The sequence below is a fragment of the Schistocerca cancellata genome, chromosome 4 (assembly GCF_023864275.1).
Source record: "Schistocerca cancellata isolate TAMUIC-IGC-003103 chromosome 4, iqSchCanc2.1, whole genome shotgun sequence".
NCBI lineage: Eukaryota > Metazoa > Arthropoda > Insecta > Orthoptera > Acrididae > Schistocerca > Schistocerca cancellata.
Genome location: NC_064629.1, coordinates 490,342,001 through 490,414,089, shown reverse-complemented (window position 1 = coordinate 490,414,089; position 72,089 = coordinate 490,342,001). Strand labels below are relative to the sequence as shown.

The following is a 72,089-nucleotide window of genomic DNA, read 5'->3' as shown; positions in this document are numbered from 1 at the left end:
GACAACAGGAGGAAACATAAAAATACAGCAAATAAAGTAGGTCATAGGAAACAGACATGTATAAAAAATGACGTTAACGGAGGGTCAAAAATCGCAACTGCGATTTTACACTACGAAAACACAAATGACGAAATTAGATAAGAAGAAGAGGGAAGAAAACTTCGCTCAAAAGAGAAGCAACTCTCAAGAGCTCATTTGGCAAGCCAAAACTAAGTGAAGAAGAGAAGGCTGGAAGGTGGAAGGAATACGTAGAGAGGAGGCGGGGAGGGGCTATACAAACTAACGTGAGATTCCTGTTAAATGACTGTTTTCGCAAGGCAATACAGATCCTACGTCTTTGCTTAGTAGACAGACTGAGGAAAGGCTAACCAGTTTTTATAGCATTTGTATGTTTAGAGAAAGATTGTGACAGTCTTAACTGAAAGACACTCCTGGATGCTGTGGAGGTATCAGCGATAAAACACAGGGGCACAAGATATTCTACGACTTGTACAGAAACCAAACTGCAGTTGTAAGACTCCAATGACTTAAAACGGAAGCAGTAATTGATTGGTTGGTTTGTGGGATTAAAGGGACCAGACTGCTACGCTCATCGGTCCCTAGCAGTAATTGAAAAGGCTGGAGTAGAGAGGATATAAAATACAGACAGCCCACAGCAAGAGATGCGTTTCTGAAAAAGAAAATTTGTTGACAACGAAGATAAATTTAAATGGTTAGGTAGTATTTTATAAAGCTATTTGTGTGGGGTGCAGCCTTGTGTGTAAGTGAAACGTGGATGATGAACGGTACTGTCAAGAAGACAATGGAGGATTTCAAAATGTGGTACTAAAGAAGAATGCTGAAGGGATGATATGTAGATCGTATAACTAAAGAAAAGGTACTGGATTAAACTAAAGAGGAAAAGGAAATTGTGGCACAACTTGGCTAAAAGAGGGGACCAGTTGACAGGACACATTCTGGGTCATCAAGGAATCGTCAGTTTGGTAATGGAGGCTAAGTTGTAGAAAGAGACTAAGGCTTGCCTACGGTAAGCAGATTAGAATGGATGTACGATGCAGTAGTTACGTAGAGATGTAAACGCCTACGCTGGATAGGCTATCGCGGCGCACTGTATCAACACGGTATTCAGGCTGAAGAGCGCAGCAAACAAATAGTGAGACGAATTGTATTTCATGTTAATACGACCCAGCTGCAAATAACATCACATTTTATTAAGTAGGTCAGCTGCGTATTTATTGCCAGATCATTTGTTTAATATATTCTCTAGCATATATCACTTGTGATGTATTTGTGTATGTATCTCTGTTATTGTTCAGATGTTATTATACTAGTTTATCTGTTGATGTAAGCAGTGAGTTTACTCTTACCTGAACATCTCCACATTTAAACCAAAACTCAAATCAGCTGAAAACCAAAACTTCCAACCACCCTCTGACAGCAATTGCATTCACATTCAACTTTCTATAACTCGCACTGGAGAACAGTAGAAGAACAGAAATGAACAGACATTAGTTTTCAGCATACAATTCATTATGTTAGCAACATGTAGATAAACGAACTAAATAGGAAGAGACAAAGTGACTTTAAATCACAACAGTGGGTGACAGAAGAATAATAGTGCTCTACACCAGTTGGCGCCAAGAACATGAAAATTGTGAAGAAAAAAGTACGAAAGTGAAAAGGGCTTATGTTCTGTAACTCAAGTTTTAGTGCAAATTTCAGCATGTGACCACATGAGAGGAAACGTATAAGTCAGGCAAAAGCTCGGTTAACTATAAGTAATCCCTTATTTACGTAAAAAAGTAAGATGTGAATTATTTTACAGGACTAAAATGTCGCATATCAAAACAAAATTGGATCATTCCACAGAAGATGCCTCAGAGTTAAGGCGGAACGCGTCTGGAACAAATAAAGTACATTGCAGCAAGAAAAAGCGTTTTCACGAACAGAACGAAATAATCAATAGTTGTATAGATAGTTAGAAAATTACGTCTGATGACATAGAAGCAAATTACTCTCGGTTTATACAGGGTGTTACAAAAAGATACGGCCAGACATTCAGGAAACATTCCTCACACACAAAGAAAGAAAATATGTTATGTGGACATGTGTTCGGAAACGCTTACTTTCCATGTTAGAGCTTATTTTATTACTTCTCTTCAAATCACATTAATCATGGAATGGAAACACACAGCAACAGAACGTACCAGCGTGACTTCAAACACTTTGTTACAGGAAATGTTCAAAATGTCCTCCGTTAGCGAGGATACATGCATCCACCCTCCGTCGCATGGAATCCCTGATGCGCTGATGCAACCCTGGAGAATGGCGTATTGTATCACAGCCGTCCGCAATACGAGCACGAAGAGTCTCTACATTTAGTAACGTGGTTGCGTAGACAAGAGCTTTCAAATGCCCCCATAAATGAAAGTCAAGAGGGTTGAGGTCAGGAGAGCGTGGAGGCCATGGAATTGGTCCGCCTCTACCAATCCATCGGTCACCGAATCTGTAGTTGAGAAGCGTACGAACACTTCGACTGAAATATGCAGGAGCTCCATAGTGCATGAACCACATGTTGTGTCGTACTTGAAAAGGCACATGTTCTAGCAGCACAGGTAGAGTATCCCGTATGAAACCATGATAACGTGTTCCATTGAGCGAAACTAAAATGAGCTCTAACATGGAAATTAAGCGTTTTCGGACACATGTCCACATAACATCTTTTCTTTATTTGTGTGAGAGGAGTGTTTCCTGAAAGTTTGGCCGTTCTTTTTCATAACACCCTGTATAGATTATTGTAAATATTGATGAGTTCCGCATCACTGTAATTCTCGACTCAAACGCTATTAAATTCCGTTTAAATAAGTGATCCATTGAGATAAACTATAGTTACTTTAACATCTCAATAGATAAATAGATTTTGCGGACATCTCAGGTGACAAAATACGTGGCTCTTTACGAGCTATCATCTGAAAAATAAAAATAAAATAATAAAAAGCTGGTCGAGTAGCATGCGGCCCTGCGCTGGCATATCATCCTATGTCTCAAAAATTATGATAGCTATCGTTCTGCTCTGAATTTTAAAAACAATTTCGATATGTTGGCTAAATTTCATACGCAGTAATGTATTACCTAAAATAAATTATTGGAAAAGTCTACGCAATGCGTCTTTACCTCAGCACACTCAATAAACTTTCGTGTAGCGGTTTACTGTAAAGTGATACAGCAAGTAACCACGATGAATAACGAAAAGAAATTCAGTCCTTTATCGAGCAAAGATATCAGGCTGTACAATGAAGAATAATCGCATATTTCCACAGAGTAGTTTCCTTGTAACCGGATGATAAGTATTTCATAGCTGGTGCCGCGTCCTCACCAGCACTTCGGCGAAAGTTCTTGTGGCCAGGGTTCTGTACGTGACATCACGCTCAGCACGTTCTGTGACCGGAGGCGCGGACCTCAGCACGGCACGCGGCAGCGGCACCAGCTCCACATGGGCAACCGCTACGCAGAGCCCGCTATACCGCGCCGCTGACGGTGTTCCCATGGCAACCAAGGCTCTGCCCTGCGGTTTTGACACGCGGCGGCCCTAGTGGGAACCGGCCTTGACACGGCAGCCGGTCGCGTGGTTTTCAGCGACAGCCCACGTAATTGTGATTTCCACATGAAGAAAGGGCTCTTATTTGCACACATACGAAGTAAGAAAGAAGAATTTAGAGGAAAAATTTATTATTCATTAGTACTCCTGTGTGCTTTGGTATTTGTACGGTGCTTTTAAGTACAGATGTGGACAAGCGCGTATTGCTAGAGTAGGACGAAAAACTCTCTGAAAACGATAGTGGGGTTTCCCAATGTACAAGAACAGTCATTTGCCTGTCCCTCATACATACTGCATCCAAATATACATGACTACTCTCCAATTAACACTTCAGTGCCTGGCAGAGCCTTCATCAAAGCACAAACGGACTGTTTATACACTGTTCGTTTTCGAACAGCGCACGGGAAAAACGAACGCGGGGCTGGACATGTGAGCTACCGACGGGGCATCGCCATGTAGGCATAATGCGCAAGCAGCTCTCTTTGTCTTACGTGCGAACAGGACCGAAGACTGCAAACAATACATGATCAATAGTTCACACTCGAGTTTTCACTCACAGTAGATTGTTATGTCCTTTTAAGTCTTGTAATTAATTTAATAGTACAATACAAATAAGAACTGTTCATAGTACTTACGGAAGTGTACCCTCCCTTGTGTTACACAAAAATGTCATCAAATAAAAGTAACAACAATTTCTGTCATCAACATAATCAGATGAATTTATGCTAGTGTGCAACTTTTTATGCACCATCTCGTTGTTTAAGGCTATGCATGTGAATTATTTCGTTGTAAAACAGTTGTGTTGTTTTCCCACGTCTGTCCATGTGGGATATTTTATTACTGAAATTTTCCCTTGAGCTACCAGCTCATACTTCATGTCCTACATTCCTCTGAACTCGAATGTATAGATCTCGCTTCCTCTAAAAAAAACTAAAGGCTGGCATTCTGCCTAATTTTTTTTTTTTTTTTTTTTTTTTTTTTTTAAGGAAGCGAGCTCAGAGGAAATGGAACATGAAGTACGAACTCGTGAGCAGTTGACACTATCTGACGATAGAAACGCGATTGACCGTCTGCAGGTCGACAGAGGTGTAACACGGCGACAAGGAATAATCATTCCACTACGCAGTGACGTAATAAACAGAGCAGCGCTGCAAAGTAATACACAGCATAGGTTGACATTGACAGCAGGTACAAGCAGTGCAATACGTTTCAGATTCTGTCGCTGTTCAGTGGAGAAGTGGGAGATCTAGTGATGAAGAAAAAGACTATAAACTGTCAGTCTTGTCGGCTTAATTTCTTGGTCACAAATGCAACGCAGTCACAAGGTAATAAAAGAAAAACACATGCTCTTTTCGTTAAACACCTATTAACTTATTACATGCAATGTTACTGTAAGAAGGGGTAAGTTCAGAGTTCGTACATGGCTTACTACTTATGAAAAATAAAGAAAATCCTTGTTCGGCATTCTGCAATTGGTTTAAATATTTTTCCCACTAATATGTCGATGTTTGGAGTGAGATTCTTGGTCATTAAACGCATTGCTCCAGTGAGATGAACATCAGTAAGACTGCGCCAAAGCTTCAGTTTAGTTAATTTCATTGTTCAGACAAGACATTCACACAAATGTGTGGTCCCAGACGTACTGCAGATTCAAGCAGCTGTTGGAAAGAATTGTGGAAACTTTTCTCGAGTGAAGATTTGGTAAACTACATCAAGGTTATCTGCAGTGCGTAACCTCTGCCTGATCCCAGCGCTATACTGAAAGTCGGCGAGTTCTAACTGAATTCCAGGAGGCGCACTTTCAGCGTCCACTGCAAAAGGAGCTGCAAGTCCAAATCAATTTAAGTCATTAAATCTACTATCAAAGTCTCCTAACAAAGTGTGTTGCACTGGCACAAATTCATAAAAATTTTCTCTCAGTGTCTCTTTTTCAAGATTTAGTTCATTTATAGTTAGTGCAACATTCAAAAAGTGCGCTAGTGACCATAGCCTTATCAACTACAGCAGCTATCTTTTAACGATCTACACGGTGTCAAAAACTTCATTACTGTGTGTCTACAGTGCAAAGTTGTATCAAGACGATGAGATGCTTTGTAAGGTCAGTTAGAAATGCAAGACGTAATATCTGCTTCGGCTCATTGAACCTTTTTACTGGTGTTCCTTTCATGAATAATAGGTCCCCTGGCTCAGCAGCTGTTGTGGCTGAGCACGTGAAGGATAATTTGGAAGATATTTCGAGTAGATTTCCCCACCATGTTATAATTCTGGGTGGAGATATTAATTTGCCAGATACAGACTGGGAGACTCAATCGTTCATAACGGGTGGCAGGGGCAAGAATCCATTGAAATTGTTTTAAGTGCTTTATCTGAAAACTACCTTGAGCAGTTAAACAGAGAACCGACTCGTGGCGATAACATATTAGACCTTCTGATGACAAACAGACCCGAACTATTTGAAACAGTTAACGCTGAACAGGGAATCAGCGATCATAAAGCGGTTACTGCATCGATGATTTCAGCCGTAATTAGAAATATTAAAAAAGGTAGGAAGATTTTTCTGTTTAGCAAAGGTGACAAAAAGCGGATTACAGAGTACCAGACGGCTCAACACAAAAGTTTTGTCTCAAGTACAGATAGTGTTGAGGATCAGTGGACAAAATTCAAAACCATCGTACAATATGCGTTAGATGAGTATGTACCAAGCAAGATCGTAAGAGATGGAAAAGAGCCACCGTGGTACAACAACCGAGTTAGGAAACTGCTACGGAAGCAAAGGGAACTTCACAGCAAACATAAACATAGCCAAAGCCTTGCAGACAAATAAAAATTACGCGAAGTGAAATGTAGTGTGAGGAGGGCTATGCGACAGGCGTTCAATGAATTCGAAAGTAAAGTTCTATGTACTGACTTGGCAGAAACTCGTAAGAAATTTTGGTCTTATTTCAAAGCGGTAGGCGGATCATAACAAAATGTCAAGACACCCTGTGACCAGAATGGTACTGAGACGGAGGATGACAGATTAAAGGCCGAAATACTAAATGTCTTTTTCCAAAGCTGTTTCACAAAGGAAGACTGCACTGTATTTCCTTCTCTAGATTGTCGCACAGAAGACAAAATGGTAGATATCGAAATAGACGACAGAGGGATATAGAAACAGTTAAAATCGCTCAAAAGAGGAAAGGCCGCTAGACCTGATGGGATACCGGTTCGATTTTACAGAGAGTACGCGAAGGATCTTGCCCCGCTTCTTGCAGCGGTGTACCGTAGGTCTCTAGAAGAGCGTAGCGTTCCAAATGATTGGAAAAGGGAACAGGTCATTCCAGTTTTCATGAAGGGACGTCGAACAGATGTGCAGAACTATAGACCTATAGCTCTAACGTCGATCAGTTGTTGAATTTTGGAACACGTATTATGTTCGAGTAGAATGACTTTTCTGGAGACTAGAAATCTACTCTGCAGGAATCAGCATGGGTTTCGAAAAATACGGTCGTGCGAAACCCAGCTCGCGCTATTCGTCCACGAGACTCAGAGAGCCATAGACACGGGTTCACAGGTAGATGCCGTGTTTCTTGACTTCCGCAAGGCGTTAGATACAGTTCCCCACAGTCGTTTAATGAACAAAGTAAGAGCATGCGGACTATCAGACCGATTTTGTGATTGGATTGAAGAGTTCCTAGATAACAGAACGCAACATGTCATTCTCAATAGAGAGAAGTGTTCCGAAGTAAGAGTGATTTCAGGTGTGCCGCAGCGGAGTGTCATAGGACCTTTGCTATTCACAAAATACATAAATGACCTTGTGTATGACATCGGAAGTTCACTGAGTGTTTTTGCAGATGATGCTGTGGTGTATCGTGAGGTTGTAACAATGGAAAATTTTACTGAAATGCAGGAGGACCTGTAGCGAATTGACGCAAGGTCCAGGGAATGGCAATTGAATCTCTATGTAGACAAGTGTAATGTGCTGCGAGTACATAGAAAGGTAGTTCCCTTATCATTGAGCTACAAAATAGCAGGTCAGCAACTGGAAGCAGTTAATTCCATAATTTATCTGTAAGTACGCATTAGGAGTGATTTAAAATGGAATGATCATATAAAGTTGATCGTCGGTAAGGCAGATGCCACACTGAGATTCACTGGAAGAATCATAAGGAAATGCAATCCGAAAACAAAGGAAGTAGGTTACAATACGCTTGTTCGCCCACTGCTTGAATACTGCTCAACAGTGTGGGATCCGTACCAGATGGGGTTGATGGATGAGGTAGAGAAGATCCAACGGAGAGCAGCGCGCTTCATTACAGGATGACTTAGTAATCGCGAAAGCGTTACGGAGATGATACATACACTCCAGTGGAAGACTCTGCAGGAGAGACGCTCAGTAGCTCGATACGGGCTTTTGTTTCGAGAACATACCTTCACCGAAGAGTCAAGCAGTATGTTGCTCCCTCCTACGTATATCTCGCGAAGAGACCATGAGGATAAAATAAGAGAGATTAGAGCCCACACAGATTCATACCGACAATCCTTCTTTCCACATACAATACGATACTGGAATAGAAGGGAGAACCGATAGAGGTACTCAGGGTACCCTCCGCCGCACACCGCCAGGTGGCTTGCGGAGTATGGATGTAGATGTAGATGTAGAATACGCTATGTCTTTCTGCAAATTGAAAAAAACTTTCTCAAACCCCTTGACTCCAGCAGGGTACTTCACAAAACTACGGCACATGGACACAGATACACTCTATCTCTTCCATTAAGGACTGTCGATATCCCAAGCAGTACGATCTCAGTTTAGTAACGGTCTTTACAGCAACGTCCATGATTGCAGTTATTTTCGCACATTACCAGCAGATTAACACAATGCAGGGTGCAGTGTATCGCTGTATTTCCCTGTATATACCAATGTTTCCCCGATTATTTCTTAAAAAACTGTACCTCAGTCGTTTCAGGAGCTCCATCTGAATATCGACGTAAGTTTTTCCCAGCTAAGCGATACTATTTCTGCACAACACCCCAGACGCCAGTTTTCAGCAAGACATACAGGACCACAAGTTGCTGCACGAAGACGTGCCATCTTGGTATCACAGGATGTCAGCCTTTTGCCCTGGTCCGCTAGATCACCAGACTTGTCGCCTATCGAAAATGTGTGAGATATAGTAAAAGGACGGCTGCAGTACTGTGACTCAATGCCAACCACCACAGATGAACTCAGGAACCAGGAAATGGAGCACGGATGACTATACTACAGGATGCCATTCGTGCCTTATACGCATCGATGGTATCATGCATAAAACAAGTTATAAGGACCCTTGGCAGACCCTGTGCCTACTAAGCAACAGGACACATGCTGAACCGAGGTGACTGAAATGCTAATCATTTCTGCAGAACATACCAATGTAGATGCCCTATGAATATGAACGTCCTTTCTCTCGTCATTCATGATGTTCTATTTTTTCTGATCATGAGTGTATTATACTGACGACTGTAGCTAGATAGGTGAAATATATCAAGTATTAATCATTAAAAAAGTATTCAACAGCTTGCTTACTTTCATTTTGGGAGATACTAGGTCTGTACACCGGTCTGTTCTTGTTATTTGTGTTTGTCTGTTCTGAATGTCAGGGTTTAGTCACTCTAATGGAGATATCGCCTTCAGATCAATTTTTAAGCGAATATAGAAATTGTGGTTACATTTCATATGCAGGAAATTGTTAAGTAAAATAAGATATAAACTAGATAGAAATAATTCTTTCCACTTACTAATGTCTGGGTTACCTGCCGTTGATTGTCTACAATCAAATCACCTTCCCGATTCTGGCCAGTTATGAAATAATAACTAGATTATTATCGAGCTATATTGTTAGACCCTGCCACGTGAAATGATCAGACTTCAGTACGAGGTAGCTGCCTCTAAACCGCGTGAGACAGACTGTGTTGTGTAGAAAATGTTTGAACCAGTAAACCGTGAAAATGAGTAATTGATATCTATGAGTTAATGCTGTTGTTACTCGATACATAAACCCAATTTGAACCTTTTTTCCCTTTGGAAGCGATAAGATTTCTAGACGTTATAGTCTCAATAGTGGAAGAGTAGCGCAATCTTAAACGTATGACCAGCATAGAAACAGTGTTACCAGGGCATATGAGGAACACTTTGACTGAATAAAGAATTAACGAAATTCAAATCAAAAAAGCGCCATCAAATCGATAAGTTTGTAGCTGCCTGAGAAGTACACGATTTGTATTGTACTAAACGTTTCAAACTCAATAAAAAACCAAGGAACATGCCCAATTCTCTAGATAGGGCAGTAATACAGTTTAGAGTACAAGAATCAAGAAATATATTCTAGATTTCCTTTACACGCTTGAAACAACATTCCATACTTGGACTGCGTCGTATGTTATCCAGAAACGCTCTCCATGAAAGTGAATTCTACATTTAACCCTATTTTAAATATAGTTTTGTATTAAGGACATTAGTAATAGTATAGTGAGGTTTGTAGCACAATTTTGATATCAACTGATACACAAATTAATGAAATTGATCAATTAATAACCTCAACCCACGCCCATCCAGGCCCACCCCCACCCCAGACGACGTCACAGGTTTTTCTCAGCTGCACGAGTGCCCCAGTCCCCTCCTACCCCTACCCCGCCTACACCCCGCCCCGTCCATCAATCTACCTTATTGGCGGTAATTTCGAATGTTGGCGGTAATTTCGAATGTTGGCGGTAATTTCGAATTTTCGTGAGAATTTCCTTGTCCCAGTGCTGTGCTTAAATCCCACCCTATGCCACACATGGGAATTCATGGGAAATATAAATTGGCGGTCCGCTTTCCAGGACTCGAAACACCTGGATGGAAAACCCAGGTGCACCTCTGTAACTCAATTAAACCACCAGAGGTGCCGGGAACTGACGGGAAATTAAAAATGGCTGTGTCCTTTCCAGGAGTCGAATCCTGATTCTACTGAATGGAAAGCCCAAGACCACAACCAAACACGGAAACTGTCCAGAAGTGGGAGGGGGACGTTAGGTAAGTATACTTTATTTATTTTTGTCGGGAAACTGACGCAAGGATCGATCCTATCAACATAATTAATCACAAAGATTGGGCCTAATTACACAACCATATGCAAAATGAGTTACTGTTCTAATTACGTTTCGAAATTGTCATGAAAAAAACGAGCACTCGTAATGAACAGGTCATAATACAACACATGTCCTAAAAGACTGCAGGGTGCAGAGGGGGTGGTAGTTCAACGTGCAATCTTCTTGATGTATAATCACCAACAGCCGAAAACCAAAGCCTCCTCACCTTCCCTGACGGCTCCCTCTTCCCCCCTCTAGGATGCACAATCGAGCGTCTCGCGCCCGCGCTACCACCGTCTAAGCCTCTAAGGCTTTTGCCCGCACTCGGCTTTCCACCATCTGGCCGCCTCCTTAAGGCTACGCTCCTATCCATGCACAATAGCGTGATTAGTCAACTAAACAATAGGAGATAAAAGGACGACCACCTCAAGACCAACTTGTTTTTCTAAAATATAGCGACAGAGCGGCTGTGTCCGGTGACCACCACAGCTGACACGCCTCCTCGCCCTCTCGCCCAAGAGCAGCCCGCTGCTCGGTGATGGAGAACAATTGTATCTGACGTCAACGTATCTACAATGAAGCATCTATTAAAAAAAGGAAAACACATTTGCGACCATAATAAGTGTCCTCTTTCCACGAAAATTGGTACATTCCATTTTCTTTTAGTTTTATGAGAAAAATCGTTATAGTTTTTACGTTCTAATGCAGTCGCAGCTCATTATTTTGTGATATGCAGCGAAGTGTACCACCACCCTTCACAAATGGTGAGCAGAGACATGCCCACCCTGTGTAAAATGAGGAAAAACATTTCAAATACTTTGATGCGAGAACTACCGATCACCATAGAAGGTCCTCGTTATTTTGAAACTGTCATCAGACTGAAGAGAAAGCTAGAATTTAAACTCCAAAGGAAAATAACTCTACATTAAGCAATTTCTTCGAGCTTGTTGAACAAATTACGAAACCTGAGAGCGTCTCTCTCGTTCAGTGTCTGCGAATAAACTGAGATGCACGTGAATTATAAACATTGCAGGCAATCTTTCACGCCATTGGCACACATATCGGAAAAAAACACATTCCTTTAGCGTTTGATAACAAGAAGCTATAATTCAAGAGAACCTAGCTCTTAAGTACACTATGACAAGTACCCTTTTACCAATTCGATGCTATATCCCATAGCGTTTACGCAGCAGATCGTGAGAGCTTATATCGCCCTGTGTAGGGGGCGATTAGAATTTCGGTAAAAAATTGCCGCAAAAAAAAAAAAAAAACGCTTGTGAAGAATAATTCTGTGGTGCCCTAGCCATCTCTTCCAAATGCGAGGTGGCACGTCATTGATATAAATTTGATAGGCTAATTAATTAAATTGGCCATGAGAGTCACTTCGTATGGCGAGTAACTATTTTTTCAGCAACCGGATTACACTTGACAAGCAAGACAACTGGGAATCCACGGAGGGAACACGATGTTCTTTTCAAGGAACACTATCGAGAAATGACATCTGAAGCTGACCACAGAGGGATTTTACAACACACAACATACATTTCGGGTAAGGACCGCGATATTGAAGAACACGACCAGAACGCCTAAGGTACCATCACGCTGCATAAAAAGTGGTTTTGGCTACAGGCACACATGGTTTCAGGCAGAATTGCTGTCCGCTATTTGGAATGAATTCTATCCATTCAACCAAAAAAATTTGCGTGGGATCCTGCAGAGACGTCTTTTAATAAATACAGCCACTGGTGAATCATATTCCTGCCACTCTCGTATCTCTAAACTAGTCACATACGTTTCTCTTTTTTTTCGAACCTATGTTCTAAGGATGCCATACACAACACAACTGTTTTTAGAGAGTCGCTCTGCGTTTTGTAACTGCTCCTAACTCTCTGCTCGCCCTCCCCGCAGCTTAATCCATGTGATAGTCCGAATTTAAGTCTGACCTGTACGCAAGTCAGAGAGCGCTATAACTAAACCCCCTGCATCCTGTGGGAAAACAGGACGAGTTGAGTTAATGCGACAGTAGCGTTTATGACCACTCGGTGGAAATGGGAACATGGCCTCATTGCTCTGACAACCATATACAATGTGTAGTGCCAGCGTCAAAGGAAGCTTTCCCCTACAACACGAGGTAGCTGAAGAGATAGTACGAGAAGTTACGGTGGTGTTTTTTGTTGGGAAAATTAGGAAGACTACACATCATAAATGGCATAGACGAAGGACGAAGACTATGTGACACATCTCCAAACTACATACAGGTAGTCCGAAGGGGATCTATGTCTCTCAGGGTGCATTCATGTCTATCACCCAATCAAATGTAGCGATCCTATTAATTATACAGGTATTGGTTCATTGGAGTAGGTTGTTCGTGATCAAATTCGCTTCCACAGACAGGTGTATAATTTCATCACCTGTACTGTATTTTGACCATATCGAACACAACATCAATCACACAGTAGTGTTCTTGACTTGCTCCTTCATAAGCAGTCAAATACAGTGTTTTTTCTCGGTTGTAACACACCCAATAAGTGTACACCGCCACACACTTTGTTTTCTGTACGATGACTTAGAGACCCATGTCAGCTGCTGCTAAACCGACATCAACACGTTTTGATCCCCTGGCTCTCACAGAAAAGTGAACATCGCACGGCATAAACTATACAGTTACCATACCAGAGACTGGTAGAAATAAAACACAGACGTAATGTTTCTCATTGACAAAAATGAGGAAGAGATAGCAAGGTGTCGAAACTGGAAGAGTTTGCAGTATTGTAGTGCGGTTCCAGCAATTATTCGAAAGATATTACCTGTCTTGGTGCTAACACTTGTCAGACAGCACAAATAAAAAGAGGTACTTTTATATTATTGGTGAAACAAAATAAAAAATAAAAATAAAAATATGTGTATGGTATCGCAGCATATGGAAATAGGAAGCATCTGTAGCAATGAGGAACGCTTCCAAACCACTTTATTCAGGTGATGACCTCTACATTTAATCCCACAGTCCACATCAACAAGGAGCAAATATCCAGTGTTCGTCAAGGTTCCCTCCATCTCAACGGAGTGGTGTCAGTCTATCTTTATGCGGTAATCAACAGTATACCCAGTGGTCAGTTGGGATTGGAAAGATGCCATTGATATGGAGCGATGTGCAGATATACACACTGCTATAGATAGTGAGCTCAGTTTTAGAAATTTTACCCAGACGACAGAGGGAGCAATATCCACCACATTTTGCAACCCGTGTAGAAACGGAGTGAACTGAGTTAATGCTATAGGAGCGTGTTTTGACCACTGGTTGGAAGTGGGAACATGTTGTCATATCTCCGCCACCAATGTACGACGTGTAATGTCAGCACCAGATGAAGCCTTTTCTTGCAAGATTGGAGCAGGTGGCCAGTGATCGACGTCGCATGCACAGACCCGTGTAAGTTTCGTTGTCTGTACCTTATTCCACATATTATCAGTCGCAGGAGAGGGACGTTGTTTTGTTGTTTGATACACCGCTTTTTCTTCTGTAATACGCTTTGTACACTGCCATACATTTTTTTCCGCCACGACTTCGATGTCTGTGTCACATTCTAAACTGTCATTAACACGTTTGGTCCACTGACTCCCTCAGGAAACTAGATACCGCACGGTGTAAATCACATTATGTGGTAATCAACCACGTACCTGGACTGTTGGGATGGAAAAGACATCATCGATGCACTGTAATAGTTCGCATCATAGTTGATAGTGCGATCAATTTTAGTAATTTTATCACAATTTCAACACCGACCAATGACGCGGCAACATGCTCACCAATTTCTGTATCATCGCTAAACAGCCCCTTCACTACCTTGCGAGTACCATCGTGAATTTAAGAAGATGACTGTGCAGTATGTTCATCAAATGTTAATTCTCGAACATATACCAGACAGCTACCTACATATCTCTAGCACTTCGATCATAGTGCATGACTTACGATCTTTCTCTAAGTGGATTGGAGTCACAGGACATTCTCGCATTCTTAGGATAAGGTTAGAGACCGAAAGAGCTCCTCTCATTGTCTTTGACGAACGCTCCCTGCAGCTGACCAGAAGTAGAACGCTACGTTCTACGTTTCGTGTAGAAACAGTGGAAACAGAGGCTGTAACTGCTGTCCCACGCCGAATCAAGAGCACAAGATATCTCCAGATGCGCGAATTTGGAGGAGGTTAGCACCCCTTATCAGTGTAAAGCAGAAATGAAACTGTTGTGATGATACAACAGACGGTTAAGAAGAAGAAAGGGGTGGTTTTATGCATGATGGAGCTCCAGACGGACGTTTTTTGCTGCGTTTTATGAAACTCAACTGCGCTAGCTATTCTAAAGTATTGTTTTAGTGTGTGAGGTCATTACCAAGAAGGTATAAGTAAGAGAGAACATAAAGACATGCACTCCTATGGCTAAAGTGTTCTTCACTTAAAACACGCTATAATGTAGGATAGTTGTTGTTTCAAACCTATTAGTCGTAAGGAATGCAACGGTGTTACTATCCCAACGTAGGATATATATTTCCAGCACATGACATACATTCTCCTTGCAGATATCTCTGCGACATACTATGGTAATAAATTGTAAAATTAAAACCTACTTCCTCGAAACATCGATTCCTTACGATACACGTACAATATAGCTTTCCAGAGGTGTATAGCCCCCACTACTCACATCCGATCACGGTTCAGAAATTATACTATGCTCGCCTCAGTCCTATATAAAATGATCGTTAGTAATGGGGAATGCCTCTTACAAAAAAGGGACACACGCATAGCAGTGGTGTTCGATATGTGAATTTACACGTCATTTCGCCCCTAGCTCTGTAAACAGGAATCTGTCAAGCAGATGCATACACGGACATTGTAGTACCTCACAAACACCTGCCACTTACTTTGAATCACCGTAGTTATGAAACTGAAGACTCGATTTTATGCCTAAGATGCGGCAGGGGGAATGGAGTACGTCGCATAAATCTTCGTTCGTCTAGAGGAATGTGTAGAAACAGGATAAAAGTCCCCTGATGACCGAGGGGTTTGCTGTTAACGATCGGAAGTAGACAGAACACGTAGTTGTATGAGAGTCGAACGTAGGTCATGTCACACAACCGATACATCCCGACAGAGCAACGGAAAGAAATGGTCAAATGACCTTCAGCAACATGTTCCTCTCTCTCTAGAATGCATAATCAGTCTACCATTAAATCCTACCCCGTTACAGCTCAGTCTCATCCTATCTCTCCACCCACTCTCTGTCATACTTCAACGGAAATGCAAGTATGTTTAGAGGCACATGGTTCTCTTTTTACCAGGAAAGCATCGAAGACAGCAGTCAACTCGCGTGTGTCACTGTTACCTCAGCAGCATACTGTAGAATGTTGCTTCGATGAAAAATGAAAGGTTGTATTCCCGTTTCCCGGTGCTTCCATCTCCCCATTTTCCCGCATTCCTCTTGCTGTCGTATACTCGTTCCCATGTACAAGAATTGTTCTGCATCAATTACTGCAGTACATTGATGGTATCTCTTCTATCCCAACAGTCCAGGTACGCGGTTGATTAGCACATAATGTGATTTACACCGTGCGATGTCTAGTTTTCTGGCGGAGTCAGTGGAACAAACGTGTTAATGTTACTTTAGAATCTGACACAGACGCCGAAGTCATGGCGGTAAAAGTGTATGACAGTGTGCAAAGCGTGTTTCAGAAGAAAAAGCGGTGTCTCAGACAACGAAACAGCCTCTCTCTCCTGCGACTGATAGCATGTGTGATAAGGTTCTCATACAGTACAGGTGACAAAACTTTTACACCGGTCTGTGCAAGCGATATCGATCACTGGCCAACTGCTCCAATGGATAATTATCTGTATGTTTAATACGTTCACCACATATGCCTAATGCCGGCACCTAGACGGTATTCGTTTTCGACATATCGGAAGAGAGAGATGCGGAAAAATCTATCGGATGAAATTAAGGGAGCTTTTATAGATCGTAATTTTTCTATGCTGAATGACACGGAATAATGCTGATAGAATGTTTGGGTGGTAGATGTGAATGGATCCTGAGGGACCCGGATCTGCTTCGATGTTGAGAGTTCCTAATTTTCCTTGCAACAAACACCACCGTAACTGTTCATTCTGTGGTCGTGTTGTAGAAGCAGGCTTCATTTGACGCTGACCTTACACATCGTACATGGGTGGCTCTGAGAACAATGGGACTGAACATCTGAGGTCATCAGTCCCCTATAACTTAGAACTACCTAAACCTAACTAACCTAAGGACATCACACACATCCATGGCAGAGGCAGGATTCGAACCTGCAACGCAGTGGTCACGCGGTTCCAGACTGAAGCGCCTAGAACCGCTCGGCCGCCCCGGCCAGCTAATAATGTACATGACTGTAAAATTAAGGAACAATACTTTTCTAAATGGAGCTCCGAGACATCCGCCAGCCTTTCGATGGAAAGATGAGATTAACTGTACAGGTAATCACCTTCGAATAATTGCTGGAACCGCTTTTCAATACTGCAAACTCTTCCAGTTGCCTTAGGTTGCGATCTGTTCCACATTTTTGTCAATGAGGAACATTGCGTCTGTGTTTTATTTCTACTAGCCTGTGGTATGGTAGCTGTACAGTTTTCTGTGAGAGCCACAGGATCTAAACGTGTTACTGTATGTTTAGCAGCAGCTGACATGGGTCTCTAAGTCAAGTAGGGAAAAAAAACGTACGGTGGTGTACACTGATTGAGTGTGTTACAAAAGAGAAAAAGCATGTTTTTAATTGCTTGTGAATGAGCATCATGGGAACCCACTCGTGTGACTTATAATCTGTTAGATACGGTCATCCTAAAGTACAGTTGATGAAATTATATACCGGTCTGTAGAAGCGACTTCGATCACGAACCAATTGCTCCAGTTAATTAATGCCTGTATATTTTTCAGGATCATCACAGATGTTTGGATGATAGACATGAATGCACGCTGAGCGACACACATCTCCTTCGGACTACCTGTACGTGGTGTGGAGATGTGTCACAAAGTCTCCGTCCTTCCCCTATGCCATTAATGATGTGTAGTCTTGCTAATTTTGACAAGAAGAAACACCTCCATGACTGCTAATACTATCTGTTCTATTACCTCGTGTTGCAGGGGCGTTCGTTTGGCGCTGGCCGGACACACTGTATACGGTTGGCACAGCTATAACACTATGTTCCCATTATCGCCAGATGGTCAAACACCCTCCTGTCGCGTTAACTCAATTCGTCCTGTTTCCCCACAGGATGCAGGAGGTCTTAGATATAGCGCTCTCCGACTTCCGTACAGGTCAGACTTAAATTGGGACGATCACATGGACAAACCTGCAGGGATGGCGGGGCAGAGATTCAGGAGCAGTTGTACAAGATGCAGAGGGACTGTCTATAAACAGCTCTGGAGTTCTCTGTGAATGAAATCCTAGCAGATAGGGTCGAAAAGAAAAACAAGAAAGGCGACACGTTTCGAGATACTAGAGTGGCACGAATATAATTCGCCAGTGGCTGTAATCATTAAAAGACTTCTCTACAGGATAAAACGGAAATATGGGGTTGAATGGATCGAATTGATTCCAAATAGCAGACAGCATTTCGGACAGGATTTCTGCCTGAAAGCGTAACATTATCTGCGACCTTGTGTGCCTGTAAACTCAAGACCGTTTTTTTAGCTCGGTGAAGGTAATTTTGTTGTTATGATCGTGTTCTTTAATAGCGCTGATCTTACGCGAAATATATGTTGTGGGTTTTAGCAGCCCTCTGTGGTTAGCCTCAGATGTCATTTGTCAATTGTGTTCCTCGAAAAGAACATCGTGTTCCCTCCATGGATTCAAATTTGTCCTACTTCGCGAGTGTAATCTGAATGCTGAAAAAAAAAACATTGCTCGCCATACAAAGTGACTCTTATGATTAATTTCATTATTTAGCCTCTCAAATTGATAGCAATGATGTGCCGCCTAGCGGTTGGAAGACATGGTTAGGGTAACACGGATTGATTCTTCACAAGTGTTTCTTTTTTTTTTTTTTCGTTGCGGCGATATCTTGTGATGAGATAAGCTCTCACGATTTGTTTCGTTAGGCTGGAAACCCGAGTTTTGAGGGCCATCAGCACCCTTCTCAGGATGTGCGGGGTTATGATATTTTCTTTCTAGGACTGTCGTCTGAAGGCAATCCACGTATCGCAAGTGACGCAGAGGGGGTGCGTCTACTGCGAGTGTTCGCCAGACACTGCCGCTCTCTGCCCAGGTATGGTACTTCAAATGGTTCAAATGGCTCTGAGCACTATGGGGCTTAACATCTGAGGTCATCAGTCCCCTAGAACTCAGAACTACTTAAACCTAACCAACTTAATGACATCACACACACACATGCTCGAGGCAAGATTCGAACCTGCGGCCGTATCGGTTGCGCGGTTCCCGACTGAAGCGCCTAGAACCGCTTGGCCACAACGGCCGGCAGGGGTGGTGCATGGGGCTCTGTCACTATATTTTAGACGAACAAGCTACGCTTGAGGGGGCCGTCCTTTTATCTCCTATTGTTTGGTTGACTATACATGCTGTTTTCTAGGGGTAGAAGCATCGCCTTTGGGCGGTGGCCAGATGGTGGAAAGCCGAGTGCGGGCAGTGGAACTTGAAGGTGGTAGTGGGGGCCAAGAGACCCTTGGTGGAACATCGTAGTGGGTGGGGGGAGGGGTTGGAGGAGGTGTGAGGGGAAGTGAGAAGGCCTTGGTGTTTGGCTGTTTGCAGGGGCGGCCCAAATGGCCTGCACAGGTCGGCAAAAATTTTGTCATTCTGCGCATGACATCAGCATAGGAGCACGTTGTGTCGAGGCTCCAAACGAGCTATTTTACCGGTGTGGTTGTTTTGCTTTAGTTTGTGGTGTTGTTGCGGTGATTTGTAAAAGTGTAGGGTTAAAATGCCTGGGTGTGCTGTAACAGGGTGTCTGTCGTACAGCCAAAAGACAAAAGGCACGGATATAATATAATATTCGTTCCCAAAAGACGTTAAAGTGCAGAAGGCCTGGATTATGAAGTGCCACCGAAAAGATCGCTTCAATATTGCGGCGTCAACTGTTTGTTCATTGCATTTCACATCCGATGATTATCTACGTGACTTGCGAGCAGAACTTCTCAATCTACCACCGAAGAAAACACTTAAACCAGATGCAGTGCTGAGTGTGAATATACCAGGAAGTGCTCCGGGTGTTAGTGGAAATTCAGGCCCTGATGACACAGTTTCTCCGAATAGGGCAGACAGGTTGCAGGCAAGAAAGACAATGAAAAATGCAATTGAGCACCTGGTTAGTGTCTCCAAAAAAAGAAAAATAGGCCAGTCAAGAGCGACAGATGACTGTGACACTGATAGTAAACAGATCAGCGAACTCTGTAAACGTATAGAAGAATTAGAATACAGGAACCGCAGACTGACAGCTATGTGTGCAAATCTCAAGTGTAGTGAGAAGCGTTTGAAACTCAAAGTGAAAGCTTGTGGTGAGAAAATAAAATATCAACAAAAGTGTCAAAAGAAGCAAGTGCAGGAGAAAGTGACTCAAATATTAGGAAAATTGTTTTCAAAAACACAGATAAACTGCTTGTTAAGTGGAAAGAAACGAGCAAAATGGCAAAGGGAAGATATTTGTAAAGCGGTTACACTTCGTGCTGTGTCTAGGAAGTGTTATTTGTTTTTAAGAAATCAGGTCGGCTTCCCACTTCCAGGACTGTCATCACTTAAGAGTTGGACGTCACGCTCTTTCAGATGCTTTCCTGGTGTGCTGACAGACGTTTTGCAACTAATGAAAGCCCACTCATCGGTATTGACAAAAACTGAACGTGTGTGTGTGCTATCATTCGACGAAATGAATGTAGACAGCAATATTATTTATGATCCTGTTGAAGATCGTGTTGTAGGGCCACACAGTAACGTGCTATTTGTTATGGTACGTGGTTTATTTTCTGGATGGAAACAACCCATTTACTATGATTTTGACACACAAATAACAGCTGATCGGTTAAACAGTATTATATGCTCTGTACAAGATGTTGGTTACGATGTTGTTGCGGTAGTGTGCGATCTTGGAACAAAAAATCGATCTGTGTGGAAAGATTTTAATGTGACAGAAACAAATTCCTGCTTTTCCAATTCCCAGTATGAAAATAAACGAATCTGGGTGTTTTCAGATGTTCCGCATTTGTTTAAATTAATGGGGAACCACTTTCTGGATGACGGACTAAAGCTTCCAAGTGGGAAAATTGTTAATAAATCTATTGTAGAAAGACCGTTCGCACTAGATAGGAGTGAAATGAAGTTGTGTCCTAAACTGTGACAGCTTCATCTCAGTGTCAAGGGGAGGGAGCGTCAAAGGGTTTATTTGGCAATGCAACTTTTTTCGAGTACCACAGCGAAAGCCATGAAGTTCCTAATGCCTGAAGAAGAGGAAGCAGAAAAAATTTTTCAGTTAGCAAACGACGCATTTGACATTATGAATGCTCGGAGGTACAATAAGAATGTGTTATCATGTGGTTATGGGATACATAAGGATGTTCAAGAAAGAGTATTGAGAGAACTGTATACGTGTGCCGAAAAAATGCGCGTAGGCAATGCAAATCACTTGCTTCCATTCCAGAAAGGCATTATGACAACTGTTAGGTCATTGTTTGGACTGTTTTCAGATCTTCAGGCACTACAAATAACATATTTTAACTGCAAGATTGAACCAGAATTTTTACTCACAGATCAGAGGAATTGGTCATATCCATTTGAACTCTTCTCCATCAGAAGAAAATATCGATTACGGCTGTTAATGCTGGGACACAATGCTCATGACATTCCTCTGTAAAGTGACACATCAGTAGAGGCATGAGTGTGACGGATTTTTGACGTCACATCTGTTCACAGGAATTTTGCCTGACATGAGCGAAGCACTGCAAATGATAGATGGTGAAAAAGAGCTACGAGATATTAACTTTCCTGTTCAACCTGCACCAGAAGAATCTGCTGTCAAAGAGGAATGTGACTGCTCTGCAGAAGGATTCCGTTACCTGGCTGGCTACATTGCATATCGTGCAAAGAACTGTGACAAGACACTGGGAACGCCGTCTGCTGATATTTTAAATCCTCCAACAATTGAAAATTATGGTTGGATTGAATTTCTATGTCGCGGTGGGCTTATAGTTCCAACAGATGAGTGGTTACATAAGGTGTCTCAGTTTGAACTAAATTTTAATGAATTTAATGGATTGGATAGTATTTCCAAGGAAAAAAATGTAGTGAAAACAATATGCACAGCTGTCCAAACTAGATATCCGGAATTTTCGTCACACGTTATAATTCATTCGTATGCGGTTCCTCAATACGAAGCATAAAATGCAGAAAGCAGCAGCAGTACAGAAGCGGAAATCAAGACAGTGGCACTCTCCTTCTACTGCAAACATCTATACAGGTAAATCAACTGTTTTGAATAATATCCTGAGAACTTATTGGTGTTATAAGTAGTTGCTTGTCCTTAGTAAGAGTCGCGTGCTGCGCTAGCCGCTGCCTCGCTTTGCTCCTACAGTGACGTCACTGCGCCAGCCAATCACAGCCGATTTAGCTTCGGGCCCAACCTCCCTTTTAAATAACCTTGGCTGTTTGTGACTGCATGCCGAGAAGAACGCACGTTCAACTATTACCCCCTCTGTACTTTTAGGACGACGATTTTCCTCATACATGTGCCGCTTTATGACCCATTCATTGCAAGTGATGGTTTTTCCCTGACACTTTAAAAGTTTAGTTAAAAGTGTGACACATTTGTTTTCCATCAGTGGTAGCGTGTACTGGCTTCGATTACCTGGGCTGCAGGATAGTTTTTGAGCAGGAATCTGTAGCGAACTCTGACGTGAAACAGTAGTAGCTCCTCTCTGTTCAATACATGCATCGTCAGCTGATCGTATTTCGTACCAAAAAGGATAAAGATAGTACCTTACACCCCTTCCTTTTTCCTTCCAGATTGTAGGTGTAGCGTTTCTCTGAGTGTGTCTGTAGCTACTTTCGAGTGGTATTGCGAATTTGTCTCCCAGTAGGGTAACACCAGTTGTATGGTATCATCAGTTTTTAAGCTCTATTGTGATTTTATGCCATCCTTGTGTGGCACAATGCCTATGGTTTTGCAATTAAGCCCGATCTTTGTGATTACTTACATCATTAGGATTAATCTTTGTGTCAGTTTCCTAACCAAAAATAAATAAAGTAGGCTAACCCAACCTTCCTCTCCCGCATGTGTTGAGGGTGCACTTGAGCTTTCATCCAGTAGAATCAGGGTTAGAGTCCCAAAAAAGTGCACAGTGATTTTTAATTTTCTGTCAGTTCCAAACGCCTCTGGTAGTTTAATTGTGTTAGAGGGGTGCACTTAGGTTTTCCACCCAGGAGAACCAGGGTTCGAGTCTCGGAAAAGGAACTGCCGATTTTAATTTTCGATCAATTCCCGGGCGGGAGGTGGAGTGGGATGTCAGTACACTACTGGGACAAGGAAATTCTCAAGAAAATTCGAAATTCCTGGCAAAATTCGAAATTCCCGCCAAAATTTGAAGTTCCTGGCAATACGGCAGGTTGGAGGGAAGGAGTGGAGGAGGAGGTAGGGGGAGGATGGGGCTGTGACCAACGTGCAGCTGAGAAAAACACGTGTCGTCATCCGGGGGTGGGGGTGCGCGTGGTCGGAGGCGGGGGTGGGGACGGGTTGGGAGAGTGCGGGTTGATTAATTAAATTAATTTTCATAAAAATTTGATATCGAAATTGCGCTACAAACCCCATTATACTACTAGTGACATTATATAATATTTGAATATCTTTTGTATGTTTAATTCCTTACAAACTATATTCGAATATTGTCAAAACACTATGTACAGGTAAATACTTGCCCATCTTACTCCACTGTTTTAATTATTAAAGTTGTGGAATCACCACATAATCACTTTATAATTAATAAAATGTAGTACATTTAGTATTATCTAGTATAGGTTACAGACGATTTGTGGCGTCATTAGTGTCGACACGCACAAGAAACAATCCTCATACGATTACAGTTTATGAGATTGTTTAAGGTAACCATCACAGTTATACAAGAGTTCTACATCGATTGTACATGCAGTGTTTAGCTATGGATTGCGGCTATAATATTACACATAAATGAATTATCTACAGTACGAAATGTCACAAAAGGATTAGTTTTGTAATCGCTTCAGCTGTTCAAGTAATATCTTACACTGCTGTCATTTTTCCTGGCATAGAACGTAAACCAGCTAATCAGTATCTTGTCAGACATATTCAACACTAAGTACAAACTATTTGACAAAGCTGTAACAAGAAATGGCTACGTATAGCTGTTACAACCTTATATAGTGGTTCTTGTTCTCTCATACTGCGAACAGAAACTTGTTCTCAGAAAAATTTTTACGCTGTCAGGTATTTCCAAATAGGAAAAGAGGGACACGATGACAAGAGGATTTGGATCGAAGAAACACAGTAAACATGCTCGAGCAAATACATGAATGTACTATTAGGCAGGTATTTCTATGAAATTATGAAGACCAGAACAGGACATTAACTATGCGAAAACGTCACTATTTTGGCGAAAAGTGTTAGTATTTAAGACTAACTGAGAGAGTCTTCAACAAAAATATTTTTTCTAGGGGATTAGGTTTTAAAATAGTCATATTAAGCGACCGATAAGAGGAATGAGCAAATTTAATTACGAAGAGAGGGCACTAAAAATATATTTTTATGAAAAAAGAATTTTTTGAAATCAAATGGCCTGTAGTTTATTTAAATGAAACTTGGATTTGCACACATTGCATTGTTAATAAATTCTGTAAAAGATAGACTACAAATAAAAGTGCTGATGAGTATATGATGGTTAACGCTAGAGAGAGTTCCACGTGAAAAAATATTGGAGAGAATGTTGTTCTTACGTCGTGATATGAACATAACTTCCGTTTGCCCCGTTTTGCCGCAGAACGTCACGACCCACATTTATTTAATTTGAGGTTTCTGCTTAGATGATATATTCTTCTTGTTTTCTAACGTGAGTTGTCCACTTTACGTGAGGATAGTTTTAAGATTTCGTGTATTTTAAACGGATAGATGAATTCTGCAGTGGACGCAACGTTTTGCTCTCTTTATAGCATTAATAAGACGCCACTTAATGGCGAAGAATGAAGGAAGGCTAGAGTAATCAATAAAGAGACGGCACTACCCATGTTGGAAAATAATTGGGGATGAAACTCGGAATTTTCTAATCACACATACGATGGAGGGTTTCGTAAAAAGTGATTTTGGGAGATCAGGCGGGGATTAGACAGTCCTTCTTCCGGACACGGGTCTACGGTCTTATCTGTCCTACTTTGCCCCCATGATCGGCACGTAGTAGAGTTGTATCATCATCGCAAGTATTGCGTCTTTGACACTTGGGGGCTATGTCTGAGGAAGGCTTGGCGATACGCGTCCTTCCAGAGTATTCGTAGAAGACGGGCTGAACGCTGTGTCAGCTGATAACGGAAGGAAAGACATAGCTGGGTAATTGGAGATGTCTCCGTCCGAGGCCTGGTTACACGCTCGCTACTGCGTCATCTTCTCCCTCCAAATGATTCATAGTGGGAGAAGAGCTGTGGGTGTTTTATGCATGACAACTTGTAGATGAATGTCTTTGCTTTCATAACTTCTGGGTAATGAAAATCATACGGGTATAATTACGGAATCAGGGCAGTCACTATTACACAGATCTTCGGCATCAAACATCAACTGACATTTAATCTTAAATAACTATGCATTCTGATGAAACTAAGAACAACAGTCGCTTCATTGAAATTCCTTTCTTTATTGAAGACATGGGTCATTTCGGACACCTGTGTTTTTATACTCACGATCTACACAGTTCGGGATGTTGTTTTGCAATATACTGTCTCTTTTCGCCGATGTTCACACACGGCTAATCAACTAATGGTGAAGTTTCGCTTCATCCCCACATTTTCTTAGCATAGTCACGCATGCAAAAAACTAATACTAATTATTATATTAATATGAATTGTCTATGAAGAAAATCGATGTGCGACGGAAAATAATTGACGTTGAATAAAGTTTGTAACAATCATAAATGAAGGAAGATTGGAGGTTATTCTCCCTTCTACAGGAAGGCCATAAGAAACAGTGTATTGTCTTGGCTAGAAAATGGAGAAAGGGATGGAAATAGCTTACGTCCTTTCCAGCGAAACTTCTAGACTTCTGTCTTAATCGATTTAGTGAGTTCACGTAATACGTAAATCTGGCTTATCGGATAGTGATTTTTACCATGGTATTCCTCATTGCTATATAAACTACGAGACAGTTCTTGCCAAAATATTAATTGTTACCTGATAGTACCACGAGTATAGTAAAAGTTCTTGCCACATAATGAACGTTTTATTAAGACAAGGATATATTATGTTGATTTCCTAGACACGATATCTATGTGCATAAAAAATGACAAGTTACACGCCTGACTAAAATTGTAAAACATTATTTAGCCACCTCCAGTCACAAACCGCTTAGCTGAAAAACATCCCAGGCAATGTAGTCGTACGTTTTGTAAAATTTGGTAAACAATAGCAGCCGTTTATATACACATGTGGTGTATTTTCTTTCGAACATGTCCGAAAGAACAGATACCACTTTGATACAGCTGCCATTGTGAATTAAGATACAAAGGGATTAGAGACACTGGCTGCGAGCTGGCATTGATTGAAATCAATGAGGAAAGTTAAACATTTTAGCGGGACCGAGAGTCTAACCCTGTTTAGTGGTCAGAGCATCTGCCAGTAAGCAGGAGACCCGGGTATGAATCCCGGTCTGGCATGAATATTCAGCTTTCCCCATTGATTACAACTAATTCCCGCTCGCAGCCAATGTCTGTGTTTCCTTAGTGTCTTAGAAGTTGATTAATACGATTTATGGCAATATAATAAGTTGTTGTTGCTTATTCTGAAAATTTAAATAAAAGTTAAACGTCATTATAAATCATTGGTTAACTTCTGGTAGTTGGGATTTACAGTCCTGTTAAAAGACTGTATGACTGTAACGTAGATAAAAAAAACTCAGATGCAAGGTGACACATACACAGATCAGAAGACCTTTAGGGTTTGATTCATGCTAAAGCACAGTCTCCCACATACCACTGATAAATGCCATAAGGCCAAAACTGCATTAAGTAAAATAAATATTTTTAAACCAACTGCGACTATTACGTCTTTTCAAAAATTATAAACCATTGTTTTATTACTCGCAAGTACTCACTGTACGCTAAGTTTAATAGCATACAGAACTTCACAGAATTTTCTAATTCGTACATCAGGTATTATTTAACCAAGACAACTCAAAAGATCACAGTACTATCTAAAAGTATACGTATGGTTAATACAGTAAGTCTTTTTGAAACATATTATACCACAGAATTTGTAAACTAAGCTTTGGTTGACGTTGTATTTATTTTCTACGAGTAATAAATATATTCTAAAACAAAGACCTTGACTTAATTCTGCTCTTGAAGTTGGTGCACACTTCTGGTAAACATGTGACAATATTAAACTGTAGATTTGGCATCATCCAAATAATATGAATACTTTTTTCAGATTTACAGATATTATCCTGGTGTAATGCTTATTCCAAAGGATAAGGGACAGATGAAGTGTCACCAGGACATCTCACACTGACTGCACTTATTCACTTCTCATGTAGTGAGTAACATATTAACCATGAACAAATTTTGAGCTTTAATATAATATTAGTACTTATGCAGTACGTTCTTCGAGAGTAAATTGTACAACATTAGTGGTGATGTATCTGAAATCGTCTGTAGAAGATCCGTCACTCTTCGGTTGATCGCATATTTAGGTTATTGGACAGCCGAGAGCCACTCCACATGAAGCTTCACGTCTTCATTTACGTGATGAAAAGTGATTATGGAGAACTTCCGCGATGTAATGACCTTTGGAATGGATAACTCTTCGACCCTTCAAACATTTGCTCGTATCACGTTACTTTTCCTAGCGAAACCGTTGCATGCCCATTGAACAGAGCTATCATTGTCTCAAGCTTATTTGTCAAGTTCCAAATGTTAGATTATTCTGGCAATGTCTCCCTTCGGAATTCTGTCTGCTGTTACTAGGTTTTCCTGTGTTGACCCTTCACGTCAGGAACTGGGTCTGTTTCGTATTTAATTACAATACTTTGAATAACTCTCATCCTTTTATTTCAGTGAGTATAATAAATTCACTGCGTCTCGCTGCAAGAGATATATTTTTTCGTATTATCAGAGAAACACAAGTACTGTAACATTCGGCAAACTAAAAATATGGCAGGTAAATAGCAGTACCAAAAAATAAAAGTACAAAGAAAATGAAAACATCGTTTTAGAGTCAAGTATCGCAAACAGTGAAAGAGTGTGTACTGCGAACAGCAAAACTGCAGATGTCCACTGTGTTGGTACACCCGCTATCTTGTAGAAGACACGTACCGATTTCGGCAACAACATATGTAGTTAAGCAGAATAAATGAAAATCCGCTTATGATTGAGAAAAACCTCCTAAATGTAAATTGAAAAAAAAAAGACAACAAGGAATGTGCCTTACCGAATACGGAATACTCAAAATATATTTATTGCTCAGTTTTTCCCTTGCAGCAGCCTAAACTACCAACGTTGGCCAATTTACCACTCTACGACTATAGTTCAGTCAAGGAAGTGAAATAACGGGAAAAATTCGTGTAGTAAAAAGTGTCTCCAAAACCGAGGCTACCTAAAAAATGTTTCCCAATACAAAACAAAACTACAGTAGACTTCCTACAAAAAATATCATATTCATGTTTTCCACAAAATGTGTTTGCACCAAACTGATTACAAATTATGAGTTGCTAGTAATATAAATACAAGAAAAGCATATGGGCAGACTATATGTAATTCTCTGCAGCCTGTCCTTTACTTCTAGAGGGGAAATTGGTTCGTAGTCGTCCTGTACGGCAGCACTAGTGTTCTTCCGTGAAAGGAGATTTCCTCTGCCACCAGAGCTGATCACATTTCAGTTTACACAATATAGTTATCGACACAGTATAATTATCTCACCAGAATATCCTGTCCATTTATCGTACGTAAGTTCTGGAGAAGGAAGACTGACCAGGGTACAAAATCAGAAACTGGGGCTATCATTTCCTAATTTTAAGTCTGGGGTACATCTTTATATTGCATTGCCAAACTCTCTACATGTGGCTGAAACATATCCCACTCGCTTTCAGTTTTTGTACATACATTCTTATATGTTCGAAGTAAGATCTTGAACATATATTAGGAACTGAACATGTGGGTAAAGGAATTTGTAGAGTACAGGGTCTTTTAGTCGATTTGGGGGGATACTAAGAACAATGACCGATAAAGGTGTTCCTCACCACGTACATTTGGAACAAAGAAACCACCATCACAGCAATGTTTTGTGAGCATGAAACGGGAAAACAGAGAGAACGAGCACTATACTTTTTCTTTTGTTATATGGACAGAAAATCATGATTTTATCAAAAGAACCACACCGAATATAATGTAGCTTAGGACGCCCATGTTATCACCATTGAAACAGTTGCATCACCAACAGCCGTCCTTGAGAGCTTTAGATACATATATTACACTGTTGACATCCAACGTCTGACAAACATTCGAAATCACTGAGCTCTTCTAGACGACCAATTCTGCAGTTCCTGCTCCCGAAATCACGGAAAACCTAAATCAGGATGAACGAACGCGGCTTTGAACCGTCACCCTACCGAATGCGAGGAGAGTGTATTAACCACTGCGCTGCACTGTTCCGGGCGCGGCTGCAAATAATATGACGATCTCTCCCTTCCGAAACCGGGCAGCAGATTATTCGGTCCCAGAGCACTGCCACACGACGCCGCCAGTGAGTGGAATCGGCAGGAGTTGGACATAAATACGGAAACACTGTGATAATTGCATGCTTCAACATAAATGCAGATGATATCCAAGCCCTGTAGGTTGCGCTGTTGTATTTGACCACAAACGGCATCTGAGTAATGTCCTCCGTATTGCGCACGTGTCAGTCGTGGTAGGAACAGCGTTTTGTGTAGCTGTAAGTGCATTATATCGGAGCTAAGTGAATTCGGACGTACGCAAATTGTTGGTGGTCGAATGGTGGAGGCTTCCGTAACCAAGATGGATGAAATGTCTGGTGTTTCAAGAGGCATCGTATCGAAGATTTATACAGCCTACACGGAAACCAGAAAAAAGTCATAATCTAAGTGAGAACGTGGATTAAGGTGTGTGTTAAGTAATCGCTACGGACGGTCATTGCAGAGATTTGTAACGAAAAATAAAAGGACAGCAGGTGAATAAGTTCCTGTGAATTGAATGTTCCCCTCGGGAACCCAGTCACCGCCAAAAATACACAAAGGGATATCCAAAGGCATGAACTTGTATGGCGAGCTGGATATCCAAAACCATTTATCAGCAATGAAAATGCCCGTAGCAGGAAATTTGGTCGGATGAGTGTTGTTTCACGCTATTTTAAACATCTGCCAGCGTTTAGCAAACTTCCCGCCAGGTTTCAGTCTTCCGACGTAACGATTTAGCCAACCATTTCGTCGTATTTAATGGGACCCGTGGTTACTCTGAAAGGTCGAATTACCGTCGAGAATCTGTGACCTATCTGGCCGATTAGATCTACCCCATGGTTCAATGTTTGTTACTAAAGTGTGATGCTGTGTTCGAAAATGGCAGAGCCTCTGCTCACATTGCTCGCATCGTCCCGGACTCGATTTGAGCATTAGGGTGAATTTTCGCATCTTCCTGGCCAATACAGTCAAAGATGTTAAAATTTTTGCGCACTTGTTGTGTGCTTGGAGAGAAGTGCGCGTGATCACTGTCCCCCTTCATCATCGTTACCTGAACTTGCCACTATACTATGCTACTGTGAAACACGTATCTTCTACTGAAGAAGTGCTCGTAGTTCTTAAGGTATGCCATTGACAGACCAAGTTTAATAGACAATTTTTTTCATGTTTTGGTCCCTACTACACGCTTCCAAAATATGGAAAGCACAGTGATTGCAATGGAAGAGGTTTATTTCACAGTACTGATTACGAAGAAATGCTCATATCTCCCAAGGTATGCAATTTAGACCCCATTATTGCTAGATATTTTTGCTGCGAAAAATTGTTCCTGTGATATCCCCCATACTCATCATTCCTCATGGGTCACCATGTATAATTATTGTAAGTGAAGCTAGGTAGAGTACCTGCCATGGGGTTGTTAGTGCAGGAAAGTACCCTACATCTTTGTGTAGTGTTACTGGTTGAAAGGCTTCTTTCAATACATTAATTTTTTTTCTAAATAAAAGATGGGTCTACTCTGCGGGAGACATTGTATACAACGTAACAATATGAAAAGTAACAAAATAATGTGAAGAGACTTGTTTCCTTGTAGTGCTACTTTTGCTAAATAGGTTTCTCCGTCACGTATCTATATTATGTAGTCAAAAAATTTTTATGAGAAAGAAGCACTTTCTTATTGAGAATAACAACTGCCAATTTCTAGTTAATTTCATTTCTTCCAGTTATAGTGCATGGTCTCCATAAGACCAAAACCACTAAGAAGAGAAACGTGTCATATACAGTTGTTTTAATAATGACCGATTTTAAGTCGACAATAGATTTACGAGTCGTTCAGTACCGTAAACAGCAGTTGGAGTTACGAGTGAGGCCAACGACGCGCAGAAAGCAAAGTAAAGCGCGACTCTGCTCGTTGTCAGGATTAAACGAGTGGCCGTTAGTGCATACACAGGAAGGGTGCGAAACTTGCAAGAAGGAACTTTTCTACTTCTCCTCCTAATAACGTGGCCTCCAGTAGATATACAGGGCGATTCAAACGTAACTCTGAATACTTAGTGGGTGTAATGTATGGATCAAAATAAGAGTTAATTGTTGTTTGAAATTGCTTTTTTCTCAAGTTACGATGCATTATGTCATTTGTGGTAGGCGTTACACCATGGGCCAGTACAGGCTTTTGGCATATCGAGTTCGCCTACATATCGACTGATGTTGCCTTGTTGACGGACCCCTGCACATTTCAGTCGGGAGGTAAGAGAGCATCTCAAAGTTGCTTGTCGCGATAGTTGCTTGGCCCGCTAGATCCCCTGATATGAAACCCTGCACTTCTTCCTTTGGGGCCGTCTCAACGAGCTCGTATATGTTGTTCCAGTTGAGAATGTAGATTAATTATAAAACCGAATTTAAAATAGCTGTGCAGCTGTACAGAATGAGATGAACGGAGCCTGCAACATTCCAAGAGCCATATGAAGTTGAGCATATCACTGTCTTCGTTTACACCGACATCATTTCGAACATGTTCTGGGGTAAACGTACCGTACGTAGTGGAGTTCGTGTCATTGATTTGTGAGAAGAATTAATATGGTGTCGTTTGTGTTGCATTATTGATCTCTGCTCTTCTGTATAACACTGAAATAAAGCAATTTCAGACAAAGATGTCTTACTCTTATTTTGATGCACACATTACACGCACGAAGTGTGTACAGTTAATTTTGAATCACCCTGTATATTAGTACTCTTATCCAGTTACCTGAAAAATACAAAAAGACAGAAAAATATTAAATGCGCAAATTACAGGCTTTTCTTGATTACGATTCTTTTCCGCACACGGCAGGACAAATGCCCGAACCAAAACAAGTCGAAACTTCGAATTTTTCTTGTATGAGGTCGGCCATCTCGTCTTTTGGAATGGCAAAAATAAATTTTCGGTGGTTTAAACTTTATCTCCCACAGTATGTCATTAATAAATACACGGTCCGACGAAGAAAGTGACGCCCCAAGAAAGATGGAGGGGGGGGGGGGGGGGGGACGAAATGAATCTTCACGAATTGTAGGGAATACTGATGTTATTTCACAGATTACAAAACAGAGTCAAATTTGCAAGGAAGCTAGCAGTATGAGTGCAGTTCGAGGTATGACATTGCAGCCCCTGTGACTTGGTTGCATCACTTTGTTCGGTAGGAAGAGATGTCATAATGCCTTTGTACCCTCTCCTGAGGCGAGATAGCCTACAGCTATTGGATACTGGCAATGGGTCGGAACAGATGTCTGAGTTGGTGTCGCACAGGTTCTGTTGAGGACGGATCTTACGATCTTGCTGGCTACAAGAGTAGCTATACATGACGTATAGAGACACTGTGGACACGCGTTGTCCTGTTGAAAAATCGCACCACGGTAGTGTCACACAAGAAGTAACGCATGAGTGCGCAGTATGTCCGTGACGTAATGCTGTGCCATCAGAACTGCCACAGTCACTGCTAGCCGGGTCCTGAAGTCATAGCTGATGGCACCATGACGCCAGGAGTAACACGTAACACCTCGGTGCCTTTCCAAAACACTATAGAAACGCGGTATCACCCCAATTCGCCAAAATACTTGACGTAATTGTCATCCGGGGTGGGGCAGAACCACAACTCATCGCTGAGCACAGTGAAGTGGCATTCACAGCAGTCCACTTCAAACGTAGCCAGTTGTATTTTTGACGACATCCAACGCGAGGGTAATAACTCCCTAATCTGGTTTATACTCGTCTCTGACCACTGGTGTGAGATGACAATAAATGTTGCAGGGAGTCCATTACTTTTCTCATGCCGCAGGGGCAGATATGTTGGAGTTACGATTGGCTTGGACACAACACATCGATCCTCCATTGCCGTGGTCAGAAGTGGCAGATCGGAACCTTGACAACGAGTATGCCTCCACTCATGTTCCTATGAAGTCCAACATCAGACCACTATCACACCTCAATGCCCCACAAATCTAATTACTGCACGATTCGGCTAGCCGGCCTAATTAAGACCCCGCAACGAGTCCCATTTCAAAACCTGTCAGGTGTTCACAACGCTGTCGCCCACGAGTACAAGGTATCTCTGAGTATTTAGCAGTGGTCACTTAACATGCAACATTGTTCAAAAAAATGGTTCAAATATCTTTGAGCACTATGGGACTTAACATCTCAGGTCATCAGTCCCCTGGAACTTAGAACCACTTAAATCGAACTAACCTAAGGACATCACACACATCCATGCCCGAGGCAGGATTCGAACCTGCGACCGTAGAGGTCGTGCGGTTCCAGGCTGAAGCGCCTAGAACCACTCGGACACCCTGGCCAGCTAACATTGCTCACTCCCCTTGTGTATCCTAGCACATATGTATGTTTTTGTTTTTTAACCCAAACATGTTTCACTGCAGTTGCAGCATCTTCAGTGGGCTTTTATTTTCCAACTGTTAAACATAAAGAGTGTTCTTTGCAGTTTGCATTCATGTAGCTACTAGTTTTTAAATCGTAATTACAGATATTTAAAACAAAACACATAAATTACGAATTCGTACCTTTTTACCACATGGTGTGGTTTTTCCGATGTGTTATGTTTCTACAGTGACCGTTATTTTGCACAGTTTGTCATCAGCAACCACTTATACCTTAAAGTAGACAAATTGTTTAAGCCAAAATTACGATTTGAAAACTTGTTATTTCTGTGTCTGAAGTTATTACATTCTATGTGTGTGTCTATTTACATAATGTTTCACTTACGTTTTCCTTTGAATCATCTTCATCACTGTCGAGCACTATATATTGAGTTGTCACTGTCACTGTCACTGTAACTGTTTCACTGCTTTACCCGCAGTAAAAACAAACATGGCGGGCAGTGGAACAATTGAAGGTGTAAAAACAAGATGGCTGACAGTGGAACAGTTGACGGTTATCCAAGCGGTCGTTTGAATCTCTCAGAGGTGTTAGTCATTATTTTTTCCTTTGTGTGTGTGTGTGTGTGTGTGTGTGTGCGTGTGTGTGTGCGTGTGTGTATGTGTCAAAAGGGAGAGAGAGAGAGAGAGGAGAAAGAGGGAGAGAGCGAGTGAGGGTGGCATTAGGTTTAGTAATTTTGTGTGTGTGTGTGTGTGTGTGTGTGTTTGTGTGTGTGATGGGGGGGGGGGGTGGAATGGTTTGGGTTAAAAAACAAAAAAATATGTTTTGCTAAAGGCGGGCCCTATCCAAAAACATACATATTGTTCAAGCAAAAGGAAGAAAAGAGCTTCAACCCCAAGATGATTGTCCTAGCACATGGTAACAGTCATAAACACAAATAAAATTAATATACCCTGTTGTGTGTTCTATCCTTCTCATTCGTTTTCGGTGGAACTTCAAACACCTTTCCACCTTTCTCCCTGGTGGCCTTTCTAAGTGCAACAGAGAATTGCAACTCTTCGTCACATTTCTGCGGATGATATGTATGTGTATGAATTCACATAGACATCTGACCAATTCATCCAGATGCTTCATTTTTTATACTAGTTGAAGAACCCAGACGACATGTTCGGACGTGAGTGTTACGCCGTACATGTACTCACCCTCTGCGTTATGTGAACGTTTAGAGCTGACATTCTCTGTGAAGGTAACAGAGAGAAGTGTAGAAAAGTGTTTAACGTCACATCCAAGAAGCAATAATTAAAGCTGGAAAAAAATTTATGATTAGACAGTGGTGCAGCAAGAAATCGGCTGAGGCACCTTCGAAGGTAAACCCCGAAATCTGTCTAAACTTCAAACCTTAGAGAAATATAAATCGTAATGGGTGATACGAATCTCAGTGTAGCGTGGTGCTGTTTATAGGATGCTGTTAAACTTGTGCTTCGGAAGAGAACAGGCAGTTACTCTGGCGAAAGAAAACAGTCTGCCACCATACCCCGTAGGAATCGACCCTCAATGATATGCACCGTTTGACATGGTAAGCACCAACCTGAGTCGTATGAAGTGGCGTGAACTTTTTCGTACACTGTGCTAAGCACTAAACAGTCAAAAGGAAATTAAGAATCGTCAAAAATGTATGTAATTTTTAAATAGTAGCACAATGTATTAGCAGCTGCGACTGACAAAAGAGGAACACGGAGGGGACACAATGCGCACCCCAAAATAGAGCACACAAATGTTATTGCGGTAACAACAACATTAACTGGAAAAGAAAGCAAAACACTACAGACTATACAACCAATGACTGGTTTGAGAAGAGAGCTAGACAGAGATGAGGCACAGGAGACAAAAGATAGGTTATAGCTGTCAATGTTCACAGAATCCAGCTTCCTATTAAGGGATGACGTGCTGAGCAAGACACAGTGAATGACAGCGATGATGGAGCAGGTGCAGACATCAGATGCACTGATGCCTCTGGCGACTGCACTGTCTGACGCTATGTCGGTGGTACCACAGTAGTGCAATCCCTAGATGCGTGTCTGAAAGTAACACCGCCACCGACCAGAGTGGCCGAGAGGTTCTAGGCGCTACAGTCTGGAACTGAGCGACCGTTACGGTCGTAGGTTCGAATCCTGCCCCGGGCATCGATGTGTGCGATGTCTTAGGTTAGTTAGGTTTAAGTAGTTCAAAGTTCTTGGGGACTGAGGACCTCAAAAGTTAAGTCCCATAGTGCTCAGAGCCATTTTGAACACCGCCAGATATCATAGAAACTATGTAGAAACTATCTACACATGGTGATGGTTCAATGGCTTTGAGCACTATGGGAACTGCTGTGGCCATCAGTCCCCTAGAACTTAGAACTACTTAAACCTAACTAACTTAATGACATCACACACACCCATTCCCGAGGCAGGATTCGAACCTGCGACCGTAGCAGCAACGCGGCTCCGGACTGGAGTGCCTAGAACCGCACTGCCACCGCGGCCGGATACACATGGTGATCCTGTGGCCATCAGCGACTGTTAACACAGCGTATGTGACAAAGGAGTACACAGCATTGCGAATAAGCATATGGATAAAGGACAACGAAGAGAGTTAATTCATAATAGCTCTGTCCAGGTTCTAATGTTGCGATGATCAGTGAGCTTTATATCGTTCTTTCACAGATGTGGGATTGTCTGCAAGCAATATACCTAAACGGCATCACAGATACCGTTTCACATTACTGCTAATAATTTTGGAAGTTTAGGCTGCTATAGGTTACATTTTATAAAAAAAGTATGTTTCAACCTTTCGCTTTATTTAAGTATGAATGACCGGTTTTTGAAATAAATTAATTATGTATATATGTTTTAGAAATCTGACAAGTAATTTTTGGTTAAGCTTATCACTTCTGTAGCCTTTCTATGCCCTGTCCAAACAATATACTTGATTATGATTAACTGTGAGACGCTAGTGGAGAACACTAAAATACAATAGCTTCCTGCAACATGTTGAATGGTTTCGAATAATACACTGACGGAAAAATTGCAACACCATAAAATAATTGATGCTGAGTAATGAAACTTCACGTATACATTTGTCTAAGTAACATATTTAAGTGATTAAAATTGCGGGATGAATTGTCAATGTTGGTGCAAGATAAGCAAGCTACTGACAATTTAAAATACTGGTGCATTAGTAACCGGTTTAACTGCAGGAATGCTGACTGCAAGCATGCCAACGTGCAGGCATTGTGTTCACAGGTGCCGGATGTCATTTTGTGGGATGGAGTTGAATTTCTGTAGCATTTGGTCTTTCAATACAATGACGGTGAATGATGTTTGGGGATAATTCTGGAGTTGTCGTTCGATGATGTACCATATGCGCTCGATTGGAGTCACATATGGTGATCGAGCAGGCCAAGACAACATGTCGACACTCTGTATAGCATGTTGGGTTACAACAGCGGTATGTGGGAGAGCGTTATCCTGTTGGAAAACAGAATGCAATTTATTAATGGCAGCACAACAGGTAAAATCACCTGATTGACGTACAGATTATCAGTCAGGATGCCTGAGATAAACATGAGAGTGTTCCTGCTGTCATACAAAATCGCACCCCAGTCCACAGTCCGCAGCTCTTGGTCGTGCGGTAGCGTTCTCGCTTCCCACGCCCGGGTTCCCGGGTTCGATTCCCGGCGGGGTCAGCGATTTTCTCTGCCTCGTGATGACTGGGTGTTGTGTGCTGTCCTTAGGTTAGTTAGGTGTAAGTAGTTCTAATTTCTAGGGGACTGGTGACCATAGATGTTAAGTCCCATAGTGCTCAGAGCCATTTTTGAACCCCAGTCCATAAGCCCAGGTGTAGGTCCTAGGTGTCTCCTACGTAGACAAGTTGGTGGCATTCCCACAATTGACCTCCTTCAAACCAATACATGGACATCTCTGGCACCGAGAAAGAACCACCGTTCATCAGAAAACACAATAGACCTCCACCCTGCCTCCTGTGAGCTCTGGCTTGGCACCACTGAAGTAGAAAATAGCAGTGGTTTGGTGTCAGAGGAAAGTGCGCTACAACGCGTCTGGCTCTGAGCTGTCCATGAAGTAGCCGATTTGTAACAGTTCGTTGTGTCACTGTGGTGCCAACTGCTGCTCAAATTGCAGCTGAAGATACAGTACGATGCGCCAGAACCACATCCCCAAATCGTTGGTCTTCCATCTCGGTCTTGGAACGTGGCCGTCTAAAGCCCTGTATCCTACCGTACATTCTCATAACCGCTGCTGCTAGGAATCTGTATGGTGACTGCACTCCAGCCACGTCCTACTGCAATATTACGGAAGGAAAATCCACCTTCTAGTAACCCTAATAAACGACTCCGTTGAAATTCAGTGTGGCGTTGATTATAGCGTCTTTTTCGCCTTAAAGGTATTATTGACAACATCAACTCAACACGTCCAATCTCAAAGATAACTTGGGCAATCACAGTGTGTATTTAAAGCAAACATGATTTACGACCTCACATTAACTCCATTCGGATGCGACTGGCACGAAAACTTAACAGAAATGATATTTCGATGTAGAAAGACGCCTATCAACTCCTGCTTTGTGTTGCGATTTTTTTATTCCGTCGGTGTATAAGTACGAGTAATAATGTGGTGTGACAGTCATTTCTATTACTCAGCCTGACACTAACATGAAGTATATCTTTTGTATAGAAAAACCAACTACTGATGATATTCACATCGGGTTGCCATCTTCATGTCAGTAAGCCGTCCTACTAACTCGTCGCAACTGAAACCAAACATGCCGCAGCGGCTCCTTCATACACCGCCTGGAGGTCCACATCACGTGCGCGAACACAACTGACCTCTAGTGAAAAGCACAACAGCACACCGGTGGTGAAAACTCGAGAAAACGATTAATCGGGCTCAAACACTAACTACGCCTTTTGATGACCGAAACAAAGACCGTTTCTTTAATGTCAAACAAAACGGGGTTGCAGATTTTACTTAAAGGGTGCCCCGTATCTCAGTTTATAATATTGTCAGATAGCTGGGTTTCGATAGCTACTTTCACAACACAGTCTCAATAACGCGACGCAGGGGCAACCACTTGGGTCCTATCATACAACACTTTATGTCCTTCAGTAAGAAAATATTACGCAACCGCCGAATTTTCTGGCTGAAATAAACATGTCTAGGGATCGTGCTCAACGCATCGATCGCGGACCGTACGAATCGTTTGTCCAATATATACTTTCCCGCAATGACAGTGAATTTTCTAGACAACGGGCTTCATAAAAACCAAATTATCCTTTATTGAGCCGAGCAGCGCTCTAATCTTAGCTGGCGAACGGAATATACTTTTAATATGGAATGTAAAATACTTCCTATTTTTGAAGAGCGCTTCCCGCGACAACTAGGAACGCCACCAATTTGCTTGTACCTTCGGCTGATTCACACGAAGGTGCAGTCTCTAAAGTACGACGAATCTGCTTCTCGCTATATCCATTCTGCTTGAACACACCTTTTAGATGATCCAGTTCTGGTGTCAAACTACCTGTATCTGAGATGGCATAAGCTCTTTTTACCAACGTACCTAGGACCCCTTTGCGTTGCATGAAGATATCGGTCCGTATGTAAGGGCTTACGATAAACAGTCCTCACATGCATCATCCCTCCTGCAGACCAATCAATCTAAAACCGAAAATTTTCCGTCGCATTCAGCTCCCATCGCGAACTTAGTATTGGGATGCAGACAATTAAAATGACCTAGGAAACGACTCCGAGTATCTTTACCTTGTGGCCAAACCAAAAACATATTGTAGGCGTATCTCCAAAAAAAGTTGGTTTTAAGAACACCGTCTTCAGTCTGTGTCCTCAAAATCTTGCTCAAAAAAAATTGGTAACTATGGGGGATAATGGACTCCCATTGTTCAAAGCATTTGTCAGTAAATAAAAAAATATGTCGACGTCAACAATGACAAGAAAGCTCAGTTGTTTATTTGTCACGTTTTCACCAATTAACTGCAAAGAATCTTCAAGAGGACTCCTAGTGGACCGCCAAAATGTTGTGTCAAGATGTTTTTCATTCACTGACTCTTACCGTCTTCCTTTCGTTCATATTTTCTTAACTCGAACGTTCTAGGACGTCTTATCGGTTAACCCATCGTTAAATAAAAAGTTAGCTGAGTGACCGACATTGCTTGGGTATGTATTCCTTCCTATCATTTATTGGTCCTTCTCCTCCTTTCTCCTCTCTCTGTCCATCTCACCATTCACCCCCTTTCTGTCCATCTCTTCTTCCCACGTCTCACTGTTAATCTCCTTCTCCCCCCTCCCTGTCCATTCTCTGTCCATCTCCTCATTTCACGTCTCTGTATCCATCTCCTCCTTTTACCTTCCTCTGTACATTTCGCCCTCTCCCTCTCTCAGTTCATCTCCTCCTTCCCCCTCTCTCATTCCGTCTCTTCCTCCTCCTGTCTCTGTCCATTTCCTGCATTTACTTTCTCTGTCCATCTCTTCTCTCGCTGTCCGTTGGTCCCTCTCCCTCTCACTGTCTCTCCATCTCCGCCTGCCCCTTCTCTCCCCATGTGATCACTCTCACCCCAATAGGAACGTGGTGGTTCTTACACCCACAGTGTTTCTTTCCAGATCGTAGCTAACATGTGTTCCAAATTTGGTTGAAGTCGTTCCATGGGATGGCTTTGCCCGCGCATGGGTATGTCAGATATATTTCACTTGTATTTAACTCATTTCATACGTATTTGTTCATATATTTCACCTGTATCTCTAGTTTATTCCGCCCTCCAGTTAAATGTTGATGCAGCGTAACGCTGATGACGTCGTAACTCCTGAATTATGTTATGGACAGTCATATAATTTGTAGATAGATTCACAGTTATACGTGGATACAGCTTGCGAAATGTGTTGTGATTACAGTTAATAGTAAGGAAGTAATAAATTAAAACGTCATACATGATATGGCTGTTTTTCACGCATCTGAGTGTTCAGTACGCCATATATCCAGAAGTACGAGGCGCACAACGATATAATTTTGCTGGAACATTTAGTAGTATATGTGAATACTGTCTGAAAAATGTGTCGAGAATAAATTTAGTAGCAAAGAAGTAATAAATTAAAACTTTATGCTTTATACTGCAGTTTTACTAATCTACAGCGAAAATGTAGTAAGTGATCAACTTATTTCGTTTCATCATTTTTTGAGGGCTATCAGCGAGAAAAAGTTTCAGAAAGGATTATAATTATGTATAAAGCTTGTTGCAAGTCACTACGTGCTCTCATTCTCAAATACCCTATGACTGAAGTATGGCTATCCACTCGTCTTGGGCTAAACTGCTTTTCATGTGTCATTCCCACCCTTCTGATAGGTAGTTGGCTCTTACCCCACAGCGATGATTTACAACGGTAAATGGTATGTGTATCATGTTTGGAAGATATCTCTCTAATGGTTTACGAGAAGATGTGGAACATACAACCATACATACCTATGTACGCCAATTTTTGTAAAACGTATGGATGTATGACACGTACATCACACCAGTAAAATTTCCTTCCTTTGCAACAACGTGATAACTCTATTAATCGTTTTGGTATAATAACCTATTCTTAGACGCACGGACGTTGAAATCTGTAATATAGCAAAATTACTATCGCCAAGTCGTCAACCACAATCGCTGCTTAGAAACTCTTTACCAATGTAAGACATCGTCCAAGATTCTACTGGTCATTAATTATTATTATTTAATTAATAATATTAACTAATATGCCACTTATAAAACTCTGTATTTTCATACTTCTTCCTAGAGCCTCACACTGCTGGTACATAATATGTGAACACCAAAGGACAACCAGAAAAACGAACTTGTATCAATCACAAAATTTACAGCACTCTACAAATAACATATATTATCTACAAAGTGTTAGAACCTAACATTTATAACACATAGTTGATTGGAACGGAATTTCTATGAACTTTAAGTCTGATTTTAACTAAATAACTGCAAATACACAATAGCCAGACGTAGTACGTTTCACCCAGCCCCCTCCCCCCTTCCAATGACTTTTGTTGTGGTACCACCATCTAAAGAAGTTAGTATCTTCACAGTCAGAATACTCAATGTAATAAAACGATGCTCATTTAATCAGACGCCATCGAACAGCTCATTACAAAAATTTAACTTCATTCAAATAACAATTCTGTTAATGACTTACAGAAAATATTCTCATTTGTTGTTGATTCTAACGGCAGTGACTGGCGGCTTCGCAGTAGTTGATTTCTTTTCCTGACTAGAGTTCAATAAATTCTGGGGAAATACCGCCAGCCCGTCTCAGCTCCAGCATCGTCAGCGCTTGGACTAGGAAACAAACCAAACACATACCAGTTTTAGTTAACAAACCTGACCATTCCTAACAATAAAAGAAATTATAGTATCTATTGTATCTTCACACCAACGACTTAGAGGACTCCAACATTGCTACAAAAATGTGTTTAATTATAATAAATATTTGAACACATGAGACTTGTATTTTGCAAAACCTTAGCTTCACATTAACGACCCTCCTGATAATGAAATATTCGTGAACAACGCTCTGTTATAGAGTAGTGAAATTGAAATTAACGCCTTTCGTTATGGTTAAAACTAGCGATAATGGCAGTTGCTCGGACCATAGAAAATCCCCTTACAAAACTCACACAACACTTACATCTATACAAACGTACATGTGCATAAAGCTATATCATTATAAACAAATGGATGCTTCCTGAACGTTCATTAATAACTCACAGTATAAGGAAACACTAGCAAATGCAGACCTATTAAGTCAGTCTTAAATAAACACAAATCACTAAAATATATACGTCTCCGAGATCTATATAAACACATTTTACAAAACAAACCTTTTCAGTCCTTCTAGCAATGCCAGCTTCGTTACTCACAGCCTTCCCACCTTATTCACTATGTGCTGAAATCACAGACATTCAGTTCACTTACCTATAATTTACCTTCGCTAACATATTCGTTTAAGTATTACAACTACATAGCCTTTATTGTAAAACAGGCCTGGGAACGACCCCATTCTGGTGAAGAACGTCATGAAAAAATTTTTGTGTATGATTCATCTGTCTTGTTGCAGTTTCAGTAGAGCTTCTCTTTGCAAGAATCAGGTTCATTGGCTATAAAATTCAGTCCTCCAGTCCACCAGTTCATACTACATACCTCGTTACGGCAGCTTCCATGCAGACGACTTATTATTTAAAGAGTCAAATCAGACAAAGCACATACTGTCAGACGTATTACATCTTTCATTTGGTGTAGAATAATGTTTACATCTTAAATTTGTCACACAACCTAGTTCAGCTGCGAGATAACTCTTTCCTGCATGGCATTCTTATCAATATTTCACTTTATTAAAATCCTCAGAAACAATTCTGAAAGTAACTGAGCACAAATACCCACAAAACAGTCAATTATCTTCCTACTCTATTACATAGCAGTACACCATGAACACTGTTATGTAAGTACTACTACTACTACTACGATTTACTACTCACTTACAATACTATACAAAGAAATTCGTTGGATTATTCATCTTCTAAAATGTAAGAGCCATTGATTGAGGTTCAGCATAGCAGCTTAGATACAATGCCTGTTAGATATGGTTTATAAGAGAAGGACAAATATTATCGATCACTATAGAGCCACCTGGTAGGTGGAAGTCAAATCGGCAGACCGAATTCCTGTTGCGCTTTTAACGATGATGTATTATGAACCTTTCGTAAAACATATGGAATATCACTTATGCTACTGTCCTCACTTTGCAGTACAGTTGTATCAATCTACCATTAAAACGTAAATATCACACAACGGACGTCTGAAATGCAAAAGGCTACTGGAAAGAAAGTAATTCAAAAATCAAAACATTTGCAACTAATAATAATTTACCAACAACAACACAGTCTTTTGACTATAGTTGGCACAGTCTGAGCAAACCATTTGTAGCTCTGAATTAACATAAACATTCCCACATTGATAATGCTCACTACTGCCTCTGCAATAAGTATACCTCCAAGAAAATACAGCTTCACATTCACTCCCCTTCTTCAGTCAGGCACTAAATTTCACTGTCGTGACATTACATTAAGTCACGTTCAGTTCTCGACGAACATTATACCATCTTCTCGCATAATTCTGATCATACCCTAACTAAAGAGACAGACCAAGAATTGAAATAGCACCCACATCATACACAGGGCAGAAGAAAGAATGAGACTCCAGATTAGGAAAACGAAGAAATCCCACAGCCAACTCCAGAATTCCATACTTGCTGATTACATTTCTGTACAGAGTAGCAAATTATCTAGGAACTGTAACTGTGTCTCTTAATGTAAGGCTCCAAATCTCTTATGTTTCTGAGATTAGTCTCTTCCACCAATTTGTTATACATCAGCGTATAGTCATTGTCATGCTGTTTACCATTCACATCCAACAGACCATGATAAACCACTCAGATATATTTCATTATTTCAACATTTATTCGCTTGGGTTTTTCTTTGATCTTTAATAAAACTAAGTCTCCTACTTCAAAATTGAATGTCTTGCCTTTCTCATAAAGTTTCCTTTTTCCCTCTGCGGGCTTTCACAATTCGTCACAATTCGCCCATTACCTCACACCTCTCACACTTTCTTGTCATCCTTTGCTTAGATAGTTTCTTCGTTTGTCCAAGGAACAGTTATCCATTCACAGGAGACTCTATCTTCTCACCAACAACATTACATGCTTTTTAATTTAACGTACTTTCACATGGAGTAATTCAATGTCATCATGACACCATTCATTAATACATTTCTCAGATACATGAATATAGCTAAATCTGGCTGAATGCCATTGGGAACAGTATGCTCTGCATATCCAGTTTAATTCCGTCATTATTGTTTCATCCATGTAGCTTTGTCGGAAGTACACAGACATACGGATACCTTCTTTTCAAATACTTCTCACACTTTGTAGAAACACATTGTGCTCCTTACGGGAGGAAAATGCCACTGGACACTCTTGTATTGGAATATACCTAATGAGATACGACTGGTATCCCTTTAACTAATACTTCAAAAGAAATCTATCTTCACACACCTTAACTGTTTCACGTGTCTCTATGGCTACTAACCTCACGTAAAAGCATCGCCAATGAGGTTACTATTGATGAACGATATCTTCTTCTTTTCTGTTCCAATAACTAGGTAAGATACCTCTAAAAACTTTCAAAAATCTACGGAGTAAAATGATCACATTCAGCCAAACATTAAAAAATTTTCACACCTAACCAGAACATACTCCATACTTCGAGTACATGACGACGACTCCTGTACACTGACACACTGCCCTCTAATTCGCGTATTTTCTCTCAGCTCTTCAGTATATTTGAATTATAGACCTTCATCGACTGCAGCACATCGAGCCTGCACATGAATCAACCAGTTATCCAGAGATGACTTAAAATCGGTGCACTGTTCCTTTGATTTTTGTATGCGCTACCACAATCAGAGCCAGCCTTTCTCATATACTTATGACAATGAATCTCCATTAGTTGAACCCTAACGTTAAAGTCACTTTACAGCTTTTCTGCATCAAACTCTAGCATATCACCTCAAAAATTAACACTTTTATTAAGTTACTTTGACTAAAAAAATAAACTCCAGGTCAGACTCTCGCTTAAATCAAGAAAACTTTTGATCTGAATCTTGCTTGTTGCTGAAAACTCTTACGCAAGTAGTCGGAATCTTGCTTAGTGCAAGAATCATCTTCTCTAATCCCAGTAAACATTTGCTTCCAAGCTAACAGGACTGATTGAAATTTCATGTCCTTGATGGCCATACCCGCACTGTCTATGCTTGATTTCCCCACCTCTTTCATTGTCTCTGCTTCTGCTTTAAGTTCCTGCTCACCACAATTATGTGATGCGGATCCCGACTCCCTTTTAGAATCATGGACTGGCACACCAGAGGGATGCCCCACTGTGTTTGACATCAGTTCAGGTTTCGAAAACTATTTACTCATACACACAGCAGGCTCCATACTTTCTACACACACAACAGATATAGCTTAAAGATAAACGAAAAGTTCATATTCTTTTACCTTTGTCCTAATTTCAGAGCCCGAAACTGCTAATTCATTTTTCAACCCAGAATCAATACGCCTTATTTTGTATCTTTCACGCCGTACACCGTGAAGTTACGAACGTGCTATACTCTCGGGCTGTAGCAGTCTAGTTTTATTGCTTAAATGCTGGTCTCGAGAAATGGTGCTACGTTTTTGTGACACTTCCACGCGTAAGCACATTGCTGCATGCTCCTTTTTATTTTTAGGCTGCATGTACCAAAACTGCAACAAGGCAATAATTTGACGCCATTGGTGTTGGTACAATACGTTATTCTTAGACACGTGGACATTGAAGCCAGTAATGTAGCAAAATTTCTTCCACCACGTAGTCAGTCACATTTCGCTCTTGGTTTAGGATACCCGCCTCTTGAAAACTTGTTATTTATATCATTGTTATAAACAAAGGTTCTTCAGATCACTAAACTAAATTAATATTCCCTTTAGTTAACCCTGTGTTTTCATACTTGTTCCTAGCCCCACCACAATGTTACTGTAAGTATATAATATCAAAACACCAAACTACCACCAGAAAACTAAACATACGTCAACCACAGAGTTCGCAGGACTTTACAAATTACAGATGTTACCTCACAGAGCTAAAAAGGTACATTTATTACACGTAGTTGATTGTAATCAGTACATATTATAAAAATAAGTGTACAGTGTGCGTCCCGCTAAAACCCAGAAACGAGTCCCGGTACGATCAAGGGAGTTACATGGTGTGGTAGCCGTCTATCCCCTATCCATGAAAAAGGTTTCTGTTTGTATCTGAAAGACGTGCTTTCCAAGATATTAGGGCTGGTAAGTTTCGGAAGTATGTGAGTATTCAAAGTGATACAGTGACTGAATATAAATCGAAAATAAAGTGTGAGATTTGTGTAAACTGTACTTAGTGTCTATCTTAATAAAAAAAAGTTGATTTGATTTATATTTCTGAAACAAAAGAAAAGCATGAAGCACGTTAAGTTCCCAGCAAACGAGAATGACCACCGCCAGAAGCAGAGAAACCAAAGAACAACGAAATGAACGGATTGAAGAATTAAGTATAGCTGCACAATCTTATAATAATAGGCTATGAAGTGAAGCAAGCCGTGAAAATATAACCCTACGGGAAGCGCGGCCGAGGACTAGCAAACAGTACAACCTAACAAATGAAGCATTCCACTATGACCCGATGAAAGAATATAACAAACACAAACACGCAGTAATCGGAAAAATGGAAAACGTTAGGCAATTTTGCAACACAAAAAAATTCACTTTAGGGAAAGACCAGGAGTCTGTTGTATGAATGGAAAAATTCGATTACTACCACTGGAAGTACCTCCGCCCGAATTTTTACATTACATAATCTGGGAAGTACCAGAATCAAGACACTTCCATCCAAATATACGAGCGTACAACGCCTGCTTCCAAATGACTTAGATCAACACTAACAGAGATGATATATATATATATATATATATATATATATATATATATATATATATATATATCGTAAATTTCTGCAAGCATATTTCATCGGACATGAAGGACAGGAATTGATCAACGGAGCATAAGTATCAGTGGATTGAGACGAGAATTAATTCAAGACGTACAGAGGACCTCATACAAATACAATAATCTGATTCGCATATTCAAAACAGCACGAGACCGAATGAGTTGATGACTATAAAGTTGTAATTCGAGCCCAAAAAAACACAAAACATATTGAAAACAGCACTAGACCTAATGATGCAAAAATAGAAGCGGAGCGGATGTTTTACATAAGACTGAATCAGAAGAAACTAGGAACGGAAGAGTATATCCATCAACTAGACGCAATCATACATGACGGCTGCGCTGACGACATTGGAACAATGGTAATCTTACCCACATCACACATAGAAAGTCCAAGACACATGCACTAATACACCAAAGATGCTATGACCTACATAAGAAAATATGGAGGACCTGACCTCTTCATAACTTTCACATACAACTTGTCGTGGCAAGAAATCAAAGAAGAACTAAGATACTAACAAGCTCCTTCCATCGACACGACATCATAGCCCGAGTTTTATGACAAAAACAAATCAGATTTATTGAAGTCATCATAAAATACAACATCTTTGGGACCGTTAGATGCTAGATGTACACACTGGGATGACAAAAACGAGGACAGTTTCACTCACACAATAAAGGAAATTTGAAATTTTGTACACATATATATATCGCGGATAACAAAATGAAAAATTTTCTTTATAAACAAGTTTAGTAAATAGTGAGAATACATTTTCAGTAATTTTTTTATGTCTTATACCTTAAAGTTTATTCTTTTATTCCAACTGCCACACAATCTCATATCATCTCCCTGAGCGAAGCCGGGCGTCCCAGCTAGTATAGTTAATAAAATATTACGTCCCATTTTTAACAAAAAAAGAAATAAACTGCAGGTATCATATTGCTATACTTGGTACATTTCACCTTTAACTTCACCAGAAAACTAGGTATGGACTCGGGTGTGAAGTGCCGAAACATGTTTCTAAGGAAATTTCTGAGAGAAATACAATGAGCTGCTCATAGCTTTCGATTCATACATGACGCTCGACGACTAATGCAAAAGCGATCGACAGTATAACTGTGACATTAAGATGTTACGACAGTGCGACAATATACGATTTAATACGGCAGACGTAAAAGTAGCAAAGAATCCAATCGGTTATAGGAAGGTAATTATTTACATACGGCACAGAACCCTATGACTGAGTGCATAATATGTAAGCGCACAGTCTGGAGGGACAGTGTCAATTCGTTGCCAGCTGCTACTACGTTGGTAGTAGTTGTGCGTGTCGTGCATTTGTTCCTTCAGTGCACCAGTTAGGTTCAGCTGTGAAGCTACGATACGACAGCTGTTACCTTTTTCAGAAAATAGTGGGTTTAATAGTCGTCTTTCACAGTTTTCCCGATCAGCCATTTATGGGCAAACTCTCAGATCCTCTAACTACAATTACAACAAGTACATCATCAAAAAACCGCACAACGGATGACGGCCTCCGAGACAAGCTAGTGCATTATTGGTCATGTCTCTTAATGTAAATAAATGTAACTTACGGTGCATTAATAGGCAGAAAGCCCTACTGCCGTTCGATTACAATATTGGCGACAAATCAATAGAAACCGAAACAACTGTAAAACGTCTAGGAGTGTCCGTTCATATGTGAAACGCCTACTTAAAATTGCTTGCCAGCCCGGTTGGCCGTGCGGTCTAACGGATTTGTGTCGAGGTCCGGTGACCCGGTCAGTCTGTGGATGGTTATTAGGCGGTTTTCCATCTGCCTCGGCGAATGCGGTCTGGTTACCCTTATTCCTCCTCAGCTACACCACGTCGGCGATTGATGCACAAACAGGTTCTCCATGTACGAGTACACCACCACTACTCTACCACGCAAACAGAGGGTTTAACTCGTCTGGTGTGAGACGTTCCATGGGGGGTCCATCGGGGGCCGAACCGCACAATAACCCTGGGTGCGGTGTGGGGTGGCGGAGGGGTGAAGTGGACTGCGGTAATCGTCGTGGGTTTGCGGACCACTGCGGCAGCGGCGGGGACGGACCCTCTCCGTCGTTTCTAGGTCCCAGGTTAACATAACATAAAACTGCTCGTAGGAAAAGCAGAAATTAGGCACCAGTCAGTGTATTTTTCCTAAGAAAATATAATTAAACCAGGGAAGTAATGGCTTATGAACCACTTACTGATCAATATTTGAGTATTTTCTCGTTAGTCTGGGACCCTTAATCGGTACAATAGAGAAGTTCTATAGCACATCAGTGTGTTGGCACATATTCTTTTAGTACGCGCGATATCGTTACGGTAAGCTCGTCGAACCTAAGGGGCAGATATTACATGAGGTTTGTTTTTCGACGAGAAAAGGTTTGTAGTAAAAATTTCGAGGAGGTGCGATCCACGAAAACTTACTCAAATATTACTTTGTTACATAAACATTTCGCGAAATGAGCATGGGCATGACTATCAGACAAATTAGAGTACGGAGGTTCATCGATGGTCTTTCGTCTAACACGCCATTCACAAATGGAAGAAGGAAATGAGGGAATGTAGAGCAAGTACTACTGCCACTCACCATTACGTGGTCTCTGGAGAGTCACTGTTGACGTGTATACAGAATGCTCAATTAAGTTAGAGAATGATGTACAGAATGTCCATCCTGAGAGTGAATTTGCAAGAATACGTCTGAATTTCGCCTATTTCGACACGATGTGCAGTACAGAGCAGGAGTGAGGACTAGGACATCAAGTGTAACGGTTCATGTTAGCAAATGGCTTATGCTTAGTAGCAATGTGAATGACGACCTGAACTGTCCACTACAGCATCTACATCTACGTGATTACTCAGCTATTCACGATTCATGTTAGCGAAGGGCTTACGCTTAGTAACAATGTGAATGATGACCTGAACTGTCCACTACAGCATCTACATCTACGTGATTACTCTGCTATTCACAATTAGGTGTCGGGCAGAGGGTTCAATGAACCACCTTCAAGCTGTCTCTACCGTTCCACTCTCGAAGGGCGCGTGGGAAAAACAAGGACTTAAATTTTTCAATGCGAGGCCTGATTTCTCTTATTGTACCGTGGTGATCATTTCTCCTTATGTAGGTAGGTGTCAATAGAATGTTTTCGCAATCGGAGGAGAAAACTGTTGTTTGAAATTTTATGAGAAGATTCCGCCGCAACTAAAAACGCCTTTGTTTTACTGATTGCCACTCCAATTCACGTATCATGTCTGTGGCACTGTCTCCACTATTTCGCGATAATACAAAAGGAGCAGTGCTTCTTCGAACCTTTTCGATGTCATCCGTCAGTCCCACCTGATGTGGATCTCACACCGCACACCAGTACTCCAGAATAGGGCGGACAAGTGTGGTGTAAGCAGTCTCTCTGGTAGATCTGTTCCACCTTCTAAGTGTTCTGCCACTGAATCGCAGTCTTTGATTTGCTCTACACACAAAATCATCTATGTGATCGTTCTAATTTAGATTACTGGTAATTGTAATCCCTAAGTATTCAGTTGAATTTACAGCCTTCAGATTTGTGTGCCATACCGCGTAATCGAAATTTAGCGGATTTCTTTTAGTACTCATGTGAATACATTCACTCTTTTCTTCATTCATGAACAATTGCCACTTTTCGCACCACGCAGGTATCTTATCTATATCATTATGCTATTCTTTTTGGTCATCTGATGACTTTACAAGACGGTAATGGACAGCACCGTCTGTAAATAATCTAAGAGGGCTACTCAGATTGTCTCCTATGTCGTTAATATAGATCAGGTACAATAGAGGGACTGTGACACTTCCTCGGGGACCGCCGGATATTAATTCTGTTTTACTCGATGACTTTCCGTCAGTTACTATGAACTGTGACCTTCCTGACAGGAAATCGCAGAATCCAGTTTCACAACTGAGGCGATATTCCATAGGCACGCAGTTTGGTTAGAAGACGCCTGTGAGGAACGGTGTCGAAAGCCTCCTGGAAATCTAAAAATATGGAATCAATTTGACATACCCTGTCGATAGCACTCATTACTTCATGAGTATAAAGAACAATTGGTGATTCGCAAGAACGATGTTTCCCGAATCCGTGCTGACTCTGTGTCAATAAATCGTTTTCTTCGAGGTAATCCATAATGTTCGAATACAGTATATGTTCCAAAACCCTACTGTAAAACGACGTTAGTGATATGGGCCTGTAATTCAGCGGATTACTCCTATTTCCCTTTTTGGATATTGGTGTGACTTGAGCAATTTTCCAGTCTTTAGGTACGGAACTTCCTGTGAGCGAGCGGTTGTGTATAATTGCTAAATATGGAGCTATTGCATCAGCATACTCTGAAAGGAACCTGGCTGGTATACAATTCGGACCAGAGTCCTTGTCTTTATTCAGTGATTTAGGCTGCTTTGCTACACCGAGGATATCTACTTCTCTGTTTCTCATCTTCACAGTCGTTCTTTATTGGAATTCAGCATGAAAATCTCGCTCACTAGTACAGTGATGGCACTACATAAATGAAATATTTTTATTTTAGTATAAATAAGCAATAAATTTACTCAGTAGTCAAACTGATTGGATGGATACGCTGGATTAAACAACTTTTTCAAGTAATGTGGTTGAGTTCCTTTCAAACTGCATAACCGTACATTATATACTTTTAGATAGTTAAGCGTAAACGTAATTTAACTGAAAGATCCCTGTCAAGCATGTGACAAAATTTTAACCTCACATGAAATCAGCAACAATGTCGAACTATACCATCGTCGATTACAGTTATATTAAATAGGTAACGAGATATACACCCTACGGTACAGTGATGTTCATTGAACGGGATGATATAACTATGAGAATACACTGGCAATCTCTGTGTATAAAAGGGGGAATGCTGACTGACTGACTCATCATCGCCCAGCCCAAACCGCTTAAGGACAGAAATTTGAAATTTATGGAAGGTGTGGATCTTATACCGTAGGCGTCGTTTAAGAAGGGATTTTCCGAAATTACAAATCTAATAGGGTGAAATAGGGGACGAAGCATTATTAGAAAAACATCGCTATTAAGGCAATTTTGAAGCTACACCTACGAAAATTGGTATTTGATTTCTTGGTCAGGAATAGAGAAATATGTGTTTCAGCATTTTTGGAAATTTAATGCTATGGGGGAGAAGCAGTGGGTGAAAGCACTTTTTTTGGAAATATACTATTATTAAAGAACTATCAAAGAATTTTTAAAGCTACATCTGTGAACACTTGTATCAGGCTTCTCGGTTACAAATAAAACAATACATATGTCACTGTTTTTGGAAACAGAACCTCTAAGAGGGTGAAATAGGTTGACTTTTTATGAAAGTATTATATTAAGAAATCATTTTTAAAGGTAAAGCTACGAAAAGTTAAATACGGATTTTCAGTTAGAAATCAATAAAACGTGTTCCATTGTTTTTGGAAATTCAGACCTTAAGGGGATGAAACAGGAGATGATAATTTTTATCGAAATATTTCATTGTGCAACCATTCTTGTAGCTAAATCTATGAAAATTTCCATCTGGGTTCTCTGTTAGAGATATAACAAACGCATGTCACAGGTTTTGAAAATTCAAACGCCAAGAGGGTGAAATTGGGAGTGAAACGTTTTAGGAAAATATTTCATTGTGAAATAATTTTTAAGGCGAAATCTTTGAAAGTTGGTTCTTGGCTCCTTGGTTACAAATGAAAAAAAATGTGTTTCAGTGTTTTTGGAAATTCAACTCCTAATGTGGTGAAATAAGGTCATACTTATCCACTGACTCCTAATCGCCCAGCCCAAACTGCTAAGGATACGAACTGGAAGTTTGGACAGTACGTGGATCTTATACTGTAAGCATCGTTCAAGAAGGTATTGTCCAAAATTGCATTCCTAAGGGGATGAAACAGAGGATGAAAGGCCTTTGGAAACTATGTCGATATTAAGGTGTTTTGAAGCCAGAACTACGAAAACTGGTATTTGGTTTCTCAATCAGAAAATAAAAAATAAATGTTTCATAAATTACGGAAATTCAAACACTCAGGAGGAAAACAGTGAGTGGAAGTTTTTTTGAAAATAAATAATGACTGAAGAACTACTGAAGGGTTTTTAAGGCTACATCTATGACAATTAGTATCTGACTTCTCAGTCAGAAATAAAACAAACACATGTTTCATTCCAGAATGAGATTTTCACTCTGCAGCGGAGTGTGCGTTGGCAGAAGTAAGGCTGTGAGGACGGGGCGTGAGTCGTGCTTGGGTAGCTCAGTTGGTAGAGCACTTGCCCGCGAAAGGCAAAGGTCGCGAGTTAAAGTCTCGGTCTTGCACACAGTTTTAATCTGCCAGGAAGTTTCACATGTTTCAATGTTTCTGGAAATCTAGTTCCTAAGGAAGTGTAAAATGGGATGAAAATTTGTAAGAAATTATTTCATTATATTAAAAAATTTTGAAACTAAATTTATGAAAACTGGTATTTCATATCTCGGTTAGATATTAAGAAATATTTGCTAGGAGATTAGAGCTGCTACAGACATATCTGTGAAAGAGCGCAGAAGGCACGATTAACAAAAATTTGAGACTCCAGCTATCAGAATCGTTTTTTTGGTCAGAAGTACATTCGGAAAAGACAGTGCTTATAATGCCTTAATAAGCGTGAAAAGCTTAGAAGGCATTTCAATTTGTGAATAACATAAAACTTCTATTAAAAATAAACAAAAAATCATCTCTGTAGCACATACAGACTACACGAGCGAAGCAGTGGGCGCTAAGCTATTGAGCTATGTGAGGCCTTGAAACCAAGAAATGTTTGTACGTCCATTCTGTACCATCTACACAAATCTATTGTTAGGAAATATTTAGCGTTCAATGAAGAGGTTAAGAAAGATTTATAATTTGCATACGTAGCAAAATCGTTATTCTTGAATACCACCATTCATTATAAATTGTGGGACAATTCTAATTAACCTAAAAGGTTTAAACGTGTTTTTGACTCAAAACTCGCAATCTTTCAACATACGATCGAGAGCATTCCATCTTGCCTTTATACTCTCGACGATCAATCTGGAATATTTTATTAGGTAATCAATACCCTCATGTAAAGGACAAATAAATAAAAAATAAAGACCCAAAGGTGTCGCTGAATATAACAGGTAAGGAACACCATCTGAAAAATCTCATATTCGGTTTACTTGGAGAAATGGCTTTAGATTCAGTGCAGTGCCCCCTCCGCCGTTCCCGTAACCACTCCCTTCCGCTACCATTATCTCTCGTAGCCCCTTGACTCATCATATCAAATGCTCAGTGACGGTTATCGTCTGACACAGGCATGCGCGAGGTGTTGAGAAGCGAGCGGTGACGTGTTACGAAGCTCGCATTCCATTTCCTGACATATTCGGGAGGCGGAGACCTCCCCTCCACACCGCTCCGGGATGTATTTAAGCGCGCCACACGAGCGGTGGCCGATTCAGTTTGCTAGTGACCGGAGTAGTGTTTCGTGTGCTCGCGAGGACAACTAGGACTACCAGCATGAAGATTATCACTTGCTTGACGGTCATCCTATATATTGTTGGTGAGTTTAAATTCCGTAACCATGCTACTTCACCACGGACTTGGTTACCAATTTTTCGTTGTTTATTAATTTAGAGTGTTGATAATTCGTCTCTGTTTCATTTTGTGTTGACATGTTACGAAATAATTTTTTTCTGGAAAAATAATAGTTGCTCAGTTGGAAAGTTTTCGTGTGTTTCAAATGTGGTAGGCCAGTTTTTCTGATAAATCTTTCTTCCCAGTGGAACCAACAGGTTCTTTGCCACTTTCGTTTCACAATTAAGAGATACTGTATCGTCGTACCCACTAATAATAGCAACAACAATAATAATCTTGAAATTACATTAACAGGCCCTCCTTCATCGTATGCTGTTCTTAATCATATTATATGTTCTGTTATTGATTTCATAAAATTTTGGTTTACATCTAGCATGCAAAGATGCAATGATAACAGATTTCAGTACTCCGTTTTCTGTATAAATATACTGTTGCTATATTGAGTGTCTATTTAACTCTTGGTTTCACTGTCGTCTACCATTACAGCGATCTACTACAACTCGTTCTGATTTGTTATGTGCTCAACTTAGCCCAGTGTTTGTGTTATTTTTCGAAATGTGCAATCGAAATGTGAAATAGTTTCGCAGACGACGCCCATTCGTAAATCTTGTTACGTTCATGATATATGACCTGTCAGTAAAAGCAGTTGTGTGTGGGAAATTTCAGTGACATCATTAAGTTTCAACGTGCATATGATTAATTTCCCTAATCGTTTATGTCACGATCTTTCATTTCTCTCAGCTATGTATTCATGTTATCGTCAACGTCCACAGACGTTCGCTCCTCATCTGAAACACACACTCACCAATCGAAACAAACGCTGACTTTGAGCTCTGTGCAACGTGAAGGCGCTATGTATAAAATATTTCGCTATCTCTATGCTGCTCATAGCTTTTTCATGTTTCTTACTCAGCAGTAACACGGTGAATCGTCCACGTGTGCGGAATAGTGTCGCTGCTGATGTTGTAGTACATTCTTCATGGGTCAGGATTTATAGCACCGAATTAATTCCTACTTTCACTTGACACAATCACTCAGTCAGTTGTTCTTTAAATAAAAATCCAATAAACTTTGGATACAACCCGTAACTTCAGCTGCAATCTTGACATTCATGTTCGGCGAACTTCACGGTACAATCCTTGCACTTCGTTCAATGTAGAACCGTCATTGTTATTTTGAGCTCGCTTTGCACGTTTCTGTTGCACATTTAAGCATCGTCTTTCCCTCCAGTTATCACCGTAGCTTGTTTATTTTTCACCTGTCACACATCGTATATTTCTTCACGCATGCCGCGCATAATAAGAGCTTCACCAATATGTTTCTCGTTAGGAGACTGAATATAGATTAGGGTATATTTCTCTGCATGTATAGACACATTGATATAGACACCTCCAATGCGTAGTGTCCACTTATTCCGTTTTTTTAGGATACATGACACAGATATTGTGTACTGGGCTTTTGTTTCACCGTTTGTCGAACGTACTTGCTATAAACAACGCAAAACGGCATTTAACGATGTATGTATTCAAATGATTAACAGGAATTTATTATCTAAAATAATCGTTAAACATAGGGGTACGTTATGAAGTCTTACAGATACTTTCGTGTGTAGGAGCCAATAAATCAGAATCTTAAGGCTTCAGTCATCTCTGTTGATAACTACTTTCTACAGTATTAAAGGTGACAACGAAAGAACGCCACTTGCGAGAACTATTTCATCAAACCGCTATCTGAAATTGGACTCGTATTTCTAGGAGGCAAAAATGATAAATCTTATGACATATTTTCAGTTAAGGTTAATAAGATAATTAAATTTTTTGTCAGGAAACAAGATTGTTTTGAATCTTTTATCAGTTGCCCTGTGCGCCTGTCACTTGTTTTTACAGTTGAAGAAGTTTATATTCAGTGCACACAGCGATGTAATATGCATCTATCTCTGTAGCTGATTTGATTTAGGCGATAATGCTATACAAGTAAATGCTACGATTTCTTTCTCAAACACTGACACAATTTTCCAAGACGATAATGCACCAATCCATACAGTTGGCTTGTGATTCGATGTGCACGCTGGAGAAATAACTAACATTCTTCGAAAAACTACTACAAAATATTGATGTCCGATATCAGAGCGAACTTGGTACACGTCTGCCGCATCTCTTTTCATTCATGACAAAAATGTCTTACACAGTGCATCAAATGCCAACGAATTGTAGTAAATTTCTCAGAAAGTATTTGTAGGTTCTGATATGGCATTCAGCTACGAATCGTTATTTCATTTCGTCGTATATTTGTTGATGTTCAGTATCTTTACACGAACCTGTGAGTAAATGTAACGCATCTGTCACAGAGATTCAGTTATGAAATTGTCTAGTTGTATAGTGGTCCCAAATGTGCTTACCTGGATGGACACTGATGGACACTAGATTTATAATCACTCTTTTGTTCCAGCTCTACCGATAACAAGTCAGCTGTCAGCTGAAAATGCGACAGGTACAGCTGATTCTGTCCAAGAAGAGATAACAAATCAACGCAAAGTGTAAGTGTCGCTTTTGCCTTTGTAACTTTATATTATAGCTCTCCTACATTTGAAACACGTCTAATTATTATTTTTATTTAACTTTTGTGTTAACTGAGGAAAAGCGTCTAGACAGAAAAATTCAAAATTTGATAATTTTTTGTTTCCATTGTTTCAGGGACATGACCAAAGCTGCTAAAGAAGATGAAGGTTACATGATGATGTCACATTTCACAAGTCTTGTTAGTAACGGGAATTCTGCGCCTGAAAGCGGTGAATCTACTCCTACACCGCCAACGAGTATCCAAAACAGATCGACTACTGGCGCTTTTTCATGGTCTCTGAAACTCGGTGATGATGGAAAGACTGACGCTACAGCGGTTCCGTCGGTCTCCGAGTTACAGCCAACCTCCACATCACCGTTTGCACTACCGAGTGGCAATGAAAATCTCCTGCAGCAGAATACGGAAGACACTGGGACTGATTATGGACACGTGCACACCTTGCCATCGCAACAAGGAGAGTTAATGCAGCGTAATGATAGTAAAAATTACGAAGATCCGTACGTGAGCTTCGTACCTCATACTGAAACCAATAGTCAAGCACCCACTATCTCACCATCAGCGTCGCCCACAACACCTGGAGATGTTGAGAATCACGAACAGGATGATGGCAAATCCCAGACCACCACATTACAGGACAACTATGAAGACGGTATCACCACTCCCCAATATGTGCCCTTCACACCTCCTGCTAATATCAAAAACTTCAAGGAGCAGGGTGGAACCTCACCAGCTAAGGATGTTGAGACATCCATGAGATCACCATCGACATCATTCATGACTCCAGATGAAAATGAGGTCATGTGGCAGAATGGTGAGCCCAACGGCACAAATGTTGAGGCCAGTAATCACAATGATGCAGAGACCACTACAACCCAGGATGTTGACTACATACCACGCAGTGATACAAATAATTTCAAGGAGGATGTTGATGAATTCAACGGTACTATTTCCTCGTCGTCTCAGAAAAGTGGAACACCCACCATATCACCATCAGTTCTTGGTGCTGAAGACGGACTCAAGCAGAAGAACGTTGAAACCACTGATGGAACATTTGAGGCTAACTATGATGATGCAGGGTCAACCACACCTCACTATGAACACATCACATCACACACTAGTACTAATAATCCCAATGAACACGATGGGAAATTCATCACTACTACTGAATCATCAGCTCAAGAAACTGGAATAAATGCCACTTCACCATCAACGTTGTCTGTTATCCCGAATAATGATGTTAGTGGCACGCAACAAAATGGGGAACCCACCGTCACAACATTCGAGGTCGAATATGATTCTAAAGTGACCACCACACCACAGTATGATGATTTCATACTGCGCACTAGTACCAAGAATTCCACAGTACAGGACAATGATTTCAACACTGCCACGGTCTCGTCAGCTCAAGAAATCGTGACTACTACCACCTCCCCAACAAAGTTTTTCACGATTTCAAATATCGATGTGAGTCACACGCAGCAGAAAGGAGAAAATACCACCGCAGCATTCGAGAGCGAAAATGATGCTGAAGTGTCCACCACACCACAAAATGATGATTTTATACTGCGCACTAGTACCAAGAATTCCACAGTGCAGGACAATCATTTCAACACTACCACGGTCTCGTCAGCTCAAGAAATCGGGACTACTACCACCTCCCCAACAAAGTTGCTCACTGTTTCTAATAACGATGTGAGTGACACGCAGCAGAGAGGAGAAAACACCACAGCAGCATTCGAGAGCGAAAATGATGCTGAAGTGAGCACCACACCACAGTTTGTTGACTTCATACACCGCACTGATACCGAGAAGTCCAGTGAGCAGGATGATGATTTCAGCGCTATACCTGCCTCGTCAGCTCATGGTGTTGGAATGACAACCATCTCGCCAGTAAAGCTATTGACGATTCCTAATGATGGCGAGGGTCTTACGCAGAAGAATGTTAAATCCTCCGCCACAACACCGCAGACCGACTATGTTGATATGGAACCTACTACACCCCCAGCTGAACTCCTTACACCACCCACTGGCACCAAGAATTTCATGGAAGAGGCTGGTGAACTCGATACTAACATGCCTTCGTCATCTCACGACATTTTACCAACCAGCACCTTACCCTCAGTGCCAGTGGCAGAGCAAGCAGATGATGAAAATTGCACACAGCAGGATTGTGATTGCGTTGGCACCACAGTTGCTGTGTATCCGGAAGATAACCTTACCACCATGTCACCACTAACGCCAGTCACCGTGCCTGCGGATGGTGGCAATATTATAGAGCACAGTGGTGGACCAAATATCACCTTGAGTCCGGAACCTAATAAAGATGAGTCTACTACCACACCATCGCTCCCACAGCCTGTTAACGATAGTAATATCACATTGCAAATCATTAAATGTAAGGGCACCAACCTTGGTACCAACCAGGAAAAGCCCTCCACGATGTCATTTCTAGCGATTTTTAAAATACTGGCAGGTATTAATGATAACCGCACGCTGATGTGTGACGAGCCAGATGTCACAACGACTCCGCCAACTAATGAAGACACTTCATATAACACAACAGCGGAACAAGACACTACAACTATCTCTAAGGACGAAGCAGTGGATGGCAACAAAACTAAAAGCCATTATCCATCATACACTGGATCTTCTCCTGAAGAATTACTAATGTTGTACAAACTACACATTAGAATGATCAAGACAATGTCTATGACCATAGGGGCGGTAGTAGCTCTCATTTTGATCAGCATTGGATTCAAATTCTGCAGGAAACATAGACGAGGCGACCACACAGCAGTTTCTCCTCACACTGCTGAACCTCGTGAAGCAGGTCAGTCTTCCACATCTCAGGCTTCTACTTCCGAAGAGCCCGTTATAAGATTTCGAGATTTGCTCTCTCGTGAAGAGAATAATTAGTATGGTGTCCTCAAGTATGTGGGCACCTGGTGTCAACACGTCAAGTGATAACTATTTTCAGTGACTCGACCACCGTTAGTTGAACAATTTCAGTACAGTCTGTTATGTCAGTGACAGCATTCGCAATTTTGATGAGTGTAGCGTAACTCGTGATAACCATTTACTATTTACTATGATATCAGTTAACTGAACATACAAGGTTTACGATCTGAACTACGTCCTGGTGAACACGTCCACTGTAGTGTAGCTTTCATCCTCGAGAGTCTGTTTACGGAATGTAGTTTCTGATGATTTATTTGAAATGTTAATGAATTTAATTTCGAAATTTCCATCGTTCCTGTTGTTGCATATTAAGTGAATTCACTGAGCATTGATGGGATAATTATCAGGGCGTTGTTAAATAAAGACTGTTTGTGGTGATTCTGAATTTACAGTTGGCATTTAAAGTGTTGATTTTCTGTCTATTGTTGCATTTTGAACTATAGTTATGAGTATGGACAACATTTTAAGTTTGTGTTGCAATTCTCAACATGAAAAGTGTTATTATGTGAAGCCAACTGAACCATTGGACCATAGATATTTTGAAGCTTGATATTTGTAGTTGCTAGTGTATTGAATGGCTAAATATTTGCATCACACACTGCACAGAACCTATAAAAATAAAATGTCTTTGTTTGCTAAATTTATGTATTGTACATGTAAGAAAAAATAAATAAAAAAGCATTAAAATTATTTCTGAAGTATACAATCATTCACTTACTTGAAATTCTATCTAAATAAGAGTTTCGCTGCAGCTACTGTCGAACATAATCTTGTAAGCTGTCGATGAATTTAAATTGACTAAACACTGCCACAATTCGTCATAATGGAATCTGTGTACAGTTTCACGTCTAGGTTGTTAGGAAACATTCTTCAGGAAATTACAAATACCTTTTAAGTGTTTATTAAGTTGTTGTTACATATAAATAAATGATATAACCCTTCAGTTAATAACAAAACTGGTGTTGAAAAGAAGCTTCATATACAATAGAGCTTTTTATTACATACTTCTTGTTACATTCAAACTGCTTCATAATTGCTCCTTGTTAGAATTTTAAACTACATTCGAAGACAACACTCAATTAAAGCTGTAAATTGTATGTAAATTAAAATCTGAGCTAGTAAGACCACCAGGTGATGGGAGGAAAATAAATCTGAAAACATTTTAAAAACTTAATGACCAATGGCGAGGCTCACTTCATATTTCTGTTTATTGGCTTAATTAAAGAATGAAATTATTTTAATTTGTAAGAGAACTGCAGTGAAGTAAATAATTCTGATAAGAAACAGTGATGCTGTACTACAACCACAGCGAATTATATGTCTTTCTGAATAACGGGCATATAATGCAAGAACAAGAGTCATCGGTAATGGTAAACTGTTAATAGCACGCAGACGAGAAAAGTACACAAATCTTGTAAGTGTGGTGTACATGAGTACATGTGTGCGAGGGGGAGGGGGGGGAGAAGTTGAGATGAGAGCAGGGCGCTGAGAGGAACAAATGGACCGAGATGGGATACTGTTCCCGACTGCATTGTTACTATCGAAAATTACGGAGTTCCGATAAAAGAACAGCGATGCTAAAACTGAAAATTGGTCGTACAGAGCTGACGCTAACAGTATGATATTCAATCTGATGGTACAATATCCTACATAGACCAGGAGCATACTTCCAATAGCCACTGCTTGGCATTTTCTGAATTAATTAAAGCAAAGGGAATAATTCTTTATTGCATTTTACTTAATGTCTAAAACAACCACGTTCCCAAAATGAGAGCTATCGTTTGTTGACGGCAGTTATCAAACTAAATTTCTGCTTTCTATGCAAAGCAGATATTCAGCTTGATTATTTAGTTGCATAGAAACGTAATTTTTGCTAGATGCGTACCAAACTACCAAAAACTCGTGAAAATAATGTAATTGTCTCTATTCGATGGGAAAGATCATTAGTCGCAGCCCAAAGAAGCATGCGAAGGCGAATTAAAAGTTATAGTCTAATCAGTAAGTGTAAATGGTTTAGCTAAGTCAACGGCATTTGGCAAAATATTGACATTGTTGTTTATTTAAATAACTGAGATCAAATTTTATCTCTCGGTGGACAGTTTTGTCGCTAGTTTTCTTACTTTTAACAACACTCCATCAGTAAATTATCTCTGTGGACCAGGCAAAAGCTAAAAAGAACTGAAGTATTTTATTACCAAAAAGAGTGAAGGAAAAACGACATATTATATATATGCATATGAGTCCAAGTCTTTCTAATTTTATCCTCATGGTCCTTACGTGAAATGTACGTTGGTGGCGGTAGAATCGTTCTGCAGTCAGCGTCAAAAGCCGGTTCATTAAATTTCTCAATAATACTCTTCCAAAAGAGTATCACCTTCCCTATAGCGCTTCCCATTTGATCTCCTGAAGCATCTCCATAATATGAGTTGCTCGAACCTACCAGTAACAATTCTGGCATTCCGCTTCACTGTCTTCCATTAATCCAATCTGTTGCTGATCCCAAAAACTCCAAAAGTACTCAAGAACGGATTACACTAGTGTTGTATTTGTGGTGTCCTTTACACATGAAACACACTTTCCTAAAACTCTCCCAATCATTCGAGATCGACAATTTGGCTTCCCCTACTGCTGTTGTTACATGCTGAATTCGTTTCATATTGCTTTGCAGCGTTATGCTTGGATATTTAGCCGATGCGGCTGTGTCAAGCAGCACACTACTATTACTATATTTGACCATTATGAGTTTGATATTCCTACCCATCTGCATTAACTTACGTTTTTCTATTTTTAGAGCTACCTGCCATTCATTGCACTAACTAGAAATTTGGTCTAACTCATATTGCATCCTCCTACACTCTTTCAACGATTATACCTTCCCACACATCGCAGAATCATCAGTAAACAGCATCAGACTGCGGCTTCCCTCTGTCTGCCAGAGCATTTATATATATATAGAAAACAACAGGTGTCCTGTCACATTTCCCTGCTGCACTCCTGATGGTACGCTTGTTTCTGATGAAAAACCGCCAACGAGAGCAGTATACTGTGTTCTGTGGCTTAAGAGGTTGCAAGCCACTCACCTATTTTGCATGCTTATACCATCGTTAGCAGTCGGGAGTGTGGCACAGCGTCAATCGTTTTACAGAAAGTTAAGAATATAGAATCTACCGGTTGCCTTTCATCAAATGCTCACAGGATCTCAGGTGAGAAAAGGGCCGTTGCACGAGAGATGCTTTCTAAATCAGTAATGATTTGGGGACAGAAGCTTTTCCCTCTCAAGGAAATTTATTATGTTAGAAATGGGACTTGACACTTTGTCCTTGGTGAGAGATTCTCGATAAATCCAAGCCAAGTAAGAGACCATTGCTGTCAAGTACTCTTTGTAAAACGGAACTGGGATTCCATCAGGACCTGGTTACTTATTTCCTTTCAACTCATTCAGTTGCATCTCTACACCAACGATGCTACTTACTGTATCATTCATAGCGGAGTGTGTGGGATGGTCAAATGACGGTAGGTTCGTACACCGATTGACCAGCACCAGAAAGTGTCAGCTACAGCCGTAACAAATGCAGGAGCAACGGACCTGAGCCACTGTTGCCTGGAAGGACAGAAAAAAGGAGACTGTTATTCGACTTTTAGTATAATCATTCCATCTTCTCTCATTACTCATTACTATTATTATAACTTATATCTGTTTCTGATTTGTTATTATTTCTCCCAGAGTGCAGTTGAACCTTGATGATTACGATCCCACAAGATTTATGGGAGCCAATTGAGCTTCCACAGCACCTGTCTCATTTATCATGCCTCAGATTTCTAACACCTGATACTTCGTTCAACTCTGAGTCTGCGACACAGCAGTGCACTGGTGATATATCAGAGCAACAGGTCATAAAACAACTCTTTTTCCACAACTATAAGGTCCTGAGCTCCGGTTGCACCGACACTGGCACCACTCATTTCGGGGGTGGGGGTGGGGGAGGGGGAATTTAAAATGGCATAACTCACCTAATAAAGCGATGGTATACTCAGTAACGTACAGTATGAAATTCACATATAATGTGAGTGGGTGAGGATGTTCTCTAGTAAAGGGTTCAATGCGGTCTTATTGACTGAAAACCCGGAATTTAGTGCCATGAAGGCTGTGAATTTTTCATTGAATGGAGCTACCAATTTTTGACCTATTCTTTAACAAAAAGAAAGGAATTAGAAATTAGAAATGGCTATATCTGATAACCAATTAATTTCTTGTTTATTCGCTAGATATATTTTTACTATAATTCTTGTTTTCTACAGACACACGTAACATTTATTAGGAAACACAGAGATATATTCATCTCTGGTAGGAACTACCACAATAATGACTTAATACTTTTCACACCAATGCTATTTAATAATCACTGGAAACTCTTTGACACTAAAACTGGTATGACCCTTGGTCAATCTTTTCTAAAATCTGTTATAGTTAACATTCTTTGATGTAACTACTTCAATAGAAACGTTTTTACTGTTATCATTTGTGACATAGCTGACTCAATACTTTTTTCACATTTTTAATGCAGTTGATTGGATATTAAATATGGATGCCTCATTCTTCTTTAATAACTGATGTTTTTTATGTGTGAGACGAATAAAAATGTATCTAGCACTAATAATGCTGGAACAGCTTGCAGTGAAATAAAATAAGTAGTTTTTCAGTACATACTCACATACGCACATCCTGAGATTGTAGCCAGCCCACACATACACACACACACACACACACACACACACACACACACACACGCAAACACATACACACACACACACAACGCACGCACACATAAATACACACCTACTTACACGACGGCAAATAGTTCAAAAGCTATCCGACATACATTCATGCACGTGCAAAATATTGTCTACCACATGGTCTCGTGAGCCAATGCTTTTTTGGAGCACTATATACAGAGCATCTGCTCCAAAACACAGGCAAGTCTTGTAGTCAACAACCGTGAGAGCCACTGAGGCCACAAAATGCACACCCTTCACCTGTCATCAGGTGGCACCTCTTGCTGTAAAGTATCTGAACATTTTCGATATGGCTCCAACAAACTCCAAAACCGCCACACCTTCGCCTGGTCTTTCCTTAGGGCGATAACGTCCACGTTAGCACTTCAGGTCTGAGAAGTAACATTTAACAAATTCATAATGAAACTGGTACATGAGCAGTTTTGAAAAGTCTAATATGCACGTACTAACAGGACAAGGTTTTGTGAATTCTATCGAAACATTAGCTTCTTCTTAGCGACTAACCCATGAAAGAACATTTCGGCCCATCTAAAAGTTATCCAGACAATATAAACCTCTGTGCTGTAACGCCCGTCCCAGAGATAAGCTATGTAGAATTCACTATGATTTCTTAAATTCTCTATTGTAATTCCGAAAAGAGCATTATTCATAAACTTAAAAAGAATTCTAAGTTACACATCACAAGAGACCTCTGTTCAGTATTTACGTTACTATAGTCATCCAACCAGTGTGATTCTAATCAGTATCACTTGAGAAACTGACACACTGCTGGAGATTTCTGTACTGCATAGTATATTTCTGTTTCACCCCAAGGTCGTCATCAGTTGCCAACATGCCTCGCAGGAGGTATCGACGTCATCGTCGTACAACAGTTTACAGAACCATAGACAACGTCGTACTTACTACAACAGCTGGGGACAAGAAGAATCTCATTCCAGTGAAGAGTGTTGCAGCCCACGCTCTCGTCGATGGACCATGTGTATTTCATGGATGTTCTCTTAATTTTAGCTTAGATTTTAACGATACATTCTCACATGGAAATGGATGGTTCACCGTTGCCATAGCAAGAGGTGTTAGTGGAGTGTCAAGTGTTCCTGGACTTGAAAGTCTTAATGATAGAGATGTCATTGCCTATCGTACCTACCATATGTTCGAACTTGCTAATAAAGACTTTGGTAAATCTGCTTGTGATTCTACGTCTCCCCTTGTATTGTACACACGTAACAAAAGAAAACTCAATCCTAATGAATCTGTATTTATTTGGATTAAAGGTAAAGGTGTTTGTGAATATGTAAAGTTTGTTGGTGATTGTACTATATATTTTCATAAATAAAGATCTTATATGTGCTCAGATGCAACTGCATTTTTGCTGTAATTTCTTTTGCAATCCAGTATCGACCATGGAAAGCACAACCATTGTTTGAAATTCTGGACCTTCATAAATCCTTCGTAATGGCTGTATAATTTGAAAACTTGACATAGCTAGACGCCCATTGCGTGCTTCCATAAATTAGAGATTCTGAAATCCTATCAAATATCCACAATATGTCCATACTCTGACCTGTTATGACATTGCTTGTAAAGTTACTCGTAAATGTGACTGTCATATATAGTACACAACACACTGTAAAAGTTGTATGGGAGGCAATGAGTTGACCCTCACGTTGTGCAACAGGAGTGAGGAAGCTCTCAAAATCAGCTTTTAGAAAAAGGGGCACAGCTCCTGCTGGTGGAAATACTAAATTTTCAAGAATTTGTTTTGCGCAGTGGGCATTTCGACAAGTACAGGTTCCAGGCTAGAGCAGTCTAAAAGATACATTACCAAAAACTGACTCGAAGTTAACGAGATGAGGCATCTAGTACTACAATGCTGTGTACCATGATGTTTACACTTTAGAGAGAAGCATAAGGAGGGCATATTCTTGACCCATACGTGGTGTTGTTTGTCCCTCTTGGAGAATAACAACAAACCTACGTATATTTTTTTCATGCCTACTGGGGAATTTGGTAAACCACAGCGGTATGTGAGTTAATGTTCCACTTCTTACTTCTGCGCATCATCAACGTACTTTTCTTCTTCTGACATGCATTCATCTCTCGTCAAGCTGTAAATGAGAAATGAACTATGCAGGCTCTGCCGCTCAAATTTAGGTACATCCTGCAACTTGACTGGAAGTCAATGGTGTCCAACTTATAAAGTCCACAAATATCATCCGCCTTATATGTGCTCAGATGCAACTGCATTTTTGCTGTAATTTCTTTTGCAAGCCAGTATCGACCATGGAAAGCACAATCATTGTTTGAAATTCTGGACCTTAATAAATCCTTCGTATTGGCTGTATAATTTGAAAACTTGACATAGCTAGACCCCCATTAATGAGGGCACAACTGAGTTGAAGTACAGGGTGTTTACAAATTAATATCGGGATTTTAATGGTTTATAATATTTACTACATTAAACTTACAGTTATAAATGATATGTCAAATGAAAGAGCAACTCAAACACTTTTACCAAGAACCTTATAAATGTTCAATGTGAGCACCATTTGTCACACGGCACTTGAACTTTACTGTACCCAAGCGCTGGATAGGCCGCAAGGGGCTCAATGACAGGGCTATCTTTGCATGGCCTCCACGTTCACCCGACCTAACGCGATGCGATTTTTTTCCTTTGGGGCTTCATCGAGGACCGTGTGTACGTGCCTCCGCTACAAGCAGACCTCCCTGACTTATGAAACCGGATTGAAGCACCTGTTGCAACAATCACTGAAGGCACACTTATCAACGTTTAGGAAGAACTTGGCTATAGACTTGGTGTGTGCCGTGTGACAAGTGGTGCTCACATTGAAGATTTATAAGGTTCTTGGTAAAACTGTTTGAGCTGCTATTTCATTTGACATATCATTCATAACTGTAAGTTTAATATAATAAATATTATAAAGTGTTAAAACCCCGATATTCATTTATAAACACCTTGTATATGGCAGAGTGCCTTACCAGACCATCTTTCCTGAATTTTGGAAAAATGACCTAGTACGCCACTAGGAATAGTCACACAACTCATCGACTGAGTCGGCCAGCGATATCAAGCCATTCTCTACGCAAATGTAGAGATTTTATTTATTTTGCTCGCCATTACCGTCTTCTTTATATGGTATATTATTTGACAGCATAGTATTGCACCACACATAATGGCAGCGTACTATGGATCGTACATAACTTTCGGGAGTTCACTTTCCAGGACAGGTAGACACATGTTTTGGAAAAGTTGTGTCTCAGTCGCCTGCATTAGCGTTGCCTTTGTGAACAAACGAAATACGGTACCCAAATGCGCCTACAAACGTGGATGACTAGATCAAGTCAGACCTAAAATTTAAAAAAAAAAAATTGAATTTAGTATTTTGTAGTGTATTTCAACTTAAAAAAGTACTGATGAATAATTTTATTAATAAAGTCATGTATACAGACTCTAATATATTTTTTAAATAATTCGCACCAAATATTGTTAGAGGTTTACCTTAGTAGGTGATAATCAAGAGAAAAGCTGTCTCCATAGGCCTCTGTGTACAAGTATCGGATTTTAAATACGCAGGAAAGCTTACTGCTAAAGTTACTGATGAATTTGAGCAATCCTGTGGCAAACAGTATTAGAAAAACATATGATTTGGGATACATGAGAAGAGTAACGTGGGCAACATATTTTCACAGGATGACCACAGACATTAACCCTGTATGTAAATTTCGACCACCTGCACCAGATAAATGGTGCAAGTATAGAATAGCAGACGCAGCTGGTAAACTAGATGCACTAAGATATAAACATTCACTACCAGAAACAGTAACAGAGGTCATTAAGACAATGTTCAGAAATTTATCAAATCCTTTTTGCAAAAGAAATACACTCCTGGAAATGGAAAAAAGAACACATTGACACCGGTGTGTCAGACCCACCATACTTGCTCCGGACACTGTGAGAGGGCTGTACAAGCAATGATCACACGCACGGCACAGCGGACACACCAGGAACCGCGGTGTTGGCCGTCGAATGGCGCTAGCTGCGCAGCATTTGTGCACCGCCGCTGTCAGTGTCAGCCAGTTTGCCGTGGCATACGGAGCTCCATTGCAGTCTTTAACACTGGTAGCATGCCACGACAGCGTGGACGTGAACCGTATGTGCAGTTGACGGACTTTGAGCGAGGGCGTATAGTGGGCATGCGGGAGGCCGGGTGGACGTACCGCCGAATTGCTCAACACGTGGGGCGTGAGGTCTCCACAGTACATCAGTGTTGTTGCCAGTGGTCGGTGGAAGGTGCACGTGCCCGTCGACCTGGGACCGGACCGCAGCGACGCACGGATGCACGCCAAGACCGTAGGATCCTACGCAGTGCCGTAGGGGACCGCACCGCCACTTCCCAGCAAATTAGGGACACTGTTGCTCCTGGGGTATCGGCGAGGACCATTCGCAACCGTCTCCATGAAGCTGGGCTACGGTCCAACACACCGTTAGGCCGTCTTCCGCTCACGCCCCAACATCGTGCAGCCCGCCTCCAGTGGTTTCGCGACAGGCGTGAATGGAGGGACGAATGGAGACGTGTCGTCTTCAGCGATGAGATTCGCTTCTGCCTTGGTGCCAATGATGGTCGTATGCGTGTTTGGCGCCGTGCAGGTGAGCGCCACAATCAGGACTGCATACGACCGAGGCACACAGGGCCAACACCCGGCATCATGGTGTGGGGAGCGATCTCCTACACTGGCCGTACACCGCTGGTGATCGTCGAGGGGACACTGAATAGTGCACGGTACATCCAAACCGTCATCGAACCCATCGTTCTACCATTCCTAGACCGACAAGGGAACTTGCTGTTCCAACAGGACAATGCACGTCCGCATGTATCCCGTGCCACCCAACGTGCTCTAGAAGGTGTAAGTCAACTACCCTGGCCAGCAAGATCTCCGGATCTGTCCCCCATTGAGCGTGTTTGGGACTGGATGAAGCGTCGTCTCACGCGGTCTGCACGTCCAGCACGAACGCTGGTCCAACTGAGGCGCCAGGTGGAAATGGCATGGCAAGCCGTTCCACAGGACTACATCCAGCATCTCTACGATCGTCTCCATGGGAGAATAGCAGCCTGCATTGCTGCGAAAGGTGGATATACACTGTACTAGTGCTGACATTGTGCATGCTCTGTTGCCTGTGTCTATGTGCCTGTGGTTGTGTCAGTGTGATCATGTGATGTATCTGACCCCAGGAATGTGTCAATAAAGTTTCCCCTTCCTGGGACAATGAATTCACGGTGTTCTTATTTCAATTTCCAGGAGTGTAATTTCATGGGAAAATATAAAATAATATCGAGGACTTCAACAAAATTTTGTGTACTCAGAATCAAAAAATATTTTATAATCACAGAAACTTTAAGATAATTGTGTGTGAAGCAGTGGTTGTGATTCTGGAAGGATACAAGTCCTGGATCAGCTGGGAATAAATGTAGGACAAAATACAGCAAGAACATTGGAAACTTAGGACCAGTTAACAGCGCAGAATGCTGAAATATCTGCTCATCAAATGACCTTGAAGACAAGGAAGAAGAGAAGAAGAAAGAAGTTAGGGAAATACGAAGGATCAGACTACTACGCTGGATGACTTTAACCAGTTTTTGATGAAGATGTATGCGTTTCAGTAGATTTTCTGTTCTAATATGAATTACCTCAAAACTGAATTTTCTCACGGTATAACACACATATAAAGGTAAAACACATCAAAAATTATTCATATAGTGTAGCTGATTATATGGGTATGCAATTAGTGTTTTGAGAGTGACGTAATTGATATTGTGTTGTATACAACGCAGTTCTTTTCTTCTTCTAACAGACGTAGGGATATAAAAAAAACTGAGCCTCTAATATGTATACCGTCTCCATTATAGATCAATGCAATAAATACATCCAGAGGTTAATTTGGTAAAAATTTGGTAGTGGTATCGTCAGTAGTTCCAGAAATAGAAGGTTAAATGTTGACAGAAATTAACGTTATCTGTATAGTGGGCCTAATTTCACCTTATCAGGGGTTCAGCTAACCTAGTGCGGTCGTAAAATGATGGAATGGGCAAGGGAGCTGCCTCCAGAATGAGATTTTCATTCTGCAGCGGAGTGTGCGCTGATATGAAACTTCTTGGTAGATTAAAGCTGTGTGCCGGTCCAAGACTCGAAATCGAGACCTTTGCCTTTCGCGGGCAAGTGCTCTACCAACTGAGCTACCCAAGCACGACTCACCCACGGTCCTCACAGCTTTACTTCCGGCGATACCTCGTCTCCTACCTTCGAAACTTTACAGAAGCTCTCCTGAGAACCTTGCAGGACTAGCACTTCTGAAAGAAAGGATATTGCGGAAACATGGCTTAGCAACAGCCTGGGGGATGTTTACAG

General features: G+C 40.9%; 1 protein-coding gene across 1 annotated transcript; it reads left to right on the top strand.

Annotated features, from left to right (window-relative positions):
* The first annotated feature begins 19,758 nt into the window (after positions 1–19,758).
* Positions 19,759–60,830, top strand: LOC126184276 (mucin-22-like). Its single transcript, XM_049926650.1, has 4 exons — positions 19,759–20,221; positions 21,627–21,866; positions 57,783–57,870; positions 58,028–60,830. The coding sequence occupies exons 1-4, from the start codon at positions 19,759–19,761 to the stop codon at positions 60,828–60,830; spliced, it is 3,594 nt and encodes a 1,197-aa protein (XP_049782607.1).
* Positions 60,831–72,089: the final 11,259 nt, after the last annotated feature.

What these genes read in the sequence shown, in the direction of transcription:
- LOC126184276 (XM_049926650.1), top strand. Translation starts at nt 19,759, where the DNA reads ATGAAGTGCCACCGAAAAGATCGCTTCAATATTGCGGCGTCAACTGTT. An exon ending in ACTCAAAGTGAAAGCTTGTG is followed by an intron (nt 20,222 to 21,626) that starts GTGAGAAAATAA and finishes ATCTGTTCACAG; the next exon opens with GAATTTTGCCTGACATGAGC. An exon ending in TCCAACAATTGAAAATTATG is followed by an intron (nt 21,867 to 57,782) that starts GTTGGATTGAAT and finishes CTTTTGTTCCAG; the next exon opens with CTCTACCGATAACAAGTCAG.